This window comes from Phascolarctos cinereus, unplaced genomic scaffold, assembly GCF_003287225.1.
Source record: "Phascolarctos cinereus isolate Bilbo 61053 unplaced genomic scaffold, phaCin_HiC Scaffold_9;HRSCAF=440, whole genome shotgun sequence".
Lineage (NCBI taxonomy): Eukaryota > Metazoa > Chordata > Mammalia > Diprotodontia > Phascolarctidae > Phascolarctos > Phascolarctos cinereus.
The window spans coordinates 8,114,784-8,185,437 of NW_027556402.1; the positions used below are offsets into that span (position 1 = coordinate 8,114,784).

The following is a 70,654-nucleotide window of genomic DNA, read 5'->3' on the forward strand; positions in this document are numbered from 1 at the left end:
CCAAGAAAATGAACTCAATTCTTTAAGGGAGAACAACTTTGAAGACAAACAAGCCAATGAACAATAAGGATGAAAGCCAAGGCAACCACAAAATCCATTACGAGCCCATTAATAACAGTCAAAGGAAGCATGTGGAAAGAGTCTTTCTGGTGAATTCAATTCAACAAGTATTAAGTATCTCTTATACTTAAGACAGGGTAAGAGGCAGAACATACAGTGGATAGATAGCAGGCCTCAGAGCCAGGAAGACCTGAGTTCAAGTCTAACATTTGTGTACTAGCTGTGGAACGATGGCACTGTCCTTTATCCTTTGGGTGCTCTAGACAAGGCTCTAAGACTGTGGTTGCAGAGAAGGTGCCAACCTTCCTCATCACAGAGTTCCCCATGTGGATCAAATAACATATCACTATGTGCCAGGCCCTGTGTTAGGTTTGGGAAATAGAAAGATGTGATGGGAGCATTCAGGGAAATTTCCCCACCTCCACTTGGTTCTGACTAAATTGTGCTCCATTGACCTGGACTTGTCCTGGTGTCACATGTACTGTCCTTGAAGCTGGGTCCTGTTAGAGGCACATTTGCTCAGGCTCTTTCCAATGCATAACATGTGCTGCCTCAGTGATGAAATACTTAGTAGTTTGGGACAATGTAGGATGATGGGAACTGTAGTTACTTTGTGAAGGATGTGATGGTTTTACTCTTAAGAAGGGAAGGAGTCCATGAACCATTCAAGTAAAAGTGTTTTTATCACATTTTATGGTCTGCAAGTGTTTCATTGAATTCTAGTCCCAAACTTGAATAACTGACTGCCCTGAGCTAGGCCTGATCCAGAATTTCCACTAATCCTTGAATCCCTGTGATAGCATCAGGTTGAGAAGGCTGCATCAAAGACAATGGAACATGAAAACAATGAATGACTCACCCACCTCTCTCTCTCTGTCTGTCTGTCTCTCTGTCTTGCTGTCTTTGTCTCTGTCTCTGTCTGTTTTTCTCTCTCTGTCTTGATGTCTCTGTCTGTCTCTCTCCCTCTCCCTCTCTCCCCATCTCCAGCAGGAATGGCAACTTCTCAATGGAGTAGGTGCTTCTCTAGATGAGTCTATTTTGGCATGTTGGTTCTCTGCTGTACTTTCTGCTTTGTTTCTTTGCCTGAATATAGGTGATTACACAGCAATCTTGAGAGGGACATTGACAGTTTGAAAGCAACTTTGTGAGTTCATGAGTTTAGGAGCTCCTGAGTCTCTCAGGCACCCTCTTTGATTACTATCAAGCTTTCTGGAGGAGAGGGTGACCATTGACAAGAGGAGGACTCCATTGCTTACCTTGGGTGACAGAAGAGATGGACCTTAAGAGAGACGATGCAGAGCCAAGACAAGAATGAACTGCCATTTTAGCAGTTATTGAAAATACTTCGTATTTTAATATTTGAAATATCCAGCTACCCCAGTAGATATGTTATTGCTTCACAACTAAGTCTTTGTCACTGTGTGCCTTTGAGTCTTCTGTGTTCTGAGCATTTCTTTTGTGTGGAAGAAGTAAATAACTGTCCTCTCTCTAACCTATTAGATAGAGTTGTAGTCTATCGAATAAAATGTTCAAGTACATTGGATACTTTTCCATTTCCTTTCAGGGAGATCATGGGTAACTATGAGCCAAACCTCAGCTTTAAGTGAATTTCCATGAAGTCCCAGGGTAGGTATGTAAAGCGACAGAATTCAAGAAAAAGACCATCCCTCTTTTTGAAGGTCAAGCTTCCCTAGATTTGAACCTAATCTGCATTCATGAGTCCAGAGCCAGGGACCCTTTGAGAAGAAGAGGGAGACCTCCCCATTCTCCCCAGACCTAGTGGTACTTGATTATGACAAAGACCAAAATGAAGTGGGCTTTGCCCTCAAGTACTTTGCATTGTACCAGAGGACCAGAATAAAAGCAGGTAAGTAAATAGGTCAGTTGAGGAAGAAGGAGAGAGAAGAAACAACTTGGGGGATCAAGACTGGTACTCCATTGTGGTGGGAAAGTAATCTTCAGTTCTGGAAGACTATGTGAATGTTTGGCCACCAAGTATTTTGTTTTTGGTCACAGCAACTCATGAACATTACCTGCTTTCTGCTATGAATACTACTACTAGCTAGCTAGCTAGCTACTAGCTATCATTACCCACTAAGACTTCAGATTTACAACTTACCAAGCATTTTCATCAAAACTTATAGTAACTCATAGCCATGTTTCTCTCCACAACATTTTTTATGTATCTGAGTGCAACCGAGAGAACCTATTTCTTGTATGGATGTTTTCATCGAGACTTACATGTGCCTCAAACCAGAATGAAATTATCAGAGATACAAATCTCTAATAAAACTGCATCATCCTTATTATGTCTCAGAATCTTCCACATACCTTGTCCACTCTCACTGTTTTTTTCTTTTTCTTTTTTTCTGGCCCTTCTCTGTGTTTTTGAGTTGTCCCCATAGAATCTAGAAGGAGAAAAGAAAAATCCATTGAAGAGAAGAAAAGTCTCTGTGCTAGATAAATATCTGTCATGAGAAAATACTAGTCTGCTAAACGTATTACTCACCCAAAGCCATGTTTTTATTCTCACTTCTTACCTATCACTCTCCTCTCTCCCCCTACCTCCATTGGTTGTCTGAAGATTGACCATCTGACTTGCCTTCTGCATCATTTCACTGACAGGTGAGACATTCTTTCTAAACACAGAGTCTCAGGCCTTCATTTTGGGAAGAGTTCTTTGACAGAAGGAAATTGTCCAGGATGATAGAGCAGAGCCCTGGACACCCCCAATTAGGAGAAGCTGGCTGTTAGGGCTGTCAGAATGTCGGGCTTGGCACAAAATTCTCCCCAGCTCCCAAATGGCAGCTTTTCCAGGGGGAGAACCCAAGATTCTCAGCTCTCAGTCTTCAGCTCTCATGACACCCACATAGTTTTCTCAGGATACCATTTTTTCCAGCTGTGTTGTCCAATAGGCTTTTATCCATCTTTTCAGTGATATACAAAATATCAAGGGAATGCACTGGGCAGTTATAATGAAGGCAGGAAAGAAAAGTGCCATGCCTGGGATCCAAGAGCCTGTATTTACAGAGTCCTCTAATGAAGACTGACTGCACTTTAAACACCAGACTGTGGTCAGACATTTTGCAGAGCCTGTCGCCTTCAGCAGGGCCAAAGCACACCCTCTGGCTCAAAATGTCCAAAGTGCTGTATATATTTTAGATGCCAAATCCTACAGGCACTTAACACATTTTAAATACATCTGGGAGGCACTAAATTACTACGATGCTTTTAAAAACACAACGCACTTCAGTTCTGTGGGAAACCTGAAGCTAGCTTGTCTGAATTTTATGAGGTTCTGTTAAATTGAGACAAAGAAAAAAAAATCAAACCAGAGAGTTAATTTGTTCAATGCTCCAAGCAGAGAGGTTTTCTTTTTTCTTTTTTTTTTTTCTAGCAGGCTGTCTCCACACAGGGTGGTAGGTGGTTTTAAACTTAGTTTTGTTTCGGGCTTGTGGGGGCTGCTGAAATGCCATCCTTTCCCTCCAGGACAGTCTGCTCTTGGTTGAAATGGAAAAAGAGATGGTGACATAGCACATCACACAGGACTGCAACCACTCACCCATCTGAGGATGTTTGAACTTCCCATAAGGCCAGAGGCTCTTCCTGAGTGGCCCTCATTGAGGGAACAAAAAAGATTTAGTAAGCACTTAATATATGCCAAGCACAGGCCACTAGGTGGCTCAGTGGATAGAGTGCCATGACCGGAGGCAGACTCATCTTCCTGAGTTCAAATGTGCCCTTACACACTTACTAACTGCATGCCCCCAGGTCACTTAATCCTATTTGCCTCAGTTTCTTCATCTGTAAAATAAGCTGGAGGAGGAAATGGCAAACCACTCTGGTATCTTTGGCAAGAAAACGCCAAATGGGGTCACAAAGAGGCAAACACAGCTGATCAACAACAAAAATATGCCAAGCACTGTGCTAAGTCTACTGGGGCTAAAAATACAACAGTACCATAAAAAGTTTGTATTCTAATGGGGGATACAACACATGAAAGGGAAAGGAGGCTACTTTCATCTAGACGGTCCATGCAATAGTGAATGGAACAAAAGAATGTTGTATGCAGTAATGGCAATATTGTTTTAAGAACGACTTTGGGAAAAAGAAAGGATGACTTTGTGTGCTTAAGTCATTTTCACTATTATAAATAGTCAAATGAACTGAAAAGGACATATGAAGAAAGATGCTATCTGCATCCAGAGAAAGAACTGATAAATAGATGTACAGAATAATTTTACATATCTATATCTATATCTATATACATATGTATATACACCTATTTGTGTCTAATGGTAGCCATCTCTAGGGGGGGGAGGGAAGAAAAAAAGAAAAAAAATTTACATGATAACTTCATTATATAATTTAAAGGAATAGCAAGGTGTGCATAATAGATTTTCAGTCTCATGTGTAATAACCTTTTTTATTATACTATGTCATGGAAATGCTTGTTTTATGCCACAAATTAAAAATAAAATAAGTAAACGTGAAAAAAAAAGCAGTCCGTTGACATGCTCTTTCCAGAGACCACAGTATGTTGATTTGATTACAGTTCAAAGTACAAGAGGTAGAGTAGACTGGAATGGGGTTGGGGGAAAGAGGAAGGAGGGAAGCAGGTCCAAAAATGGCTAGGTGAAGGTGAAGAGATATGGTCCCAGGGAATACCATACTGTGTGGCTTGCCCCCTTGCAGGCCTTCCAAATCTCTGGAGGTCCAGATTAGAGAGTCAATGTGGGAACAGGCAACAGGCAGCAGGCTGGAAAATGGCCAGGGTGAAGAAGAGGATTTGTGGTCTCTTCAAGTGCCAAGCAGATCTTCTCAGACCTGGCCTCTGTATGTCAATGCTGATGACACAGCTCTGACAGACAAAAAATGATGTGTCCCTTGTTCAAGTAATATGTAGCATGCCACTTAACCTAGTCATCACTATTCCTTAGCACAGAGGCCTAGAGAATAATGAGTTTGAATCCTTAGGACAATGAATTCTTCAAAAGCCTTCAAAACACTGTTTGTTTCATTATTAGCATGCTGACCTCTTCAAAAGAGCCGGCCTCTACTTCCACAACACATCAACCGAGGGAGGCACTAGCATTAAGAGAGTTTGGGCAAGGTTTCCCGTAGAAGGCAAGATTTGAGTGGTACTTGTTCATCCTTCATTCTCAGAGGACCAACGACACCAGGAGAGTGATGACTTGACTTGAGAGTGAATTGGATTGAAGTGAGGCAGAGCTGTGCAAAGTCATCAACTTCACTCTCTCCTCCAGAGTCATCAGTCCAGTGGCAAGACATAGGTCAAGATGACTGGTGATGGCCCAAAGGCAGCGGAAGACCCTGGCCTTTTTAAGCTAAGGTCTTTGCTAGAACTCAGTTCGTCTGAGGCAGCACCCATTCAGTGCTTAAAGCTAGGTAAGAACTGAGACAAAAGCTGACCAAGTTTGCCTTTACAAAAGTATCAGTCTGGGACCTAAGACTCTCAGAGTTTCTAGGCAAAACAGAAAACAATTGCTGTTTGTACTCACTCTGAACCATCAAAACCCAAACAATGAGCTAGAGAGGCTGGGGCCAGGTGTTTAATCAATGAAAGCCAAAGTGATTTGGGTTTCAAAGCACAGTCAAGTACCTCCATTTGAATCACAATGGGCTTTTTCAAAGCCTGTTTTTTCTGAGTTATAATTCAGGAAATCATAAATGAAAATTACGCAAGACAAAAGCATTTTAAGAAAAAAAAATAATGATGCAATAAATAGACAAGGAAGAAAAAATCTAGCCTCCAAACCTCAAGACATCTTGCAAAGCATAAGTAATTAAAATGAAATTTCTCTGGAGAGAGCACCCACATGTAAGGGTATAATTCCCCATGTGCACAGAGGGGCAGGAGGATGAGGCTAGTTTTGGGTCCCTAGGAGGCTGCTACCACTACTAACAAATTATTGTTCATCTTTCCTTTTCAAAGAGGATCAACGACATCATAAGGGGGATGTCTTGACTTGTGAGTGACTTGAATTGAAGTGAGGCAGAGCTGTGTGAAGTCAATCAGCCCGGCTCTCTCTTCCAGGGTCATTATGGCTCACAGAAAGCAAGATTTGAACTGGGTCCAGAAGGACATAGGGCACGTTCTCTCTAACCTTAGTATGTCACCTAGAGCACTGAGAAGCCAGATGACTTTCCTGGAATCACACAGCCAATGTTGTCAGAGGTTGAACTTGAAGCTAGGTCTTTCTAGCTCAGAAGCACCTCTCTGTGCCTTCCACCATGGTGCCCCTAGAGGTACTCACATTAAGAAGTTTGTAAGGTGACTAGCACCTACCTCAGAGGGCAAGTCTGAAAATGCTATATATATGCTAGCTATTATTATATTATTGTGATCACCTCCATTTTTCAACTGAAGAAACTGAGGCTTAAAGAAATATGAGTTAGTATTAAAGGCTAGAGTGCAAGCTCTGGCAGATCCCAACAGAATGAGAAGGTTTCAACTATGGGCTCAAGGAAGGGACTGGTACAACCTTTATATGAGGACCAGCACATCTCCTTTGAGAGGGGGGAGGGAACTACCATTTACTGCATGCACACACTATGTGTCAGGTACTGTGCTAAGTGGCTTACAAATGTTATTTCATTCAATCTCCATAACAATCCTGCGAGGTAGATGCTATTAAGATCTCCATTTTACAATTCAGGAAACTAAGTCAGGGAGAGATTAAATGACTTGCACAGGGTCAATTGGTGGTTTATAAGTTACCTTATCGACAAGGTTTTTATTGTTTTGTTGTTCAGTCATATACAGTTATCTCCAACTTTTTGCGACCCCATTTGGAGTTTTTTTTTTTTTTGGCAAAGATACTGGAGTGGTTTGCCATTTCCTTCTCCAGCTCATTTTATGGATGAGGAAACTAAGGCAAATAGGGCTAAGGTCACATAGCTGGTAAGTGTCTGAAGCCAGATTGAACTCAGGAAGACTAGTCTTCCTGTCCCTAGGCCCTGCTGCTCTATCCACTGCCACCTAGCTGCCCCATATTAACAAGGTTAATAAGTGTCTAAGGTTTAGGTCATCCTGACTCCAGGTCTGCTGCTCTAGCCTCTGCGTCATCTAGCTGCCTCAGAATCTTCGAGCCAGTGTGTATTTTATAGACAAATTCACTCACCAAGATTGGTCTACGAAGCATAGGAGTGCATCAGCAGAGGGAGCATTCCACCAAAGAAATACCACATCCTTGAACTGTGGAAGCAATATTCAGAACTGCATCCAGATTCCCCTGTTTCTGCACTGACTACTTCTGCTCCTAACTGCACTTCGTGAAAGATCCCTGGTGTTGAGCCAGATGACCCTGGTCCAGATGTCCCTCTGGGTGTATATTACCTGTGTGACTTTGACCAAGGGTCTTTGTCTGTCAAATGACGGGATGTGACTAATGGCTTATGAAGTCCCTTCTAGCCCTCATCCATAATCCTGTGATTTGGTCATTGGGAATAACATCCGTTGTTCAGTAATCCAGATATTAAAACCCAGGAAGCAGAAAATATCTTGAAGATACAGTGCTTTCACCTTCAATTTTCCATCCAGCTGAAACAAAAACTCAATACAAAAGGATAGTGGGAAAATGTTGTGGATTTTTTGTTGGTGAGGCGATCGGGGTTAAGTGACTTGACCAGGGTCACACAGCTAGTAAGTGTCAAGTATCTGATGCTGGATTTGAACTCAGGTCCTCCTGACTCCAAAACCAGAGCTCTATTCACTGCACCACCTAGCTGCCCTTATAGCCTCTATGTTGTAGATTTTTGTTGATTGAAATGTTGGTAGTAGGTTTAGACCTAGATGGGCCAAAAAGTAAAGTTCAACCTGTTTGTTTTATAGATTAGGAAGCTGTGGCAAAGAGAGATTGCCTGTTCAGGATCATATGGGTACTAAGTGCCTGAGGTGGGGCCCACATTGCCTTAAGATGTGGCTTTGTAGGTAGACTCAGATTGTCAAGAGATAGGCTTCCAATGGGGCATCTAGGTGGCACAGTGAATAGAATGCCAGGCCTGCAGTCAGAAAGACTCATTTTGAGCTCAAATCTGACCTCAGACACATATTAGTTCTGTGACCCTAGGCAAGTCACTTAATCCTCTTTGCCTCAGTTTCCTCAACTGTAAAATGAGCTGGAGAAGGAAATGACAAACCACTCTAATATCTTTACCAAGAAAACCCCAAATGGGTCACAAAGAATCAGATATGACAAGAATGACTGAACAACAATGAACTTCCAAGAGATTATCAGATAAAGGCAGGCCTCAGCCCAAAGGCCCTCAATTAATTTAATCTCTAGCTCTGCCTGAAGTTCCTTGCTTTGTAGTTCAACACCATTCTACTATTTCTGAGGATTTTAGACCCCTAAAACACAGAGAAAATAGGACAAGTTGGATAAGAACTTATAAGAAGATTAGCTCAGAAACAGGCAGATAGATTCTGAATGGTAAGAGGTAGGCAACTGAAAAAAAAAGTAAGGAAAGAAATACTGATTCCTTTGCCCCCTTCAGGCAGCCAAGATGCATGGATCACATTTCTTCATTTATGCCCTAAAAAAAGGCACAGAATCAGAGAGAGGTCCTATGACGTCTTCCTTGGGACAGAGTCACTCCAGAACAAGAGAATTTCATTTACTCAGTAAATAGCAAGGTTGTAATGATCATCAATGTGAAACATGTGGCTACTCTGATAAATGTCATGACCCAAGGACCATTCCAAAGGACTCATGATTTTAAAAATGCTATCCGCCTCCAGAGAGAGAGCTGATGAACTCTGAGTGCAAATTAAAGTATAATGTTCTCACTTTCGCTATTTTTCTGGCTTTTTTGAAAATGTGGAAATGTGTTTTGCATAATTTCACATGTATAGTTGATACATTGCTTGAAGGGTGGGAGGAAGGGAGAAAATTAGGAACCCCAAATTTTAAAAAGATAAGAATGTTAAAGTAAATAAATAGTAAGGTAAAAGGTTAAAAAAAAATGCTAGTTGACAGGCTGAGGGAGCCAGGAAGGTAATCATCCCACTGTACTCAGCCCTGGTCAGATCATAGCTTTAATACGAAGGGCAGCTCTCATTGTATTCTTTTGAGCAGGCACTTTATAAAGTACTTACTACTAGGATGGAGGCAAGAGATACAAAAGAATTGAGATATAACAAAGAGATGAAGAGAGAAAATGAAAACAGTATCTTCCCTCAAAGAGTGTGGATTTTCTTGAGGTTATACAAGAAGGCACAGATCAAGAGAGCTCATTTTTAGGAAACATTAAGTTTCCCAATCTGGAAAATGAGGATAATATCACTTTCCTCACTGGGCTATTGTGAGGATTACATGAGATAGCATTGATAAAGCCCAGAGCTTCATAATCCCTAAGAGCTATATGAGTGCTCACCATTATCATTATTAACAATTAGGATGATAAGGAAGCATGCTCAGGGGCGGAAGCAGCTGGGACAGCTGAGCCTTGAATGAAAATCCAAATTCTGAGAATCCAGGATGGGCAGGGAGTATGTGCCAGCTTTGGCTGATGGTTTACCTGAAATCACAGGGAACTGCTAATAACCCCGATCGGCCAAAATGTAGAGTTGGTCAAGAGGAGAATGTAAGATAGCTGGAAGAGCAGTTTGGAGGAAAACTGAGAGCACACTCTCATAGAACCGGTAAGGAGAAGCTAGCTGGCATGGTGGTGAGAGCACCACACTTGGAGTCAGGAAGACTTGAGTTCAAATCCTACCTCAGACGCATGCTGTGTAGCCTTGGTCAAATGACTTGGCCTATCTCAGTCTCAGTAATTTAGGGGGAAGGTCTTGCCATCTGGCAGAGGTCAGCAAAGGCTTTATGCAGAAGGAAGTGCTTGAGCTGAGACTTCAGGGAAACTAGAGGTGGGGATGGAGTGCATTCCAGATACAGGAGATAGTGCCAAGGCACTGGCCATGGGAGATGTAACTGGATCCGGAATGGTAAGAAGGCCAGTTTTGCTGGATTGTAGAGGCCATGAAGGGAAGAAAAATGAAACAAGGCTGGAAAGATATGCTGGTGTCATATTATGAGGGGTCTTAAATGCCAACCAGAGGTCTTTATATTTGATCCTAGAGGTAACAGGGAATCATTGAAATTTAAGGAGTAGGGTAGTGACATGGTCAAGCTCGCATTTTAGGAAATAATACTGTCAGTGGTGTGAAAGGGCAGACTGGAGAAGAGAGAAACTAAAGGCAGAAAGACCAGGATTTTATAAGCGGATTTCCAGTGGAAAGTTTCAACCCTTTTCTCAGCAAAAACAAAGACTTTTTTTTTCCTCTGCCAGTGTCCTGATAGTGATAAAATATCCTAACAGTATAAAATAAAAAAGAGGCAGCCACGGTACAGTAACAAGACAATGAAGTTTAGAATTGCGGGGACTGAAATGACCTCTCAGGTTGGCCACTTGTTACCTATGTAACCTCAGGCAAGTCAAGTAACCTTGTCTGCACCTCAGTTTCCTCTTCTGTAAAATAAAGTGCAAGACCTCATCTCTGCCCTTGTGGTTGAGAGTAAGCATTTACTTCTTCCTCCTCCTTCTTAGAATTCCAAATTTCTTTCATAAGCAGAACTTAACAAAATAAGACAAACTGAAAGTCCATCTTGACTGCCACCTTCTACATGAGGCCTTCCTTGATGCCCTGGGTGCTAGTGATCCACAGTTACTTTTCATTTACTTTGCATAGATCACATATTTGCTCATCTCTGTCCATGTTGTTTCTGCCTAGAAACTGTGGTCTTGGAAGGTGGAGACTATTTCTGTTTTTATCTCTGCATCACCAGCACTTAACACAAAGTCTGGTACACAATAAATGAATAATTGTTGAGAGGAGAGTATAACAGTGAGATGCTGACTCTGGATACAAAGGTTCAGATCATGACTCTGATATTTATTAGCTGTGACCATGGGGATGTCAATTGGGATACTTGGTAACTCCATTGCAAAGATGGGCATAGAAGAGTAGAGTGAATCATACACAGAAATTGTGGCTCAGGTACAGTAGAAAAAGTATTGGATTCAGAGTCAGGAAATGTGGGTTCAAATCTCAACTCTGTTAGTATGTATGTCAGTAGTCAATACTGTCACCAACATGACCTTGGGCAAATCTCTTCACCTCTCTGTGCCTCAGTTGCCTCATTTATAAAATGAGAGGGATGATCAGATGAACTTTAAGATCCTCTCTAGTTGGAAGTCAACAATTCTATGAACTGCCTAACCTTCCTGGGCCTCAGTTTCCTCATTTACAAAATGAGAAGATTTAGACTACAGGGCCTCTAAGGTCCCTATCAACTCTAGATCTATGATTGATCAAAACTCATGTCTGCTCCAGACTTCCTGTACCTTTAAATTTCAAATGCAAAGCTGACCAGAAAAATTACAAATATTTCACTTTGGAAAGTGTGACTATAAACTCATGCTGGTGGCCTATATCTCTTTGTGTTTGAAACCCCATTGAGTGCCATCAAAGACAAACCAATTCTTAGTTATGTTGGGGTCTGCAGGAGCAGAAAGTCTTCCTTTCACTAATCATCCTCAAATATCTATTTTACTAGTCCTTTTCTAATTATAAAAAGCCAGAGATTTATGTGTTTTTCCTACCATAGATGTATGTTGCCAAGCCAGCCAGAATGAGGATATTTATTTGAAATAAATGAATCACTTCTTAGGTTACATTGAGACAAAGTAGATTCCCATTGATTGAGGGACTGGCTAGAAGTGAGGCATGTAAATGTAATAGAATATTACGTTCCAGGAAGAAAAGATTGAGTACTAGAAATTCAGGGCAATATGGGAAGATGGTAGGAACTGATGCAGAACGAAACAAACAGAACTTAAAGAGGATTATACATGATTCCAACTATTTAAATGAAAAGATCACTAAAGGAAGGAAATCTCTGAGTAACTGAAAAAAGAATGGAGATCCCAGAGAACAGAGAATGTAACATACCTCCTCACCTCCTAGTGGAGGGTGGGGGGACTATCGGGACAAAATTGAATATCCATTATCAGATGTGAGCACCCCATCAGATGCTTTTGCTTATTTATTTTTCTTTGTCACAATAAAGAAACTAGTTGAAGAACTGAAATGACTGGCATAAACACAAAAGGCATCGACAAAACCCATTTTGGAAAAAAAATGCTGAACCAAACAGCTTTACTGTAACTTGGATTCCACATATAATCCTGTCCTTTGCAGAGTTAGTGATGTTTTGGCCAGTCTTCCCATTTATTTCCACAGGGTTCCTGGGACAGGGAAGGGGATTGAGACAGTCTATGTCTCTTTTAATATTTCTCCATCTGACACGAGAAGAGCTTACAGGACTTGTCCAGGCTTACTCAGTTTAGAGCTGAGCTGAATGTAGAGAACAAATCTTCCTAAATAGTGGCATTTGCCCTTCCGGTCCAGCAATTGACAGTACCAAGGCCGTATATTCTCTCCTTGGGGTTCACAAAGCACCACCACTCACAGCAATTGTTTCTATAAGAAATCAAAGGAGTCTCAAGCAAAATCCTTAAGGAGCTTCACAAAATCATGGCATCCCATGGATTCAGTCCAACATAACCTGGACAAGAATGCCCTGAACAGCATACCTGAAGGGGGTCATTCCACCTTTGCTTCAAGACCTCCAGTGAACGAGAATCAGTGTCTACCTCTTGAGGCAGCCCATTCCATTTTGGGAATGTTCCAGTTCAGGGATTTTTCACCTTTTTGTGCTCTGAATGCCTTGAACAGTTTAGTGAAGCCTATGGACCCCTTCTTAGAATGATGTCTTTAAAAGTATAAAATAAAATACATAAGGTTACAAAGGAAAATAATCCTATTGAAGTAGCCACCAAAATATTAAAATGACAACAATAAACAAGTTCACAGACCCAGGTTAACTCCTGCTCTAGTTGGCACAAAGTGCTGTTGTCTTTTTACTACTTTTGCTCTTGTAGTTTTGATTTTGATTTTGATTTTTTTTTCACATTAAACTATTTTAATGGTCTCAAAATTCTGTGACAGATTTTTGATCAAGCTGTTTCCATTTTAAAATTGCTGATTTTAAAAACTCATAACTTAGAAGTGCCACAAAATATATGGTCCACAAAAGTGTTCCTTTCCTCCTGAAGCTTTTATGATGCATTGTAATCATTAACCAGTCTTTTGCTATTAAACCTAATTGACCAACTGAGACAAACAGTTCTGAGACCATTTTTCCAGCACTAACTAAGACTGGGGTGGCAAGTGTTGTACAGAATATTCATTTAGCCCTCTGGGCAGATTTTGTGACCTTGCCAGTTCCAGCAGCCTTCTTGTCTACATCCTTGATGACACCAACTGCAGGGCTCTGCCTCATAACAGGAACAGCAAAACAACTCAGAGGGGGATGGTCAGAGAAGCTCTCTACACACACGGGCTTGCCTGGAATCATGTCAATGATGGCAGCATCAGTGGACTTCAGGAATTTAGGGCCATCTTCTAGCTTCTTACTAGATCAATGGTCAATCTTCTCCTTCAGTTCAGCAAACTTGCAAACAATGTGAGTGGTGTGACGATCCAGAACAGGCACACAGCCAGCATTGATTTAGCCTAAATGGTTCAGGCTAATGACCTGTGCAATGAAGCCAGCTGCTTCCACGGGTGGGTCATTCTTCTTCTTCTTTTTTCCAATGTATTTATTAATTTTTGGTTTTCAACATTTGCTTCCACAAGATTTTAAGTTCCAAATTTTCTACCCATCCCTCCCATCTCCCCACCGCATGAAGGCCTGAATTCTGATTCCCACTTCACCCAATCTGTTCTCCCTTCTATTATCCCCCTCTTTTCCCTTTCTCTTCTATTCTCCTGTAGGGTATGATGGAATTCTATACCCCTTTGCCTGTGTATCTTATTTCCCAGTTGCACACAGAAACAATTTCTAACATTCATTTCTAAAACTTTGAGTTCCAAATTCTCCCCCCTACTCCTTCACTACCCACCCTCATTGAGAAGGCAAATAATTTGATATAGGTTACACATGTGTAGTCATGTAAAACACTTCCAGAATAGTCATGTTATAAAAGTCTAACTATATTTCCCTCCATCTTATCCCAGCCCCCATTTATTCTATTCTTTCCTTTGTCCCTGTCACTCCTCTAAAGTGTTTGCTTCTGATTACCCCCTCCCCCAATCTGCCCTCCCTTCTATCACCCCTCCCTCTCATCTCCTTCCCGCCTACTTTCCTGTTGGGTGAGGTAGATTTCCATATCCAATTGGGTATGTATGTTATTCCCTCCTTAAGCCAAATCCAATTTGTAAAGTTCACTCATTCCTTACCTCTACCCTCTTCCCCTCCACAGTAAAGGTTTTTTCTTGCCTCTTTTATGTTAGATAATTTACTGCATTCTACCTCTCCCTTTCTCCTTCTCCCAGTACATTTCTCTCTCACCCCTTAATTTTCTTTTTTAGATACCATCCCTTCATATTCAACTCACCCTGTGCCCTCTGTCTACATATATTGTCTCCAACTACCCTAATACTGAGAAAGGTCTCATGAGTTACAAATATCATCTTGCCATGTAGGAATGTAAATAGTTCAACTTTAATAAGTCCCTTATGTTTTCTCTTTCCTGTTTACCTTTTCATGCTTCTCTTGAGTCTTGTATTGGAAAGTCAGTTTTTCTATTTAGCTCTGGCTTCTCAAGAATGCATTAAATTCCTCTGTTATTGAATGTCAATTTCCCCCCCTTACTTGATTTTCAAAATTGATTACACTCAGTTTTGCTGGGGAGGTGATTCTTGGTTTTAATTCTAGCTCCTTTGACCTTCACAATATCATATTCCAAGACCTATGATCCCTTAATGTAGAAGCTGCTAAATCTTGTGTTATCCTGATTGTGTTTCCACGATACTTGAATTGTTTCTTTCTGGCTGCTTGCAATACTTTCCCCTTGATCTGGGAACACTGGAATTTGGCTATAATATTCTTGGGAGTTTTCCTTTGGGGATATCTTTCAGGAGGTGATTGGTGAATTCTTTCCATTTCTATTTTACCCTCTGGTTCCAGAATAGCAGGGCAGTTTTCCTTGATAATTTCTTGAAAGATGATGTCTAGGCTCTTTTATTTTTGATCATGACTTTCAGGTAGTCCAATAATTTTTTAAGTTATCTCTCCTAGATCTATTTTCTGGTCAGTTGTTTTTCCAATGAGATATTTAACATTGTCTTCTATTTTTTCATTCTTTTGGTTTTGTTTTATAATTTCTTGATTTCTCATAGAGTCATTAGCTTCCATTAGCTCCATTTTAATTTTTAAGGAATTATTTCCCTCAGTGAGCTTTTGGACCTCCTTTTCTATTTGGCCAATTCTGCTTTTTAAGGTATTCTTCTCATTGACTTTTTGGACCTCTTTTGCCATTTGGTCTAGTCTATTTTTTAAGGTGTTATCTTCTTCAGCATTTTTTGGGTCTTCTTTAGCAAGCTGTTGAGTTGTTTTTCATGATTTTCTTGCATCACTCTTTTTTCTCTTCCCGATTTTTCCTCTACTTCTCTTACTCAATTTTCAAAATCCTTTTTGAGGTCTTCTATGGCCTGAGACCAATTCATATTTTTTTCTTAGAGGCTTTGGACGTAGGAGCTTTGACTTTGTTGTCTTCTTCTGGTTGTATGTTTTGATCTTCCTTGTCACCAAAATGAGATTCTATAGTCTGACTTTTTTTCTTGTTTGCTCATCTTCCCAGCCAGTCATTTGGCTTTTTAACTCTTTGTTAAGGTAGGCTCTGCTTACAGTGTGGAAGGCATACTGTCCCAAGCTTCAGGGGTTTTGCACAGCTTTTTTAGAGATACTTTTAGGGACCTGTAACTTTTCAGTTCTTCCAAGGTGATATGTTCTAAGGAAAGTTGTTTACATTTCTCCTGGCCTGTGCTCTGGTCTGTGACTGACCATAAGCACTCTTTTCTGCCCTGAAAATAAGAGGAGGGTTTCCTCTGTACTGCTGCCACAAGCTCTGCTATGTCAGTTCTCCTCCTCACCCCAGGACTGCCACCCAGGACTGGGACCCACATCAAAGCATGAGCAAAGCAAGAGCAATCCCCCTCTGATCAGCTTCTCGATCCCCCCACCATCTGTGGGCTGAGAGCTCCAGAAGCAACCGTGGCTGCTGTGGCCACTGCCCTGGAGCTATGCTAAAGCCAGGGCTGAACCATACTCCTCTCACACCCAGGTCTGACAGATCTTTCCCACTGACCATGTAAGTTGTCTTTGTATTTGTGGGTTGAGAAGTCTGGAAACCACCTCATCTCCCTTTGATTCAGTCTCCTGAGGCCTATTCCAGGTTTGTTGGGCCCCGGTATTTGCCAGCCCACACTAACTGTGCTCCTCTCCCAGCCCAGAGCAACAGACTTTTCCCATTGACCATCCAGATTGTCTTGGGCTGGAAATGTGTTTCACTCTGTCTTTCTGTGGATTCTGCTGCTCTAGAAGTTTTTGGAGTCATTTTTCACAAATATTTGGAGGAGTTTGAGGGAGAGCTCAAGTGAGTCCCTGCTTTTACTCTACTATCTTGGCTCCACCTAGGTGGGTAATTCTTGCTATCACCAGCCACATTACCATTGTGAACATCCTTGACAGATATATTCTTGATTTTGAAACCACTATTATCCCCAGGCAGAGGCTCACTCAAAGCTTCATGGTGCATTTCAACAAATTGTACTTCAGTTGTAACATTGACTGGGGCAAAAGTGATTATATTATAGAACACCGATTATAGATTATAGAACACAAATCTCCACACAGCCAATAGGCACAGTACCAATACTACCAATCTTGTAGACATTTTGGAGGAGTAGACACAGAGGCTTGTCAGTTGGACAAGTTGGTGGCAAGATGCAATCCAAAGCATCAAGCAGCATAGTTCCATTGGCATTGCCATCCTTATAAGTGACTTTATCTCCCTTGAACTAAGGTGTATTAGAGTTTGGCTCCAGCATGTTATCACCATTTCAACTGGAAATTGGCACAAAAGCTACTATGTCAAGGTTGTAGCCAATTTTCTTAAAATAGGTACTATCTTCCTTGACAATTTCCTCATTTCTCTTCTGGCTATAGCAGGGCTCGGTGGAATCCATTTTATCAATACCAATAATCAAAGGTTTCATACTAGTGTGTAGGCCAGAAGGCTCATGGGTCAGCCCATTCTTTGAGATACCATTCTTTGAGCTTCAAAGTCACCAACACTAGCAGCAACAATCAGGACAGCATAATCAGCCTGAGATGTTCTGAGATCATATTCTTGATAAAGACTCTGTGTAATAGAGTATCAACAGTGGTCACATATAAGGACAAGCAGGATGATTTCAAAAAACCTGGAAAGACATGAACTGAGGCATAGTGAAGTGAACAGAACCAGGAGAATGTTTACACAGTATCAGCAATATTGTTCGATGAAGAACTGTGAATGACATAGTTATTCTCAGCAATACAATCATCCAAGACAATCCCAAAGGACTAAGGATGGAGCATACTATCTGCCTTCAGGGAAAAAATTGAATACAGATTGAAGCGTGCTATTTTTCACTTTCATTTTTTTTCTTTTATTCAAGCCTTCTTGTATAAAATGACTAATATGGAAACGTTTTACATAACTGCACATATACAACCTGTATCTGATTGCTTGTCATCATAGGGGAGGAAGGGAGTGATAGAATTTGGAACTCAAAACTTTAAATAAAAATGTTTAGAAATTTTTTTTAAATGTAATTGGAAAATATTTAGCAAGACAAATAAAAATAATATAAAACATAAAAAATAATGGTCATATGATACTTACTGGCCTCAAATTTCCACAGGGAGATGTCTGTAGTGACACCACACTCATGTTCAGCCTTCAGCTTATCCAAGACCCAGGCATATTTGAAGGAGCTCTTTTCCATCTCAGCAGCCTCCTTCTCAAACTTCTCAATGGTTCTCCTATCAATTCCACCATTTATAGATGAGGTGGCCAGGAGTGGTGGACTTGCTAGAACCTATATGTCCAATGATGACAATGTTAACTTGAGTCTTTTGCCCACTTTTGTGGAGGTTAAGTAATGGTTTTCATGATACCTATATTGATGGCAGCCCATTGTGAAAGTGATTTTGGATTTTTATTGATATCAAGACAAAATTTCCCTAGTAGTATTCCACCACCACCCTCCTCCACCAACCTCATCCCTCAGTCTCACTTCCTCCAGCTTCTTGTATTCACTGAAACCTGGCTCCCCCTGTCCCCCATCCACTGATGACACAGCTTCCCTGGCCTTCCTTTCCAGCATTGGTTGCACATTCACTCATTCCCCTGACTTATTGGATAAGGTAGGAAAATCCCAATGTTCCTTGCTCCCCATTGACACTTCCAGGTTCTCCTTCTACCATCATCACCGAGTCACCACTACTCCTTTGAAATTTACTCAATCCATATATACCACCCTATCAATATTCTGGTAGCTGTTGTCTATATACCTCTAAGACACTCTTCTTTACTGAATAAATTCAATGACTGGCTCACAGCCTCTCTCCTCTTCAACTCTTGCCCTCATATTAGAGAACATACATATACAATATGTGTATATATGTGTACGTGTGTAAAAAAAAATGTGTGTGTAGCATCTCCCTGCGTTTGATAATCTATCGGAAACCTATTGTTGTTTCAATCATCACGTCTCACTCTTTGTGACCCCATTTGGGGTTTTCTTGGCAAAGATACTACAGTGGTTTGCCATTTCCTTCTCCAGGTTATTTGGTGGATGGTGAAATTGAGGCAAACAGGGCTGAGTGACCTGCCCAGTGTCTGAGGCCAGATTTGAACTCAGGAAGATGGATCTTCCTGACTCCAGGCCCAGCACTCTATCCACTGTGCCATCTATCTGGCTTAGCGAGTAGATAGGGAAAGATTAAAGAGAGAATGAGGACCATGGAAAGGGAAAGATGCAGGAGAAGATGGGGGGGTGAGAATCAAGGGTACACATTGAGGAATTTACTTTAGCAAGGAGAAAGTCCTCCTTCTCATATGAGATGAGTAAAAGATAAAGTAGTGGGGGAAGATGTCTCAATGGTGTCATAAGAGGAGAAGGGTAGAAGAGGGAACTCGCAGCAAATTGACCCAGTTTTTTCAGCAAAGTATGATATAAGGTCCTCAGCTATGTGGGTGGGTGCTCTAAAGAACCTGAAAAGAAATGAAAATGTTTTAAATAGCAGCTGTGGTGGAGGGATAGCAAATTGATTAGGAAGGTGTAAAAGGATTGGTTTGCTACAGTGAGAAAGTTGAGATCACATAACATAAATTTGTAGCAGAACCAGTCAGCACAGTTTTGTGATTTCCTCTAGATCAGTTTAGCAGTACATGAATAGGAAGGAAGAAGATGGATAGTGGCAGGAATCCAGGGTTGGGATTTGGCAAGACATGATCTTCAACTGGACAAAGGGGCAAGAGACTGCAGTGTAAAGTATAGTGCAGGGTTGAACCTGGATACTGAGATAGGGATGGGAGCAGTACATGGGGTGATGGCTTCAGACAGAACTGAGGTATGGGGGGCTTGAAGGATATGGTGAGGATGAAAAACAGGTGTTGTAAGGCAGAGGAAAAGTGAAATAATCAAAGATTGTGATCAGATAAAGGAATCTCATGAACATCCAGTGAACACGGAAGTAGAATTCTTATGGGCGATGGTAAAGGCATGACCATTTCTGTGTGTAGCTGAGATGGGGTGGAGAAATTGGTCATGAAAAGTGAGCAGATTGCAGAACTGGGAGACTGAGATATTTAAAGGATCATTAATGGGGTCCATAATATTGAAGTCCCTCAGTAGGAAGGCAAAAGTTGGGGAGAAAAGACTGTGAGCCCACACTGAACTCATTGAGGAAAGAGGCATAACCTGGAGATCAATAGGTAACAGCTGGAGCATCTGGATTGGGTGATACATTTGAAAATTGTGGATAGCAAAGGAAGAGAGATTGCTGAGTGGTGGTGCTACAGGGAGATTGGGGATGTGGCAACAGAGAGCCAGAATAATATTTCTCTCCATCAGTTTGGCTGTTCCTGGAAAGGAAGGCCAAGGATGCATTGGCAACAAAGACACAACCAAGACTCAGTGAGGGCCAGAAGGTGGAAGCAACGAGAAATGATAAGGTTTAAAATGAAAACAGGGGCAGCTGGGTGGTGCAGTGGATAGAGCACCAGCCCTGGAGTCAGGAGGACCTGAGCTCAAATCTGGCCTCAGACACATAACACTCACTAGCTGTGTGACTCTGGGCAAGTCACAACCCCAACTGCTCTACAAAAAAAAAAAAAAAAGATGAAAACAAGTGCGTTAATTATGAAGCAGACATTCCAGAAAAAAGCTTTGGCAGGTCAGGTAGATCTGAAGAGGGACTTTGGGGGGGGGGGAGCAGTAGTTAAAGGGGATTTAAGTAAGGGAGTGGATGGTTGGGGATGAGGAATGAACTTTGTGCATCAGTATAAAGGAATGTGGAATCACTGAGATGGGGAAAATGAGGGGGGAGGCTGGAATAAGTTAACCATTGTGAAATGAGTCCAGGGAGAGAAACAGCAGCTATAGAGATTCAATGTTGGAGGTGAGTGATTAGACTGTTAATCCCTCAAGATGCAACAATGTGGGGAGTAATGACATTGTTTACCGTGAAGTCTAGAATGTTGCCTCACAGAAGGCAGGAGCAAACAGAAGTGTGGCCTAGGGACATCTGGTCAGGAGGCAGGAGGTGGCATTGGGAAGCAGGACTGGTCCAGGGCTGGCCTCTGGAATCCTGGAAAGGCTGTGGGGTGAAGATCTGGTTCCAACTTGATACAGAACTCAAAGGACTCACTGGGAGCCCTGAAAGGAAGACTGAGCCCAGAGGTGGGGGGCTGGATCCCAGCCTGGCACAGGATTTGCCAAATGCCACAGAGAATTTCTTCCAAAGGAATCTTTCCTGCAATGGAGAAATAAGAAAACAAGACATTTCCTTTTCAGCCAAGAGGTCATATCAATGGGAAAAAAAATTAGATTGAGAAAGAGGCTTTCATATTTGACCTTGAAGATAATAGAGATCAACTTGAATTTATTGAATGGCAGGGAGGCATGAGATAAAGAAATAAGTAATGGCAAATCATGCGTGGGGATGATATAGTCACACTTGTGTTTTAGGGAAATCAAGTTGACACCTGAGAGCACCAATATGTATGTCACAGGAGCGCAGAGAGATTGAGGGCTATGGATTGGAGTAGGGAAAGACTTGAGGGGCCATTGTCTTAGGGTCATGTGGATACTAAACCTTCACAGAATCCAAATAAAAATATTAATAATCATAATAATACATTATGTGGGGAGGGGGGTTCTTGAACTTTTTGTGTATTGTAGACTCAATTGTCAGTCTGATAAAGCCTACTGATTTCTCAAAATAAAGTTTTTTTAAAGCAAAAAATAAAATGTGGAATAGGATTGCAAAGGAAACCGATTTATTGAAATATAATTGTCAAAATATTAACAGAACAAGTTTTTGGACCCCAAGTTAGGAACCCTGAAAGATATATTCTATCAGAAAGATGCAGAAGGAGAACTCCATCCAAAAGGACAGACACATGTACTAATGAAAAGATAGATCGGGTGCTGAGGGTTCGATCGTTTAGAAAAAGAAGAATCACTGAATCATAGAAGTAGCGCTGTTAGGGACCTGAGGGGCTAGGTGGTTCAGCCCCTTTGTTTTAGAGAGACAGATACAGAGGACCAGGGAAGATGCACAAGTGTCCCTCCCCCCTTCCAGCTCACACTGGTAGTTAAGTGTCAGAGATGCTATTTGAACACAGCTCCCATCCCTCCACAGACCCTCTCCTTTAACTTTGCTGCCTTCTAAATTTTTCTTCTTTGTAGCACTGTGATTGATAAATTCTGGACATTTTGTTCATCTTAGAAGGAGGATCTACTCAGTAAAAATGGTAGTGAAGGCAATAGGTAGGGCATGAGTCTTACTCAAGTATCAGCTGCAGGGGACATCAGATGTTCAGCTGGATAGACCTTAGAGATCATCTCATTCAATCCCTTTGTTTCATAGCTGTGGAAACTAAGGCCCAGAAAAGTTAAATAAGTAAGCTCAGGCCAAACAGAATAAATAGAGATGGGAATTCATTCCAGAACCTCTGGCTTTTGTTGATGGCTATTATTTAGAACAAAATTGTCAATACACGGTGTCCCAAAAGTTTTAGTGCAGCTATGATCTTGTTATTTAAGTCATTAAAGCTTTAATAGATTAAAAATGCACCAAGATTTTTTGGATACTCTGTATCCAAACTAGTAAGAGTTAAGCTCTGTTGTCTCTCTATATTCCCAGTGTCTAGCACAATGCCTAGCATGCTGTAGGTGCTTAATTAATGCTTCCTAAATGAAATTGAGTTGAGCGTAGAAATTGTGTTCTGTTCTTTAAAAAAAATTCAGAAAGATTTTTTGGTCTTTCTTGCCCCTTTGCCTTTTTAATGAAAGTAAACTAGTAAACTCATTACCAAAAACAGAAACAAAATGATGTTTGTAGGAGGCATTACCAGCCCCCATGAGATTACAGACAGATGGAGGCATCATAGTCCTCAGGAAAGTATTTTATGATCATCCTCGATAATAATAATTGCCCGAAATTGGCTGCCTGGCTTCCTCACTTTATAGGGAGTCATAGAAATGTAACGCGGAGGGGTAAAGCTAGAGCTGAATATATAGTTCTGTGAGACGTCAGTATAGAAATGCTAATTAAATTTTACCTTAATGATCTGATGAGGTCATCAAATTAGAAAGCATGAAGAGAGAGAGGAAGGCCCAGGATGAAGCCTTGAAAGGCATCCACAGCTAAGGGCCACGAAATAGCAAAGAAGGTTGAGAAGGAGCAGGTGAAGGTAGTGTCACAGAGGGCAGCTAGGTGGTGCAGTGGAGAGAGTGCCAGGAAGACTCATCTTCCTGAGTTCAAATTCAGCCTCAGACACTAGCTATGTGACCCTGGATAAGTCCCTTACCCTGTTTACTTCAGTTCCCTCATCTGTAAAGTGAGCAGGAGAAGGAAATGCAAGCTACTCTAGTACCTGCCAAGAAAACCCCAAAAAGAGAGTCACAAAATGACTGAGCAACAGCAAAGTGTCGCAGAAGCGCAGGAAAAGTGGAGTCCACAGAGGCAGACGGCTGGCAGATTTGGCAAGAGACAGGAGATTGGGAAGTTGGGGGGAAGCAGTTTCAGCTGAGTGGGGTCAGAGGCCAGAGTGAGAAAGGTTGAGGAATGAGTATGAGGAAAGGAGACAGGGGGTGTGTGTGTGTGTGTGTGTGTGCGTGCGTGTGTGTGTGTGTGCGTGGTGTGTGCGTGTGTGTGTGTGTGCGTGTGTGTGTGTGTGCGTGCGTGTGTGCGTGTGTGTGTGTGTGTGTGTGTGTGCGTGCGTGCGTGTGTGTGTGTGTGTGTGTGTGTGTGTGTGTGTGGTGGGAAGGGAGTATAATCTCTCTCTGTTTACAGGCTCTCATGTTTATGAACACTGGCACTCCACTGCTTCTGGGACTTCCAAATGGGATCAGTGTCTGTTTTTCCTCCCTTCTCCTGCCTCAGCCACCTAAGTGGGGGCGTGTCCCCCTGTCCCTCTACTGAGACCAAAATTTCTACCCAAATCTCTAACTGCTACAGAAAGGATTTCATAGCACTTGGATTTCCCTTTCTACTAAAAGGCAACAGGTCTAATACAAATAACAATGATGATAAGCAATCAGGGAACAAACCATTTGTAAGGAAAAGCTGTCTGGACTGCCTTCAGTGGGGGATAGTAGTGGCTTCTTCCCTTACATTCGGTTGCTTGCCAAAGGGAAAAGTTATATATCCACCAGATTAGCAGAGTCAAGCTTTGCATTAATCCTTCTGCACAGTCAAGTGAGGAGAAAAATGAAGCTGTCTTGAATTTTGCTGCCGTGTCACCGGGGCCAGTGTTCTGCTGTGGACTCCCAGTGTCAGACACCAGAGCTCAGAGGTCAAAGAACCAATCTCCCGTAATTATTCTTCCTCTCTTCTGTTGATTACCTCCAATGTATACTGCAAATAACTTGTTTTCACATAGTTAATGCATGCTGACCCCCCCCACTAGTCTGTGAGTTCCTTGTGAGCAGGAATTGCTCTTTTTCCTCCTTTTTTATTTACTTTTTTAAAGACAGTAGAGTTTTATTAACACAATAAACCACCAGGAAACATCCTCAGCCACTCTAGTTACTTGAGTCTTTTGGGAGTGGGGGTGACGCTGAGGAGAGTGAGCTGTGTACACTCACTGTTCTTTCACTGAAGAAAGCATTTCTTCCATGGAAAGAATGGGAGCTTTGGCTTCTGGTTCAACAACTTCCCTGAAGAAATTCTTAGTAGGTCTTAGCCTTGAGACCTAGGTTGTTTCTACTTTGTGTCACCCAACAAAGACAATAATGCTGCATAAGTTGCTCAGTAAGCCCCATTTCCTCAAGGAATTCAAGTGATTCTATTCTGCTCACTTCAGCTGGGGTAGACTGCCATATAATTTCATCGTGTCAGTGGCAGAAGCTTTCTCCAACCCATTTGACCACAGACATTGTTTCTAAGAGTCTAAAGATTTTCAGGGTTTGTGAAAATATGTTCAATAGGAATGTACATGTAGAGCCTATATCAGATTGCATGCTGTCTTGGAGAGGGAGCCAGGGAAGGAGAGGGAGAAAATTTAAAACTCAAAAGCTTGTGGAAGTGATTGTTGAAAATTAAAAATAAATTAATTCTAAAAAAATCTTTAAAACAAAGATTTTTCAGGTTTCAACTCCAGCCAGGTCATAGTGTCACCTTTGAAGGTTCTCCGCCATGATCTGCCCACACTTATCATCCATATTAACCCGTTCATAGTTTATGAACATCACTCTTTCAAAGGTGTTGGCTGCCCATTTTATAAGACTTATTGACTGCTTCAGTGTCATGTAAACCAGTACACATTCTGCTATCAACAGAGTTGGTAACTGTGCATTCGTGTTACATTTCTTTAGTTTCTCTTCCATGCTGGTTAAGTCTCTGAGATCAGCTCCCACAATTGCAAATCTCTTTGAATCCAAGACACATCCATCCTTCTGAATGCAATTCCTGGACTGGTGTTGATAGAGAAGATTTGGCTTTGACATTACATAGTTTTCTTGTAACTATCATTGGAAAGTCAACTTCAAAATATTTTTGGTAGAAGATTTTCATCCTTTAATTTCCAGAATGTAGTATCCATATCAGCACCAAGATTTATAACTTGACAGTTACATTCTGTCTTCTTTAGGAAAGCCTTTCTTTAGCAGTTGATTGACACCATGAATAAAGTATCCTCTGTTAATTTCAGGAGCCTTCCTTTCTTTTGACAGCCTCACAAAATGTGAAATGTAAGGGTCATGCCAGTAGCCAACACAGCAAAGCTCTTGCATAGGGAGGTGCCATCATAAGTGCCTCTCATGCCCTCATTCCCATCACTGTCTGTGTTGGAGACAGGAGGCTCCTGGAGGCTACGGGAGGCCAGGATAGGCTCCAGTTTGGTCTCTGCATTAGACTCCAGGGTGGGCTTGAGGGCATGCTCACTGAGGCACACTCCTGGGTAGCGGGAGAAGGGGACCTAGACTCCCAGACCAAGATCAGCAAGTGGAGAAGAGGGGCTGACCCTGCCTGGGTGCCCCAAAGTTGTTCTCTGGCATTGTCCTCCACCAGCAACTTCCCCCTTCTTTTTATCCTCAACATTTAACATGGTGTCTGGAACATATAGGTGCTTAATAAATGTTTATTACTAACTGACTGCTTAACCCTACATATCTGCTCCATTCTGCTCCATGTATATAAAATGGAGGGTGATGTTTTCTCCATGGCTTCTTTCTCCTAGAAGTCTCCAATCCCAGGATGACAAACTCAAAGAATGTCACCCGAATGGTAAGTCTGTATGGTAGCACTATCAGGCCAGGAGCCTTGGAACCTAGGGCTACAAAAAAGATTAAAGCACAAAATCAAAGGGCAAAGTATACTGGACACGTCTGTGTCCAGTGGATGCCTATAATAAACAAATAGAATCATTTGGGCTGATCAGTAGGACATCTAACCATCTTCATATCATACACTGTAGACCTCAGTCTCATTAACTGTTAACTCAGCCTATATGAATGACTTGGTCCTTCAAAATCAATTAATTAGATGACAATAGCTGTGATTTAGGAAATTAAGGGAGAGTTACACTTAGAAATGATGAGGTCAACTTTCAAGTGTGAAATTTTGAAGTCAACCATGAATCTCAACCTGACTTAGTGAAAAGTAAGCTCCCTGTTGCTTTCAATACAGAAAAACAAAGCAACAAATTTTATCTCAAACTGGAATTGAGGCTCCGTAGAGAATTTCACGTCAAGCCGGTTTCAACATGAAGCCCAGAAAATGGGAAGAGGTTGAAGGGTCATGTAATGCCTTACCAAAAAAAAAATCCCATTTGGGTATTTGGTGATAGCAGGGAGGGATATGTTCAATGGTGGCAACTAGATGGCCTCCCCTTCCTGAATGGCAAAGGACTATAAAGTTGTGTCTAAGGCACCTTTGGAGGCAGCAGAAGGAATGTTGGCCTTAGAGTAAGGACAGTCAGCTTCCAATCTTGCCTCAGATAGTTACTAATTGTGTGATCATGGTTGAGTCAGTGAACTGGTTTCAGCTCCAGGGAACTTATCTTTAATTGTGATAACAATAAGAATACCTGTACTACCCTATACAGAAGGTTGTCATGAGGGTCAGGTTACACAACAGTAACAACAACAACAACAACAATCTGTAAACAGCATTTTAAAATCTGCAAGGCACATTATCTCAAACCTCGAACTGTCTTAGTTATTAATAACTTGTCTTTAATTGTAGACTCCTCTCCTTCAAAGGGCAGCTAGGTGATGCCATAGTGCATAGAGTACTGTACCTGGAGTCAGGAAGATGAGTCTTCCTGAGCTCAAATCTGGCCTCAGACATGTACTAGCTGTGTGACCCTGGGCAAGTCACTTAACCTGGTTTGCCTCAGTTTCCTCATCCATAAAATGAGCTGGAGGAGGAAATGATATACCGTTCTAGTATCTTTGCCAAGAAAACCCCAAATGGGGCCATGAAGAGTCAGACATAACTGAACAACAACCCCTCCTTTGAAGGTTATACTATAATTAAAGATAAGTAAATTTGTTGATTTTTTGATAGCATACTAAACAGGGAAAGCATTTTCTTTTTTCCTTTTTTTAAAAAAAAGACTTAATTATCTTTTGTTTGTACCTTAATTTCCAAGAAATCCTCCCTACTCCCCACCCAGTGAGCTATCCTTTGTAACAAAGAATAAAAAGACAAAAAATATAGTGTGTGTGTGTGTGTGTGTGTGTGTGTGTGTGTGTGTGTGTGTAGAGAGAGAGAGTGTGTGTGTGGAGAAATCATATGTGTATGTGTATATATATATGTATGTATATGTGTGTGTGTGTGTGTGTGTGTGATGTCTAACAGTATATGTAACATTCTATACCCATAGTCTCCCACCTCTGCCAAGAACTGAGACAGGTGCATAAGAAAGCCATATTCATAAAGGGTGTAGAGAGAGAAGTATATTAGTTGATAGGAAATAGAAGGGAAACTTTCTTCTAACCACATGGAGGTTTTTTGTGGATCAACCCGAGCTCCTAGTTTGTTTCCTCCACCTCCCACTTGTCTGAAGAGGAAAGAAGAACCTTCCATCATACCATCATAAAATGCAAGGGTCTGATTGGTCTTTAAACCATGTTATTGCTTCTTGTGGCCATCCAAACCATTTAATATCTCCTGAAATCCCAGAGCTGGATACCAGCCATCTAAATGAGTTTTACTGTCCACAGAGGAACTATTAGTTTAGAGATTTGACTTCAGGGAAAAATAAGGAAATGAGTTAGAGGGAATTTAATAAAATTGAAGATGACAGCTTAAAGTACTTGACACAAAATGTTTTGCACATGGCTCAGCAGAGAGGAAAGTGTCTTAGGTGAAGAAAAAATAAAGGTGGAGTTGGGAAGGAAAAAAGAGACAGAAAGACATTGGGAAGAAAACCAGATCAACTTAGAGGCTGAGATTGGTAAGAAAGAAAACCTTAAACTTTGCTGTGACAGCAAAGAAGAAATCTTGAAATAGAGGAAGTTCCTGAGCTTGAGATGGGAAAGATCTACGGCATTGAAAAAGCTCAGCTGAAGTCTTCCCTCAATAATTACACCAATGAGTCATTTTTTTTCCTTTGTTTTTTTTTCCTTTTTTGAGACTTAGTGTCCCCAGGCTAGAAGACCATTGACCTCCATATGCCCAATCCCACTGATGATCCATTGAGGACCTTTGTCCTGCTGTCTCTGACTTAGCCTGTTCACTTACCTTTGCCCTAACCTCCCCTCACCCCCCACCCCAGTCCTGGGAGCTTACCGTATTGGTTCCAGACTTAAAGCAGATAGCTGATCAGTTTTAGCATTACTGCAGCCCGGAACTCCCAAGTTCAAGCAATCTACCAGCTTCAGCCTTCCCAATGGCAGGGTTCTCAGGTCTACATCACCAGACCCGGCTACTATGTCTTGAAACTAAAAGCTGGCTTCCCACAGGTGTCTGCTGAAAGACAAGCACAACACTTCCACAGGCTTGACTTTTGGCCAAGTTACAGGGATTCTTTAGTCTCTGTAGGGGAAAGCAGAAGCACCACACACACACACACTACATAACATATCCAAAAGGGGGAATCATAAATGGTGTCACTATAGGTGAGGAATCTATTGCAGATGTGTCTGGCATTGTTCCATGGAGAATTTCCCTAGGATGTAACCAAGGGAGTGCAGGAAGGTGAGGAGCACAACCATTCACAGGGGGATGAAGACAGGTATAGTCATAATGGTGCCAATGACACTGTGTAGGGAGAAAGCTTGGAGTTTATAGGTCTTAGGTATAGAGCTGCAATGGATCCTAGAGACCAGCTAGGCCAGTCTCCCTCATTTTGCATCCCCCAGAGTGTAGTGTGGGGGGTGGAGAACCTGCCGCCTCAAGACCACATGTGGCCCTCAATTCAGCCTTTTGACTGAGTCCAAATTTTACAGAACAAATCCTTTTACCAAGGGGATTTGTGCTGTGAAGGTTGGATTCAGTTAAAGGGCCACACTTGAGGACCTAGAGGACCAAGTGTGGCCTCAAGGCCACAGGTTCCCTACCTCTGGTCTAGTGCAATGTCTGATTCATAGGTGGCTATTAACAAATACTTGTTTACAAATGAGAAAATGGAGGCCCAGAGATGTTAGGTGACTACTTCCTTTCCAACACTTTCCCCAGTAGTGGGAAATGTCTCAGGGCAAATAGAACCTGACTTTGAGGTACAGAGACTTCGGGGAGGGGCCTGATCATTGGACCTGAACTTGACTTGTCAAAGAGGCTTCAAAGAAGAAGAGAAAACCAATTAAACAGCTGTAAGTGAGTAGGGGGATGGAGGAAAGGCAGCTTAGACAGCAGCCGTGATGATCCCTGAGTCAGGACTATTCCCCAAGAGGCCCTCAGAATCATCTGCTGAACTTGTATTTCTCTCTGGGCACCAGCATGCTCTCCCTGCCTTCAGGCTGCAGTCCCTTCCTCTTTCTAGTTTGCATTGTCTTTTTTTCCCAAAGATAGAAAGGAAGATGACTAAAGGTCAGCCCCCTCGCCCTAAACCTCTCCACTCCCAAGGTGAATGGCAAAGGGAAGCTTTAAGCAATCCCTTGCCAAACTGGTTTAGAGCCATTGCTTCCCCATCAGCCTAATTCTTTGGGAATGATGGAGTCAATGTAGAGAGCAGCTCCACCCCCCCAAACATGCACACATGATGTTTCTGGGTTCATAGAGTATGGAGCAGGAAGGGAACTATCAGATCCTCTCATCCAATCACCCCATTTTACAGAAAACAAAACCGAGCCCTCACACATCAAGCAGCTGGCCCAAAATAGCAGGGAAGCAACAGGATCCAGCACTGGGTGCCCAGTCCACTCCCGGGGGTGTTGGGCTTTTGTATCAAGCCAACTTGTGCAAAGTTCACAGCAGTCCTATCAAAGGAACCCAATCTCCCTCCCTTAGATGAAGAGAACTATCCCATTCCCAGGGCGGTTTCAAATCGTCTGCTTCATTAATACATCACTTCTTCTCTTTCTATTTTTTAAAGTAATGTTTGTTGATGTCTTTTGTTTTTGTCACAGTCATCTCTGTCCCCCGTATGCCACAGAAATGTCCCCTCCCTAGGCTATGAAAAAGAATTAAGCAAAATTAACTCTACCTAACATTGGACCTTGTAGCTCCCCTATCTCCTTACTGAGAAGAGGGCCTTAGGACCTGCTCTTAATCAAGAGATCATAAATTAACAGCTGAAAGGGAAATTAGAGGTCATCAAACTCAATCTCCTCATTTGACAGATGAGGCAAGAAAGAAGTTGGCCAACTTGCTGAGGGTCAGTAGCCAGGATGTCCTGTTTTCTGGTCTCCAGGCAATCCAGACAAGTCTTCTCATGTTGCTCTGAATTCCTCCTAGGCATCATTGTTATGGCCCAGTAACTTTCCAGGGTGTTCATAGGGCGCCATTTGTTCAACCATTGCTGCGTTCTATTTCCTTTCAAGCACAGCAGTATGACAAGCTGGTTTTGTTGTAAGATGACTAAATAAAAGCAGACAGAGAGAAACTCTGGGTCATCATTATTTACAAGACTCAGAAACAATTACATTCAGCTACAAATTAACACTGACATTTTTATTAGCATTTAGTTTTCAAGAGAGGGATGAAATCAAGGATTTAAACAGTTCTTTCCGTTATGCTAATTTCACTCCTCCGTGCCATGCCTTTTACAATTCTGAATCTGACTCATGGAACGTGAATACTTAACAGCCAATTACAACGGAAAGTTTTGTTGAAACTTCAAAGTATCTTGAAGGCTTCAGTGTTCTAAACCTGAGGAACACAACCCCCCAGGAGGGTATGAGAATCTTCTCAAAAGAGTTCAGAGAATATTTGTTAAATAACTATAACCTCCTATTAAAATATTCCAAAAGTAGTAGTGTTAACAAAAAAAAAGTTCATGATATTAACATTGCTTTTATGTCACAAATGTTTTCATTACAAAAAAAGCAATTGGGGAAGCTAGGTGGTACAGCGGACAGAGCTCTGGCCTTGGAGTCAGGAGGACCTGAGTTCAAATCTGGCTTCAGACACTTGATACTTTCTAGCTGTGTGAGTCTGAGCAAGTCACTTAACACCTTTGCCTAACCCAAACAAAAAAAAATAATCTATTTCTTATGTGTGTATTTGTATGGTAAATTCTAGAATTTGCTTCATTTCACACTGAACAGAAGATGTGGGAAGTTTATTGAAAGCTAAAGGTAAAGAGACTGAAAAAAGATTGGGCCTCCCTGCTTTATTCAAGCTGTTGTACCATCAATGTGGACATTCCCTCCTGGGATACAGATTGCAACTCATCCATGCCTGGTCATGCTGAGTGACTCCTGTCCCCATTTTCCCATATATCATCCCAAGGGATTCATCTGAGATGAGAGAGGTCTACGTCTCTGGGGATTTAGTGGAAACTTAGGAATAGCCCTTTTGTGATGGACACGCAGGCTGCCCATTGGCCATCCTTGACTCTTGCTATATGACTAGCCCACTAATCCTCTTTTCCAGTCACATGTTGCTCAACAATGTCTTTTCAGCTGCTTCTGTGGCATAATTCTACATTGGAAATGAGCTGTGCTCTACTCACACCCACTTTGGCATCCCTCTCCATTGCGTTATACATGAAAGTCATCTTTAATTCTGGAGATAATCGGATTCCATAAATTTAAAGTTGAAGCCATTAAAAGATGTAATTTTGCAGTCTTAAATAAGGACTACTTGCAAGTCAGCAAAATTCTGCCCCAAAGAGGACCTGAGGAGACAATAGAAAAAGGGGCAAGGTCCCAAGAGGGTTTTCCATAGAAGATGAAAGGAAAATCTGGACCAGAAATGCAGCTCTTTGGGAGAACATCAAGGCTTTCCTGCCCACCCAATCCTGGAGGGACAGCTCTCTCGGGAAAGGGAATCCCAGGTGCTGACAGGATGAAGAGGCACTCTGAGAACCTCCGGACATTCAATCCTTTTGACTTTTCCCCTCCTCACAGCTATATCCTTTCCTGTTTTCAATATACACAGAGACACTTTCTCACCCTCAGGCAGGGGCCCTACCTGTTTTTCCCATTACATACATCTTTGATCAGCCCATGTGTGGTTGGGATTACCACCCAGAAAGTTCTAACTTAAAGCTAAGACATTTTGGACCCAATTCTGTCAGACCAAAATAGAATTATTTACACATTTTTCTTCCAAGAAAAAATGAAGGTCAGAGATGGAATTCTTGTGCACATTGTTTGATGAGAAATTGAGTACTGTTTCCTGTTTCTCCTGGAAAAGAGAGAGAAAGGGCAAGAGAGACAGAGAGAGAAAGACAGAGAGAGAGAGAGAGAGAGAGAGAGAGAGAGAGAGAGAGAGAGAGAGAGACAGAGACAGAGACAGAGACACAGAGAGAGAGAGACAGAGAGAGAGAGAGAGAGAGAGAGAGAGAGAGAGAGACAGAGAGAGAGAGAGAGAGAGAGAGAGAGAGAGAGAGAGAGAGAGAGAGAGAGAGAGATCTCATATCCATATTCTGCCACCCTCATTTACAGAAAATCACACTCCAATGAGCTTCAGATTTTATCCCACTTTATTGATCAGGGGTCTTTTTACACAGGGGAATGCTCAGGAGATCTGGAGAAATGTTGTAGAGCTGGAGAAGAGGTGTAACAATGTTTGTACCAAATGGAGAATGAGTGGGAATGGACCTATGGGGCCATCCCACAACTGGAGGATCTTAACCTTTTGTGTGGATAGCAGTCTTTTGGTGGTCTGGCAAAGTCTATTTACAAGAATAATGTCTTTTGAATAATGGAAGGAAATGCTCAATTTCAGTGAAGGGTTAGTGAAAATAAGGATGTAATTTTCTTTTCCCTATCCAAATTCTCAGACCCCCTCAATGGGGTCTATGATCCCTGGGTTAAGAATCTCTGCTCTAGAGCCTGCACTGAGTCCCTGTGGCAACTTTGGGGGTCAGACGTGGTTCATTTCTGACCAGATTAGTGCTTGGGCTTATGCAGCAAACTCTGGGTGGTCCCTTGGTCTTCTCTTGCTTCATGAAATAACAGCAGCAGAGGGTAGAACATTATTTCAGTTAAAAGGAGAAACAGTTTTCTTACATTCTCTACTTTGACTCCCTAGAATTCACATTGAGATCCTCTCTCCTTTCCTGTGCAGTACAGGCTACCCTCCCTTCTCCACCACCTCCTCATTATACCTGAGCAACTGATGCCATATGGTTTCAAGAGCAGGGCCTAAGCTGGGGAAGCTTGAGCCTGGGACTTTAGCTTGCTTTCTATTTTAGATTCTCCACCTGATCATAGGTGACTGAACAGTGATCTAGAGATTAGCCTTTGAAAGTAGAGATGTCAGTGCCCCCAGAATTCCTGGTTTCCTCAGTTGGTGCAAGATGCCCTTCAGGAAGGGTCTTCCCTGCACCTACTAATGTGATTCTTGGAGGATATGAGGATGATCCCAAGCCTAGGGCTGGCTTGGCAAAAGACACGGACCTGGAGAGATCAGAAGAGTAGGGGACTGTCTATTTAGAGCTGCATGGGACCTTAGAAGACATCGTTTAAGGCTACTCATTTTACAAGGAAGACAATGAGACAGAAAAGTTAAATGACTTGCCCAAGGTCATATGAGTATCTGAAGCAGAATTCAAGCTCAGGTCTTCCTGACTTAACTGCCTCTCAGTTGTGAATTGTTTGTACATCATAGAGAGAGCTATAGGACCCAGAAGTGTACTGGAGCCACCTCAACTGGGAGAGCTGATTGTTAAATGTTCAGTGAGCATTGCACCTCAGAAATTAACTAATGCTAAAAACCAGGTCTTGAATTATTGTTTTGTTCATTGCCTAGACTAATGAAAGTAATGGACAAAATATTAATAGAGTAAGTATACATTTTTTTCTCCAAGGAGTCAGTTGTTAAACATTTACCCATATGCCACTGAGACAGCTATTTATTTCTTTGGTGCAAAAGGAGAATTTAATAGAAATACAAAGGCTCCTATTGACAAAGACTTAAATATGATGTAGTAACTTCTAACTACTGCTATATTCTACAAGGACATTGAGAATTTGATGGCCAAAGAGTCTGAGAAGAGGCTAATTCATTTCTTCAGGGCCCGAGCTCCCCCAGGAATGAATCTGGAACCCTTAGCGGGAGAGGGAGAGAGTAACTGCCCCAGCTTACCCTAGCTCCAGCTACAGTTCTGTGCTGTTATACATAGATTTACAATGCATCATTGGCTTGTATGGAGTCTGGCCTGGCACTGCACCCTGGTGTGCCCGGTGTAGCAGCATAGAGCACATACCATTCCAACAATCCCCTAATAACCAACTTGTTTTCACTGAAAATGGTAACCAGCAGAGCACTGCTCAGATTTATTCTGTGACATGAAAGCCATATATTGTTCTGTTTTTCAGAGTCCTCATACAAACTGAGAGAACACTTCCCAGAGATGAAACATACTCTGTTCTCTTCAAGGCCTCAGTGAATATGATGATATCTAAAACACCTTCCAACTCTACACTCTATGAAATTGGTGTAGACTAACTATCCTGGTAGGCAGCCAGACAGGTAGGCATCAAGGACTGGCCCATTGCTGGGGTCTGGGGCTGGGGCAGGGGCAGGGCTGAACCAAATCACACTTCTGAGAATTCTCACCTAGAAACATTCTTTCAAATTGTTTAACATATTTATTTAAAGGTTTGAGTTCCAAATTCTATTGCTCTCTGCTCCCTCCCCCCCCACCCTCCCTGAGGCAGTAAGCAATCAGATATAGCTTATACATGTGCAATTATGTAAAACATTTCTGTGTTAGCCATCTTGTACAAGAAGACTCGAATAAAAGAAAAAATGAAAGAAAAAAGTGAAAAATGGCATGCTTCACTCTGTATTCAGACAATATCAGTTCTTTTTCTGGAGGCAGATAGTAGGTTTCATCATTACTCCTTTGGGATTGTCTTGGATCATTGCATTGCTGAGAATAGCTACATTTTTCACAGTTCTTCATCTACTAATATAGCTATTGCATTCTTTTTTTTTTCTTTTGGTTAGGCAATGGGGTTAAGTGGCTTGCCCAGGGTCACACAGCTAGGAAGTTTTACGTGTCTGAGGCCGGATTTGAACTCAGGTCCTCCTGAATCCAGGGCCAGTGCTCTATCCACTGTGCCACCTAGCTGCCCCTATTGCTTTCCTCTTGATGGCAATTGTAGGCAACAGGTAAGTTTGTGATAATACTGAAGTTTTGTTCTGGTTTATTGGTTTCATTTACAAGGGTGATTCTGGTTCTGAATTTGTGGCATGGAGATTTGTCATTTGTTACTCTATGAAAGGTAATGATCTCCTGTTGTAGAATTCCAATCAACAGATCAACTCTTCTTTGCCTTTCAGTTGGTGCTACGTTTGTGCAACCTGCAGTGATTTGGCACCCAACTTCTAACATTCCTTAAATATATGCATTCACCATTATCTGGTTTCCTGAAAAATTCAAATTCTAGCATAATTACTTACTTGCTGTGTGACCCTAGCTAAGTAACTTAACTGTTTTCTTCCTCAGTTTCCTCATCTGTAAAAAATCTGAGCTTAAAGGTGTCTTCTTGCTCTAAATCAATGATTTTTGAATCTTTCTGTACTTTCTGTTGGTAATGACCTGATCCTGAAATGTCATCATAAGCCCTTCTGTTTCCATAAATAAATCTACATAATTCAGCGATTTGTTTAATTTTTTTTTATGGGGAAGTCAAAGTATTATTGGAAAAGTTTATGCAGATGTCATGCCTTTCGATGCCACTCTTGCATCTTAGCTGTTTCTCAGCATCCATTTGGAGTTGAACCATTTTCAAGTTGAATTCAACAAATTCAATAGAGCATGCTTGTTACCAGTGTAATGCAGTGGGGAGTGTCTGGTGCCTCCGCAGACGTCAGAAGTTTGCTGAGATGTGTTGTCTTACATAGAACACACTAGCAGCTGCTTCTGGAGTACTGAAGCATGTATAGACTGTATATGGCTGGGAACAGCCTCTTTTGTATTGGCTGGGTAGCTAGAACTCTCAGCATCCTGACTCAGTACTAGGCAGCCATGGTTTTTGTGGCATCAGCATCTGACGGAAGAGGCTACTCCTTCACTCATATGATGTGGTAAGGGGGGAAAGATCTTAGAGACTTCTTTGCCCTTCCTTGAGGCCACGTGGTACCCCCAAGAAATGAGCCTGTGACTTTAACCTTTTTGCTAGTTCTTTTCCATTTTAGGGAGTGAAGCCTCCAATGTGGCATGACAGCTCAAGCTAAAAGAATCTGGGAGGTCAGGAATCCAGACTGAGTGTTACAGCTAGCCCAGCAGAAGCCAGCAGTGGTGGTATCTTTGGACATGAACTTGGTGAGAACAACATTATACAGAAACTCAGCTAAGGTGTAAAGTTAATTCCTCCCTCATTCCCAGATATCAAGGTGGTATATACCTCTGAAGTTTTGGGTTGAATGCTTGTATTTTTGTTCTTGTCATATCTTTGAAGTAAATACCCCTTTGAAAAGCTAATCTGACATTATGTGGTTAAAGGCAAGTACAGTGCTAGTCATTGGGCCCTTAAATAGGGAGGGGGAAAGTGGATCCTGCAGGCTTAAGCTGGTGGCAGAGAAGAGATACTTTCCATTCTCTTCAAAGTACCTAAGAACCTTGAGGAAGATAAAATGGGATAGGCCTGCCTAACCCTGAGAGAGCGGAGCCAGAGCAACCATTTAAACCAACCTTTACTATTATTGTTCAGGGATGTGATGTCCACTTGTGAAAGCATTTCTGCAGGTGCTTGAACTGCTTATCATGTGCTCCTGGAATGCCCATCAATCCTCTTTCCCTTTTTGATGAGGAAGTTAATCTTACCATGGCTACCTTAAGGTGGTGTGCCCTGTGCTCCATTAATGTTGTATAGATGTTTTGTTAACATAACAGCTGTTTGAATAGATACCCCAGCCCCCAAATGCGTTTAAAATTTATCAAGCATTCTAGGCCTTGTAGTTTTCTTTTTTCTCATCTTAGCCAAGAATCCTCACACAAAATAAACAAAGAGAGGGCTTTGGGGAGGCTTGGAGGAGGAGGAGGAGAAGGAGGGAGGAGGATGAGAGGAAGAGGAGGGGGAGGAAGAGGAAGAGGAAGTGGAGGAGGGAAGGATGGGGGAGGAGGTAGAGGAAGGGGAGGGAGGAGGGGGGAAGAAAAGGAGGAGGAGCAGGAGCAGGAGGAGCAGGCAGAGGAGGAAAACTAGAAGGTAGTATGAGAGTGGTGGTGAGGTAGTCATCCACCCTGTCTCAGTGGCAATAGTCTTGTGGAGCTAAAAGCAGTCTGGAGGCACTTTTAATAGTGAGAGAACTAAAGGTAGCAGCAGCAAAGATGGAGTTTCTCTTCCCAGATGGGGAGAATTTTAAAGTGTGTTCTATGTAGTTACAGTTAGAGGAAGCTCTAGTCACTTTACATGTATTGCAGGCAATGTGAAAGAACTGAACTGCCATCATCCATCCCTACCCTTCTGCTCCACCCACCCATCCCTTGCTTGTTCAGTAACAGGTGTTAATTTGTGATCAGTTTGTGCATTAAAGCTAAGCTATTGTCTTTATACTGACTTTGGCTGTCTCTGGAAGAGTTGACCTTTATATGTGTATTCCCTTGTGTCCCTTCATTCCTGGTTGGAATATGCCCTGGTAGCTTCCGCTCCAAGGACGTTTTGATGGTTTTAGCCATGCAGAAGGATATTAACTAGGAAGTTCCTTGCAGGGTGGGAGCTTCAATCCCTAGATCATTGTTAGAGAGTCTCTCTTTCACTGGGAGCATGTATGATGAGCCATTTCACATATGTTTTCACAACTTATAAGCTCCGCAAAGCAGAGATTTAAAGGGGAATTTCGGACCTATCTCTCCCTAAGATGAAAGAGCTTAGCTTTTATTGTGAAACTACTGGTAAGAGTGGGGTGAGGGAGGGGGCACCTGAGATAGATTGGGATAGAAGAGTAAGTGATGTGATTGTAATTTCCATTTCTCTTTCACCCTGACCTCTGAAACCTTGTTGTATAGTGACCCCTAGTGTTACATTAAAATGCCTTTCAAATTTCTACCAGTCCATTTGACAGTTCCAAAAGTAGTATGTTAAGACTGGTGTGTCTTTGGTACTAATTGCTATAAATGGATTCCTCCCAATGAGTTCTTATTTCAAGATTCCATTCAGTTTCTTGACAGGCAGAGACAGCATTTCCTCCATGGTAACTTTATGCTCAATGTGTCTTCCCTAAAATACACTAAGGGATTACTAAGGATTGCCTTTATCAGTGCTTGAACTGGGTCTCCAGATTCAAGCTTGTCCCCATCTTCCTTGGTGTGCATTAATAATTTTAGACTTCCTGAGTCCCAGTAATATTAGTATATCATTAGAGAGGCCCACAGGATGATGGAACCATTTAATTTGTTTTTCAGTAGAGCCAAATAACTTAATGTCATTTGTATATATCAAGTGATTCATATGATGATTTTGTTTGTCTCTCTCTTTATTTGGAAACTGTACTTTGCTTCACTTAGGAGACATGATAGTGGATTTAAGGACAGGCTGAAAAAACTTGAACTGTCTCCCTGACAAATACCACATTTCATATATATGTATATATTTTCCTTGAAATTACTGGATTGCTACTGCTCTATGTGTGTGTGTTTGTGTGTGTGTACATGCGTGTGTTTTATATCTTGGCACTTTTATAATGCTTTAAAACTTGCAAAGTACTTCACAAATGTTATCTTATTTGGTCCTCTCAACAACCTTGGAAAGTAGGAACGATTAAAATCCCCATTTTACATATAGGAAAACTGAGGCACAAAGAAATTTAACTGACTTGCCCAGGATCACATAAAGAATAGTTTTCCACTTAGACATCAAGTTCCCTAATGATTACACTGTACTTGGACTTACATATTTTTTGTTTTCATTTTTTAAATTTTATTTTTAAAGCACAGAAACATTTTTTTCCTTTTTAGTTCCAAATTACCTCTCTCCCATGACCCCCTCCTTTACCCAATGAGAAGTCAAGAAAAATAAAACCTATTACAATTATGGATGATCATGCAAAACACATTCCCAAATTAAACATGGAAGGAAGGAAAGAAAGAAAGAGAGAAAGAAGGAAAGAAAGAGAGAAAGAAGGAAAGAAAGAGAGAAAGAGAGAGAGAGAGAGAGAGAGAGAGAGAGAGAAAGAAAGAGAGAAAGAAGGAGAAAGAGAAAGAAGGAGAGAGAGAGAGAGAGAGAGAAAGAAAGAGAGAAAGAAGAAAGAAAGAAAGAAGAAGGAAAGAAAGAGAGAAGAGAGAGAGAGAGAGAGAGAAAGAAGGAGAGAAGAAGGAAGAAAGAAAGAAAGAAAGAAAGAAAGAAAGAAAGAAAGAAAGAAAGAAAGAAAGAAAAGAGAAAGAAAGAAAAAAGAAAGAAAGAAAGAAGGAAATATGCTTCAAGCTTCACTCTACACATATCAATACTCTCTGGAGATTGACAGCATTTTTCATTGTGAGTCCTTTGGAATTATGCCAGGGGTCATCATGTTGATCAGAGTACTAATTCTTTCAAAGTTTGTTATCTTTACAATATTGCTGTTACTGCACAGATTGTCCTACAGGTTCTGCTCACTTTATTTTGCATTAGTTCATGCATATATTCCCAGGTTTTTCTGAAATCACTCCCTTTTTCTTATAGCACAATAGTATTCAACTATATTCATATATCAAAGCTTATTTAGCCATTCCCCTGTTCGAGCATTCCCTCAGTTTCCAGTGTTGCAGACTTTTGCTCTTTCTTTGATCTCTTTGGAGTATAGCCCCTAGTATCAGTATTGCTGGGTCAAAGAGTCTAAACAGATCCAAATTGTTCTCTAGTTCATTGCTCCACCGATAGTGCATCAGTGAAGTTGTTTTCCCCACAGCCCCTTCAGCATTTGTCATTTTGCTTTTTATCATCAGACGTAGTACCTCAAAGTTGTTTTAATTTGCATTTATCTATTAGTGGCTTAGAGAATTTTTTAAATATGGCTATTGATAGTTTTGATTTCTTCCTCTGAAAACTATCTATTTATATCCTTTGACCATTTATCCATTGGGAAATGACTCATCTTCTTATAATTTGATCCAGTTACCTATATGTTTGAGAAATGAGACTTTTATCAGAGAAACTTGCTACAAAGATTTACTCCCAATTTCTTGCTTTTCTTCTAATTTTAGTTGCATTAGTTTTATTTATGTGAAAGCTTTTAATTTTTTATTATCAAAATTATTTATTTTTCATCCTGTGAACCTCTCTGTCTCTTATTTGGCCAGAGACTCTTCCCCTATCCATAGATCTGACAGGTAATTTCTTCCTTGCTTTACTAATTCGCTTAAGATAACACCCTTTACTTCTAAATCATGCACCCATTTTGAGCTTATCTTGGTATATGGTGTGAAATGTTGGTCCATACCTAGTTTTCTGCCAGACTACTTTCCACCTTTTATCACATAGTGAGTTCTTGCCCCAATAGCTGGGGTCTTGGAGTTTACCAAACACTAGGTTACTATGCTCACTGCTGTATGTTATGTACCTAATCTATTCCACCAATCAACTATACTATTTCTTACCCACCATCAAATTGTTTTGCTGATTATCCTTTTATAGTATAGTTTGGGTCCCTGGAACTTTTTGTGCACATCCTTTTTGCTCTTCAGTTAACATACTGTTTTAGATCATCTTAATGATGCAATCTATAAATGATTTGTATAAAATACATAGATATTTAGTATAGCTATACTTGGAGGGGTCATTAGTTTTCTCATCTTTTGATAGTAGATAAGTAATACCTTCTGTTTTTTTTAATTTATTTTATTAATTTATTTTGATTTACCAACAATCACTTCCATTTGCTTTTCAGTTTAAATTTTTTTCTCCCCCTTCTTCCCCACCACCCTCCCCAAGATGACACATAATCTGATATAGGGTATGTGTTTACATTCCTGTTAAACATATTTTCACATTAGTGAAATTGTAAGTAAAAATTAAAACCAATAGGAGGAACCATCAGAAAGAGGAAACAAAATTCAAGAGAAGAGGGAAAAAAAGATAGCGATTAAACTTCCATAATTCTTTCTTTGGATGTGGATAGTATTTTCCATCCCAAGGCCTCTGGAGATGTTTTAGATCCTTGTAATGCTGAGAAGGGTTCAATTTAACAATATTAGTCATCGCATAGTGTGGCTGTTATTGTGTACGACATTCTCTTGGTTCTGCTCACTTCACTCAGCATCAGGCCATACAAGTCTTTCCAGGTTTTTCTGAAGTCAGCCTGTTCATCATTTCTTATAGCACAATAGTATTCCATTACATTCATATACCACAACTTGCTCAGCCATTCCCCAATTGATGGACATCCTCTCAGTTTCCAATTCTTTGCCACCACAAAAAGAGCTGCTATGAATATTTTTGTACATGTGGGTCCTTTTCCCATTTGTATGATCTCTTTGGGATATAGCCCTAGAAGTGCTAATGCTGGGTCAAAGGGTATGAACATTTTTTATAGCCCTTTGGACATAGTTCTAAATTGTTCTCCAAAATGGTTGGATCACTTCACAACTCCATCAACAATGCATTAGTGTTCCAATTTTCCCACATCTCCTCCAACATTTATCATTTTCTTGTTTCATCATGTTGGCCAATCAGGTAATACCTTCTGTTGAGGAAGCTAAGTGGCTACAGAGTTGGAGCTGGAGTAAGGAAGGTGAGTTCAAATATGTCTTCAAACACTTACCAGCTGTATAACCTTAGGCAAGTCACTTAAGCTCTTTCTGTCTCTATTTCCTCATCTTTAGAAGAGCGCCTACCTACCAGATATAGTTATTGTGAGAACACAATGAGATAATATTTATAAAGCACTTTGCAAACCTTAAAGTAATACATAAATGATAGTTATTGTTCTTCTTATTATTATTAAGAAAGTTGGGATAAGACTTGCATCAGAGAAGAAGCTGGGAAAGCATTTGCTGATAATTCACAAGCCAGAATGCTTGTGAGTGAATAATTACAGATTTTATCAAACCCAGCTGTTTTCCAGTTTTGCGGTGAAGATAGATTCAGTTGACAGCTTTAATAACTAGTCTGCCATCCATTACATTAATGACGTGTAACCTTTCTACTTCTCATTTGACCCAACTTCTGTTTTCATGGTGTTAGGCTTCTTACAAAAATATAAATCAGTGCTCTCCAGAATGAGGGATGAGGCCAGCCCATGGCCTGAGTCCAAGTTAGCCTTGGCCTGATCATAAGGGATGCGAGCCATTTCTTATCCTCAATGGAATAGCCAATAATGGGAAATGTGTCCAACACTGACATATTTGCCCTTAACATCCAACACTCTTCCCCACTGCCCCCTTCCTCTAGCCTCTGTGGGCTCCTTAAGGGAACTTATTTCCTAACCAAATTTTCTTAGGTTCCACTGAGAAAATCCTCCCTCATCACCTGTCCTCTAGATGACTTACAGGCAGTGACTGGTGAATAACATCTCACTACCTTCTTCCTATTGGTTGAGACAGAGTGAGTCGCACAGGATGAACAGTCATGGATGGATTGGGACCATATCATGGGTCTCATTTTATATTCTTTCCCCTAAAATTCACCTCTTCCCATCTTCCCTATTAATGTTGAGGGCACCACAATCCTTTGCTCAAACAAGTTCACAGCCTCTGTATCATCTACTCTTCACTCTTCCCTACCTCACATATGTGAGTAGTTGCCAAATCCTGTTATTTCTATCTCTACATCTCTTGAATCTGTTCTTTTTCCACTACCTACACAGCCATTAATCTATGTCAGGCCCTTTTCACCTCTCACCTGGATTGTTATGGTAGTCTTCTGGATGGTCTCCCTGGCTCTCGTCTCTCCTTTCTCCAATCTGTCCCCCTCAGAGATGCCAAAGTGATTTTCCTTAAGCATGGCACTCATCACGTCACTCCCCTACTCAATAAACTCCATTGGCCCTCTACTGACCAAATATAATTTCAATTGTATCTCAATCTTTTTAAATGGCTGTTTTTGGACAATTCTACAGCATATGTAATTATTTGTACAGCAGTAATTGTATAAAATGTATATTGGGGTGCATGTTTCAAACGTTGTTTAACTGGTGGGGGCACGTAAACAACAACTTTTGGACAATTTCCACATCATCCATCTTCAAAGATTTTCTCCCTTTCATTACTTTCTTTCTCAAACTTCAGTACTGAAGGGTTTTTTCATTGATGTTGAATTTTTATTTTCCTCTTTGTACTGCTTTGACTCTTTGTATCACCCCAATCTTTGAACAATTTGCTTTCCATTAAAGGAATCTAGAATCTTTGATATACTTTTGTTTTCTGAATTCTATTCAATGTTTCCTTTTGCCTTTAGTTAGGCAATATGACATTCAAGTTTTGCACTATGTACCAGATGTAGATGATGCCTTGCTATAAAACTTCAGCAATTCTCTCAAAACATTTCTCTCTCGGTGATGATTGATGCCTGTCTTTAGGGACATTCCTTGATAGTACTGCCTTTCTCTTCAACATCTGTACCATGCCAATGCTACTGCAAATGCTATTCTATGTAGGTCCCGAATTTTTTTTACATTATCTGTCAAATAATACAAGAAATTGTGTTTGTTCTTGATGGTTATAGCCACTGGAAATATTTTTATTCTATTTAAAAAATAATCTTCATGGTAGATCAAAAATGTGCTCTTCAAAATTTCAGACTGGACATGTCTATCTGCCTTTCAAAATAATTAGAAGCATTGGTGTTAATTTTGCCACTTGCTTCATTATTGACATGCAACCACGATTGCCAGTGTTTATTTCACAGACTCTATCGAGTCTTTTACTGTCTCTTTAAATTCCAGAAGTCAAATAGAATGTTGAGAAAAACAGTTTGTATTAGCAGTTTTGAAGTGACAGTTGAGAAAATATCAGCAGTGACAGTTTCTCTCTGGAGGAGTGGAAAATGCAGTGTTTTGTAGGTTATTCATGAGGATCTATGGAGAATATGTGGAGAATACATATAGGAAGGAGATGAGGAGAAATTTCTTCCTTCTTGAATGATTTTAACTGTGATGTTATAGAGGGACTTCAGAAAGAAAATTCTCTTAGCAGTCCATGAGGGATTGGCAAATAAAATATATTCTGGAAAGACTGTTTCCTATTATTATTGAGGAGAAGACAAAGACAAAGGGGCAATCTGGCTTATTTCCTGAGAGGATGAATTTAGCTCTTATTTTTAGGAGAATTATGACAAAGGTTTCTAAGAGACTTCAATCAGTATCTAGAATTGACTGAGTGGTGTGAGACAGTGTTTCTAAACAAGTAAAAAAGAGTCATTAATCATTATGTCTGGGTTTTGAGGTGACTGTGTGAAATATGCCTTAGCAAAAATGGAAAGAGCTATACATGTCTGCTTTATTATTGCTTTCATTTGTTGATAATATATGTACGTATTTATTACTATTTAATTATAGATAAATAAGAATAGGTTAGTGAAAGGTGGCTTCTCTAGTTCATTAGAGAGTTAATATTCAATGATTAAGCTAATTAATTAAGAAAGAAATTGCAAGATTTATTAATGAGAAGTAAATTGTCATGATATTCGGATTTCAGTAGAGCTTGAGAAGAAAAATTAAATGTATAGAAAGGCAGTTCAAGGTTAGGTGATGTACAAGTGAGTATAGTCAGACCCAAGATCTTATACCATTGCTACACAAGGAGCCCACTTTCCTACCAATATGTTGTGTGTATAATTTCAAGAGTTTGTGCAAACTGAAGATTTTCAATGACTTCACATCCTCTTCATATTTTAGTAGTTCCTTGACTTGCCAATTCATTTAATCAGTGTTCAAGAATGATTTTTTTTATTATGATTGCCTTTCATTGCTCATCAATACACTGATGTGTGACTGGAGCTAAGGAAAGTATCAAGAAAAAAGGCCATATGGAACCTATGCACACAACTGGCAAGAGCTGTTGTCAATTTTATTACTCTAGCACACAAGAGATAATTACTATATTTAATTTCATGTGCACTTTTGCTTTATCTGATCAAACGGTCAGTGCTATCTGCATAAAAGCATTTCTAATAGGTAGAATAATGGTATTTCTGATGTGTTCTGGTCACAGATACTCATAGCCTACCTGCTGAAAATGGTGCATCGAGCTGACCAGAATACAAAGCAACACCATTTACTCTTCTGCAAGTCAATCTCTTCATCACAATAGTTTTGAGCAGGGACAGCAGTTGCATCATCTTTGTAGAGTGTTAACTCAATTCAATGGTGTCTGTAGAATTTAATTCTCTTGAATTTCAAGGATCTTGACATATCTTCATAGTGAACATAAAACCCACAATGCACATGGGATCTCTGTTGTATATTACTTCAGCCAGCAGTCCTCTATTTTGTCATTGCTCCTCACTTCTCATCCAACCACCTCCACAGATGATAAGTGGTATTTTGAAAAAGGATATTATTATTATTATTATTATGTCTTATACACTGAAAATGTAAGTGAAACTCCTATTTTGGGGTACCTTTATCCTAAGTTCATTTTTTATACTTTGTATGGTTTATTATAATATTTTTTTTGCTAGCATGTTGAGTTAATCACCTTTATAAATATAGCTATCCTCATTAGTATAGTGGTGAGTATCTCCACCTATCACACGGAAGACTAGGGTTTGTTTCCCCAATGAAGAGTGTGATGGATTTTCTAAAAGAAAAAAATTTAAATTTTTAAAAAAATTTTTAAAAACATAGCTAGTTGTAGCCTTGTAAGTCAAAAGTTCATCAGATTTTGTTTTTCTCTTACAATTTTTGCCAAAGTCTTTATTCTCAAGATAAGATAGTTTCTCTCAAGGTCATTCCCAGACGAATTTAGTGCTCAAGAAGATTACCCATCCCACAATACCCTCCCTCTTCCAAGGTCACTGACTGATTATCATCTTTCAGTTATATTCAAGAACCTCTATCACAAGTTCTCCTCCAGACATCAGGCACCTTCGGCTGGGGTTACTAAGATTCTTGAATATGTATCAAACTGAAACTGCCCCAAAGACCATTAAATTTGAAAAAGACTCTCCATGAGTTCAGTCATATATCATTTGTCCAATTACCACTGAAAAAATACTGTCCATAAGATAAATAATAGGTTCCCTGGTCAGTTGGTATTCTTAAGTCCTTAAGAACACTTTAAAAATAGAGTCTTACTGATGAGGAATAACATTTAAAAAGAGATTTTTCTTTACGTAAACAAGTGTAACTCAGTCTCAAATCACATTGTCGGCAAGGACAAATTCTGTGACCTTCACATAGAAGTACATGTTTACATCAGTAAGAAGAATACCAGTGATGAGCCAAGAAACCTACAGACAAGGAGTAGTATGCCCTTCATGCAGAAGTACGCTAGGGTGCCTTGGTAGCTTTCTTGAGCCCTGAACTCATTATTCATGCAAAATACAGCTATTTCATATCCTTCAATGGGATCTCTTGGAATATATTTGAGTCCTGCATTTGGGGTTTGCTTTCATACTTTAGTGACAAAATCAACATTTGCCACATGCCTACACATTTAGAAAGTATTTACTGCTACGTGTTCTCACCGGCTGCTCTCCATGACTGGAATACTCTCTCTTTTCAACTTTGCCTCCAAACTTCCATGATTCCTTCAAGTCTCAGCTTTTTGCAAGAAGTCTCACTTTCTTCAAGAAGCCTTTCCCACACTAATACACTGTTGGTGGAGTTGTGAACTAATCCAATCATTCTGGAGAACAATTTGGAACTAGGCCCAAAGGGTTGTAAAACCCTGCATCTCCTTTGACCCAGCAATACCACTACTAGGTCTGTATCCCAAAGAAATCAAAGAAAAGGAGAATGGACCCATTGGTACAAATATATTTAAAGCAGCTCTTTTGTGGTGGCAAAGAACTAGAAATTGAAGGTAGGCCCATCGATTGAGCAACGGCTAAACAAGTTGTGGCATATGGTTGTGTTGGAATGTTATTGTGTTATAAGAAATGATGAGCAGGATGATTTCAAAACTTGGACTTATATCAACTGATGCAAAGTGAAGTGAGTGGAACCAGGAGAACATTGTACATAGTAATAGCAATATTTTAAGGATGATCAACTATGAAAGGCTTAGCTACTCTGATCAAGACAATAATCCAAGACAATTTCAAAAAACCCACAGCGAAAAATGTTATCCACCTTCAGAGAGAAAATTGATCAACTCTGTATACAGGTTGGAGCATATTTTTTAACTTTTATTTTGCTTGCTTCAGAGCTAATATAGAAATATGTTATACATGACTTCACATGTATAATCGATATCATATTGCTTGTCTTCTGAAGGGATGAGGGACAGAAAAGGGGAATTTGGAACTCAGTTTTTTTAAATGAATGTTAAATTATTTTACATGTAATTAGGAAATGTCTAACGAAATAAATAAAAACATTAAAAGAAATGAGTATGATATAAAGCAAAAGGCAGCAATAAAACTTATTTTAAAAAGAAATCTTTCTCAATACTCTTCAGTGCTAGTGCCTTTTATCTGAGACCATTCCCAATTTATTTTATATATATCTTTTTGTACATAGTTATTTTCAAGTTGTCTCTCCCATTAGATGGTGAGCTCCCTGAGACTAGGACCTTTCTTTGTATCCCTAGATCTTAGCATAGTGCCTGGCAGCTTAATAAATGTTAGTTGACTATGTTGATGAAATGGAAGGAATGATCACATTTCCAAATCCTTCTAACCTACAAGAAACACCATGTTATTTAGCTACAGAACTCCCTCTGCCACCATTTAGGGGAGGCCTCTCTTCCATTGGACTTGGTAAACAACATCCTCTATAGCAATAGTACACATCTTTGGTGAGCATGCATCTCTGTTCTATGTCAATTTCAGTTTCCTCCAAATAAGAAAGGAAACAGAAAGCCAAAAGCTGACAGTAAAAATAAAACAAGAAACACTAATCACTCTTGATACAAAATCCTGGAAACATTTGACCACAACTAGGCATTCTTAACCTGAGTGTCTAGGAAATTAAAATCTGAGTTGTTCAATGCCCATTTCCCAGAAATGTATTTGGCGGTATCATAGAACAACATTTGAGAGAACAAATCTACGCGCTTTCATGCAAGTTTTTAACACAGAATGCCATATTTCTGGATTTCCTCCTTGTAGACATATCCTTATAAAATTGTAGTGATTTGACTTCTGGCCATAATTTGTTATTTTAGAATCCCCCAAAGCCTGGAAGACTCTGAAGAGTTGATCAATTTCCAAATCTCCATGGAAAAGTGGCTTCCTGGCTACTAATTCCACGACATTGGGCTTGTATTCTATATTTACTCTCATTTGATGTTCATAGGATCATAATAGGCTCAAGATAGTATGGCTAGAGAGTTGAAAGGGATCTTAGAGGTCATATAGTTCATACTCCACTCCCCATTTTTGCAGATGAGGAACCCAAGTCACAGAGAGATTAAGTGATTTGCCCAATGCCACACAGATATTAAGTGGCAGAGTAAGGATCCAAACACAGGTCATTTGACTTCAAACCTGGAGCTCTTTCCACTGTGCCATGAAACCTCTCTGTTGGTACTCAAGGGGTTCTTAAATAAACTTATCCCTGTATTGTGTCTCTCAAGAAAACATATGACCGGGGCAGCTAGGTGGCACAGTGGATACAGCACCAGCCCTGAAGTCAGGAGGACCTGAGTTCAAATCCAGCCTCAGACCAAACATTGACACTTACTAGCTGTGTGACCCTGGACAAGTCACTTAACCCCAATTGCCTAAAAATAAAACAAAAAACAAAACAAAACAAAACAAAAAACATATGACCTTAGCATATGCACCTTATTTGAAGAGAGTCCCTGAGGGTGTGGGTTTTTTTTTCCTTTTGGGTCATGCTATGTAACAATGATTCACAACTGATAAGTTATATACATGATTATAATTAAGATTACTTTTATAAACTTATTTGGTTTCATCTAGGGGAAATAATGGCCCTAGGAGAGAAAAGAGGAACTGATGTACTCTGTCCCTTATAGCACAAGGAGGCATTGAGAATTAGTAAACACTGGTTTCTTCTCCTTCCTCTTTCTCTGAGAGCTTCTGATTTTGAAATCCAATGACCAGGTTAATCCTATTTAATCTTAGAGAAGACTACTGTCCTAAATGAAAGCAATGTAAATTCTAACCTGCTCTGGTTCCCTTTGCTGAACTATGCCATCAGCCACTGCTTCCTAAAATACCTGGACTGTGGATAATTCCTCCCAGATGCATGAGGAATCTTGAATTCAGGTCACCTCCATCTTCCAAAGGGTCTCAGAAAAGCCTTTAGCTCTGAACAGTTCTGCTCTTTCCCCCCCCCTCCTCCAAACTTGCAGAGGGTTCATAAACTAGGACCCATAAAACCTCAAAAGGGGCATAGAGAGATTTCAGGAGGGTTGTGAATTTTGAAAATATTTGTAATTATATTTTAAGGTAATTGGTGGCCTTTATGATCCTAAATATTTTATTTTATTCATTTAAACATTCTGCTAAGGGATGCATAGACTTCACCAGATTCTCAAAAGGGGGGAGGGGCCCAAGATGGCTACATGTCTAAATTACCTACATGACATTACATGTACACACCATGATGTACATAATCTGAGTACACACACAAGTAATCATAAAGAGCAAAATAAATGTTTTGCTAGAAATAGTCATCTCAATAGCCCCATATAAAAAGAAACATGCTGAAGTTTTTGAATATAAGCAAAAAACCACAACAAACCATTCTTAGCTGTAGACCATACACGGTGCTAACACATGAGCTAATGAATGAAAATAGAAAAATAACTCAGAAACACCATGCATCATTATATATCAACATGCAAGTCCTTGCAAAGGACAGAGGACAAAGGACAAATTTGAGCATTGTCACCTGTCTACGCTTCTCTGGTTTCTGCACCATTATAGATTGCATTGGTCACAGGTTGGATGGATCTATTTCCCTTGTGACCTGCTGGCCTTTCTGCTCCTCCACCAGAACTGGTTGATGGTGTATGCTAATCATTACCATCACCATTGGCTCTACAGGCCTGCATTTCTATCTAACCCTGTTGAGGAGACAGGTTGGCTATTAGAAATCCCAGGCTCTATTGATTCTCTCCAAGTATTAGGGACCTCTATAGGTTTAAGAAAGAGCAGCTAGTTGGTACAGTGGATAGAGTACTGAACATGGATTCTGGAGAACTCATATTCCTGAGTGTAAATCTGGCCTCAGACACTTACTAGCCTTGTGACCTGGACAAGTCAGTTAACTCTGTTTGCCTCAGTTTCCTCATCTGCAAATATTTGGAGATAGCACTCTAGTGTCTTTGCCAAGAAAACCCCAAAGAGGTCAGGAAGAGCTTAATACAACCAAAAATGATTAAACAACAACTATAGGTGAAGCTCAAGGCAGGAAAGCTGCTACCTCTAGGTCAATCCTCTCTCCCTGCCTGAACCTTGCTTTACCTCGGGTCAAGGCAAGTTGTGAGTTACAGTACACAGCATCTCCATCACTCAAAACATCACTTCCTGACTGAGCCATTGTCTGATGTAGAGGGTGTTTGCTCACCTGGAGGCATCCTCTTCCTCAGAGTCTGCTGAGATAACTGTTCATCGATTCTTTTCTCCTGCTCATCAGAGCATCTGGCTCCCTCTCCTATGGACGCTTAGTGACGGTGATGAATTGTCTTAAAGTGCTCCCATCAATCTCTAGGGCTATTCTGTAAATAGTCAAGTTTCTCATTTAAGTCAGAGTAGTTTTAAAGTAGCTTTAAAAACCATGGTTTCTCAGAAAAAACATCTGTATCTTTATGAGAAGTCTTGAAAATATAGCTATTACTTGTTTCTGTTAGAGCTCTTATGAGCTAAAATCATAGCCTGGCAAGCTTTTTCAGACTCCCTCTCAGCCAAATAATGTGCTGGGTTTGAAAGTTTCTGTTGTCTAAGACTAAAGTGTAAATAAAATCCTATCTGCCCATGGGGCAAAGCCTGTAGGAACCAGACATACCCACTTAGACACTGGAAAACTGCCATATTTCTGAAAGGTAATGATGGAAGTATTTCTCAATATATGGAGCTGCTTTCAGGATCCATTTTGGGGCAAAGCAGAGACTTTGAGAGCCTGCTACTCAAGGAGATGCAACCTTGGGCAAGTATCAAAAAGCCGGTCATTCCACTTTACCATCCCCAAGGAGATCCATAACTCAAGTTTCAGTTTTCACGTTAACAAGCAGGTTAGGAACAATGAGACCTATTGTTGGACACAACATGTGAAGTTTCTAGTATATGTGTTCAATTCCTATTTTCTTTGAGGCTAGTTCTTCTTATCTCACCCAGGTTGCAAGTGCAGTTGTCACACAGGGGCCCAATCCCATGGACGATCAGCATGGGAGCTTTGACCTGCTCTATTTCTGACCTGATTCAGTTCACTCATTCTTAGGCAGCCTGGTGGTTCATCATACTAGTGTTGGACTTAGTCCAGACACCTGAATGGCTTTATCCCTCCTAAAGCTCGGAACTCCTGAGCTCCAATAATCTACCAGCCTCAGCCTTTGCATTAGCAGGGATTAAAGGCATGCACTATCATGCCTGGCTGTTTATATGGTACTACCAAGATGCCACAGGCTTTATACCATACTTGTTATGCATAGCTGGTGAAAAGATCAGTCACCATAAAGATATGAAATTATTATCACCTTCAGAGATAAAAAAGAAATAAATTCAGACAAGTTCCTAACGTTTACTAATTCTTATATTATCCATATATGAAGCTTGTATTGCTAAAAATTTTTTTTGTGTGTCCAACTGCATCATGTGGTACTTCCATGGTCATAGAATAACATGGTGATAGAACCAACTGCTTCCAAGTACACAAGGTGAGATCAGTTTTAGCCCAGTATAGGACTCTCTTGAAGGCTGGTACCACGGACAGAGCATGACACTTTGACTAAGGGAAAGCCGATCTGAATCTTACTTTAGAAGGTTACTAGTCATGGTACCCTGGGAAAGTCACTTACCCTCTGCCTGCCTCAGTTTCCTTAACTGAAAAATAAGGATAATAATAGCACCTATATCATAAGGTTGTTGTGGGAATCAAATGAGTTCATATATGTAAAGTAATTTGCAAACCTTAAAGGACTATGTAATTACTATCTGTTAACATCATCATCATCATCATCATCGTCATCATCATCATCATCATCATTATGGTGGCTAGGTGGCACAGTTGATAGAGTATTAGGCCTGAAGTCAGACTCATCTTCCTAAGTTCAAATAAAGTCTCAGACACTTACTAACTGTGATCCTGGGTAGGTCACTTAAGCACATTAGCTTCAGTTTCTTCACGTGTAAATGATCTGGAGATGGCAAACCACTCCAGTATCTTTGCCAAGAAAACCCCAAATGGGGTCCAGAGGAGCTAAGCACAACTGAAACAACTGAAAAACAACAGTAGTAGTAGTAGTAGTAGTAGTAGTAGTAGAGTCTAGTTTTTTGCTAGCTTCTCAGTAGTTAGGTGCCCTCTAGGGAAGGTAACTGGAGTCTTTAAGCATCATTTCATTATTTCCTGGCTTGTATCATTTCTTGCCTTCATTAGCTACTTGCTCTTGCTACCAGTCATCCACAGACAGCTGAGACACAGGAGACTGGCCTAATGAGATGAGATGACATGCCTGAATTTATGTAGCAATTTAAGGATTGCAGAGCTCTTTACAATTATAATCTCATTTTACCCTCACAACAACCCTGGGATGTAGATGCTAGTATTAGCCCCATTTTATAAGTGGGGAAGCTGAGGATGAGAGAGCCTGGGACTTGCTGAGGGTCATAGATTAGATTGCTGAGGCTGGATCAGAATTCAAGTCTACACACTCTGATACCTAGATGCCTTTTGAGGTTGGCATGCTGCCTGATGGAAATCTCATATCCTCAGCAGCATAGATACTTGCCTGTGGCCCAGCTCTCTGGTTGTTATATATATAACTGTCACTCTTTCCTTTGATGTTACCATAGGGTCAGTGTCTCATGGCCTTCTAGATGATTATCTCTGTTCATGCTTTTTTTATTTTTTTAAACAATGAAGTTTCTTAAGAACATGTACTGTCCCTGGCCCTGAAAAAGGCTAAACTTTCCCATAACCTCTCATTAGTATAAAGAATGCTTTAATGAAATACATCTACGTTAAATGCTTTATGAAAAAGTGCTACATATTTTCAATGGTCTTTTAAGGTCTTTTTTTTTTAAAGACATGGGACTGCTTGATTAAGCTCTACACAGAGTACACAGCAGTATATATTATGTATGTCAGTCAATCATTTTTCCAAGTGGCTGAAATAATAATGGTATTTACCAAACCTATAATGCTAAATCAAGCATGAGACATGCAGTGTTATAGAATGACACGATGAACAATAGTTGCTGTGATTAGTGTATACAACTATGATATGATGTGAACATGGGTGATTTCACAGTTTTCAAGAAAGCAAGCAGGCTCCTCTTACCAGTACAATTGATGGGCTGAAGGACTATTTCCATTAGCTCTCAAATCTGCCTATCTAAGGCCACATCTCTATAATTCTGGCTTGTAACAGGATCATACTTTGCCTGGCAAATGATACATGCAGATTTCTAAGTAGGATTATGTTGCTTCAAGACTCTTGGCACTAGTCAAAAGGTAAATTAGTGAATTGGTATTGATTGAATACTTGAAAGTATTGCTTTGCACCCAACAGTTTTCATACTTCTCAGCAAGATAGTCCAAACCAAATACAAGAACACTAGTTTATGCAGGGGGTAGGGAGTCTTACCATCACTAAGTTCTCTGCTGGTGATTGCAGTTAGCCGATGGAGACCATCAGTCTCAGTACAGAACTGCCCCTCGGATGCTGCAGGCTGCTGAACAAAAGGCTTGCATAGGCTAGGAGCAGTGCACTCAACCTAATCTTTGCAAACTTTGAAGAAAAAAAGAGACATAACTTGTATATATAGTACTTGGCACATTATAGGTGTTTAGCAAATGTTGCTTTTTCCCTCCCTCCCATCCCTCTATATTTGCCTTCCATCTCCAAAGGGCTTCATAGATTTTAGAGCAATGTGACCTTGGTTCTATTTCTGCTTCTACCTCTCTTCAGTCATATTTATGCGAGTGAAGTCATTCAGTGGTCTAGCAATAGCAGCCACTTCAGAACTAATTTGGAAAAAAACAACCTGCAAATCCTAGGAAAGTCTTTACATCTTGATGGTTCTTTGATGGGGCTAATTCAGGAGCATTTCCATATTCTCTGGGCTATTGCTCACACCATTCTCCAAAACCGTATGATTATATTCTTGACAGGAGTTTTTCAAGCCTCCAGGAAATACTTCCTAGTTAGGTGATTCCAATATCTTTCTAGCATTTTAAATACATTAGCATTGGTTCCAATCAGTGCTAATGCTCTCATGATAGTGAATCCAGACTTCCTACAATCTACCTTCCTGTTGTTGCCAATAACTTCTTTAGGAATCTTCAACCTTATTCTGATGTAACTCAAGTGTAGGGATAGTTTTTTCATCCAATTCACCAATACTTGACCCTTACTTAAGCTACAAAGGTACTTTTTCTCAACTGTTTCTCATGAAATAAGTGGAATATAGTACAGTTACCCCTTCTACAACACAACTTTCCCCATCACAGTTTTGATATATTTCCAATAGGCATGAAAAAATTAATTGGGAGTTTTGGGGGAGTTTTGCAGAAGCTGCTGATGACACACAAAGGCCAGCAGATGACAGAAAAAGTTTGGAGACTCAGAAGTGCACAAAATATCTTTTAACACCATAAGTACATGTAATTTCTTTTTTAAAGTTAAAATAAGTGAAAAGTTAAAAGAATGAGAAAGCCGGCAGACAACACCCAAAGATTACTACATCTTAGTGGGTTTTCCAGGTTGCAGGAGCACTGCACCTCTAACCTTTTTGATGTGGAAGGGATAACTGTAGTTCCTTGAGATCCACTTGCACCTCAAGTCAAAAATAAAATACTTACTCTGTGCCAGGAACTATTCGGAGGGCTGGGAATACCAATAAAAGCAAAAATAAAAACTGTTCCTACCTTCAAGGAGCCTACATTGCATTGGGGGGGGGGAGATAATACATAAAAGGAGCTGAAAAAATGGTAGAGGAAGTAACTATTGAAGAATTTAAGAGAGCTAAGAGTACAACAGAGAAGAATGAAGCCCAGAGTGAATGTGGCTGGCCTGGGGGCCCTTTCTTAAAATGGAACCTCCAGGAGGCAATGACCAATCAGAGGAAAGGACCATGAAGGCAGAGGGATCTTCCAGGATGAGAAGGCTCCTCATCCGTGGTAGAGAAAGAAGGAAGGAGGGTCAGCAATGGAGGTTGGAGAGAAATGGAGCCTCCCACCAAATGAAACCTCCGATTAGCTGTCAAGCCAAATCACTACCATATGCACCGTTGTTCTTGCTGCGGCTGTCCAGGACAGTAATGAATTCTGCCTTCTCAGTGTTCACCATCACCTCTGTCTGAGATTCTGTGCCTCCACTTGGGTTGGACCCATAAGCAATTGAAGATGAAGTCACACCTTCTATTTTCATGCTGGCCTCCAGCCCTGGCTCAATCTTTATTTTCCAGTGCTAGTTCTACAGACACCGTCTTCCTCTGAACGAAGTTTACATCCTCCTCATGAAGGCTTCCAACCTGACAGCCATCTAACCCACACTTGTAGAAAAAGGCACTTTTCTCTTTCTGGTTGTGTGCATGGTGATCTGGAATCAGCCTCTCATGTTTTCTGTTCCTTTGTTCCTTTGTGTCTCCAAATAGAACAATTTTGCCCATGATACTGTCTCTCAAATGGTTTTATGTAGGCTTTTGCTTCAAATCTGTATCTTTAATGTGACTTCCTTGTTTTGCTACTATAGCCCATAAAAAAAAAAAAGATTGACTAGATCTAATTGAGGTTTGGCCTTCCCAAAGTCAGTCAGTCAGTCAATCCATAAGTATTTCTTAAGTACCTATGAAGCAATGAATCCTTTCTTGCAACTGGATACCTACCCTCCATTGTGAGTACTGTTTCCATTAATTGGGGAAAATATGGTGGTATCTGTTGTGACCCCTGAGAGGCAACAGCAGCTCATAGCTGTGTATCATGCCTTAAGCATTTGCTGTGGTCTAACCTTATCCTCTTCCTCAGTTGTTACTAATCCTGTTTGTATCAGTCTGTTGTCAAATGTTTACTTGAATCACAAAGCCAGAGGGGTTTTTCTCCTTTGTGTTATATAAAGTATATGCTTCCCACGGAATCCTGCTATGACCAGACTGACTCTCTGTGTTTTGCAGTAGTGCTTGCCATATGATTTCAGTCTGTGCATCCTTCAGGTGCTGAACAAATCCAAAAGTTGTTCCTTTAAAACTTTCTCTCAGTATACAGGTATTTTCTAGTGCAGATGTCTGACAAAGCTTGAGTGATTCTGTCACATAACTAATGCAAACTATAATGCAACTGTAGATGTTTCCCAGGGCAGGCAAGGCTCTTTTCCAGAAAAGATTCCTAACTTGAGCCTAGGATATTTTTCTGACAGAGAAGAATCTGCCCTTCCCCACCCTTACCTATAGGTGAGTCTTTTTTCTGACTCAAGTCTACTTCTCAATTTCTCTCTTGCAAGCTAATAGAGAACCCATATGTTGCAAACCTACTCTTCTCACTAAGGTTTTTACTTTTCTAAGCAACTTCTCCATGCAGGTGAGTTCTAAAAATCAGCTCCCAGGTATTGTCTCCTACTGTCATCATATCATGAATTTCTGAAATATGAAATGAACAAAATGCATTAAGTGATTACTATGAAGCACGTATTAGACTAAACATCAGGGATTAAAATACAAAAAGAATCATAATTTCTACCTCAAGGTCTTTATGTAGGAAAACAGCAGGTGTAGAGGAGCCAGGACGATGTATTTTAGAGATGACATGGGGCTGGTGGGTGGAGTCATAAGGCAATTAACTGACACGGCTTTTCCAAGAATGGGAGTATTGATCTGAGTACAATTCTCATAGCAAGGGGTGAAAAGCAGACAATAGTATGGCAGGAAGATGGCCAGAATAAAAAGTCATGGTTCTGGGGCCAACTAGATATGACAAATCCTCTCCAGTCCTCTCCAATCAGGAAAGCATAGCCCCAAGGTGGGAGCTAGAAGACCTGTTCAGAAGCATAAAGTTGTAATGGTGGCTGTGGAATTTAAGAAAGATGGCCAAAATCCAACACTGTGAATCTGGGCCAGTTGCACATGGCGAATTTTCAGCAATCAGAAGGCCAACCTCAGAGCAGGAGCTGTAGGACACAATTAGAAGCAGAGAGTAGAGTAGCAGCAGCAGTCTGGCAGGAATATAGCCAGAGTGGGGAAATCAAAGGATCAGCTACTTCATAAAAGACTTCTGAAGTGATCTCCCCTGACCTGGCCTTGATTTAAATGACTTTGCAAGACTCAGATTATGGCTTAGAGCTCTTCAGTGGGCTTATAAACGATCTTTTCTTTTTAAGACATGGGACCACTTGATTAGTCTCTACGTAGAGTACATGACAGTATATATTACTCATTTTTTTCAAGTGGCTGAAACCAAACCAATAATGCTAAATCAAGCATGAGAGATGCAGTGTTATAGAATAACACAATGAACAACAGTCGCGTGCGATTACTATATACAACTATGATGTGCCATATACAAATGTGACAATATATACAAATAAAACAAGTATGCAAATTAGTGGCAACCTTTTGATACACACAGGATCATAGGGAAAGTAGTTTTAAAGACTGTATTCACGTGTCTCCTTACAAGAAGTGATTCTGGATTCTAAGAGGAATGAAAGCAGGAATATTGGGTATCTGGGTTAGGTCTGTTGTTCACATACTTATCAATAAAGGAAAGTGAGTTTGCAAGCGACACAAAGACCCCAGAACTCCTTGTCCTTGAAGCCTTCAGATTCTATAATTTGATTAAGTTTCTTCACTTATTTGTTTCCCATCATTTGTGAAAGAAGAATATTTTTTTTCAGCTTAGCAGATAAATGGATAACTTTTGATGCCCAACTGAAGTAAATACTATGAAAAATTTTTAAGGGAAATGAAGGAAACTGAGATCTTGAGAGTTTGAGTTTTGAGGGGAAATGACCCCAGGTAAAAGATGAGATAATTTAGAAACTATGGTTTCGAAAACTTTCATTTCCCAAAGGAGACAACTAGGGCTCCTGAGAAAGGCAACTGCTGAGTATCAGAAATCACTTCTAACAAGAAGGTATCTAGCAAGAAAAGAAATCACTGATTGTCAGTCTACTGATCCAAGACTTTAGTGCCCATTCTCTTAAATAGAATGAAACTGAAGGGGACTCTTGACCAAAGAGTAGAAGGAGGTATAAGTGGTGGCCTCTGGGAATGAGAGAATCATCTTTGAACAGAGCATGTCATGCATGAGTACAAGCTACTGGTCCTTGGTTGGGGGGGGGGAGGGATTAAGTTGGCTCTGGCAGGATAATTTGCCAAGGGAACTTTTGTTGAAACCATGATTTTCGATAGAACGCTCCTATAGGAAGTGCATTGAAGTTGACTGCCAACAATGTATGCTGGAAATTCTCACTATAGAAGGGACAGAGCAAGTTATGGCAATGAAAAATCTGTATATGTAAAATGGTCAAGAGTTTGCATTTGTATATTCTATTACAGGTCAGTATTTAGAGGACTTGAGCCAGATTATTGGAATGAAGATCTGTTGTCTAATTGGAAAGTGCTAGCATTCCAGTCTTTGAAAAATTAATTAACATATCTGAAGAGACTTCTTCTGCTCTATGCATATGATGTGAAGAATTGTCAAGTTATTTCAGTCACGTTCAACTCTCCATGACCCAATTTGAGGTTTTCATGGCAAACATTCTGGAGTAGTTTGCCATTTCCTTCTCCAGCTCATTTTTACAGATGAGGAAACTGAGGCAAGGAGGGTTAAGTGACCACCTTGGGTGGCTCAGGTCCTCCTCACTCCAGGGTCAGTATTCTGAGGTACCACATCACACCTACCAGATTGGCCAAGATGACAAAACAGGAAAATGATAAGTGTTGGAGAAGATGTGGGAAAATTGGAACACTAATGTATTAGTGGAGTTGTGAAATGATCCAATCATTTTGGAGAGCAATTTGGAACTATGCCCAAAGGGCTATAAAACTGTGCATACCCTTTGACCCAGCAATAGCACTTCTAGGGCTATATCCCCAAAGAGATCATACAAATGGGAAAAGGACCCACATGTACAAAAATATTCATAGCAGCTCTTTTTGTGGTGGCAAAGAATTGGACATTGAGAAGATGCCCCTCAATTGGGGAATGGCTGAGCAAGTTGTGGTATATGAATGGAATGGAATACTATTGCGCTATAAGAAATGATGAACAGGCTGACTTCAGAAAAACCTAGAAAGATTTGTATGGTCTGATGCTGAGTGAAGAGAGCAGAACCAAGAGAACATTGTACACAATAACAGCCACGTTGTGCGATGACTAATATTGATAAACTTAACCCTTCCCAGCAATACAAGGATCTAAGACATCTCCAAAGGCCTCGTGATGGAAAATGCTATCCACATCCAAAGAAAGAACTATGGAATTTGAATGCAGATCGAAGCAGACTATTTACATTTTTTTTCTCTTCTGTTGAGTTTTGTTTCCTCTTTCTGGTGGTTTCTCCTATTGGTCCTAATTCTTACTTACAACATCACTAATGTGAAAATATTTAACAGGTATGTAAATGTATAGCCTATATCACATTGTGCATCATCTTGGGGTGGGTGGAGGGGAGGAAGGGGGAGATGAATTTTCAACTCAAAAGCATATGGAAATGATTGTTGATAAATAAAAATAAATTAATTTAAAAAAGGAAATAAGTCCTATGACTGCAGGAGATGAATGAGAATAAAAATTAAATATAACAAAAAACATAAACTAAATTAAAATAATAAACAGGGTTTTAAAGAAACAAAACTAAACTAATAAAACATATTTTCCCCCAATTTTTAACATTTTTAAAGTTTTGAGTTCCAAGTTCTCTCCATCCCTCCCCTCCAATCCTCTCTGAGAGGGGAAGCAATCATATATAGCTTATACATGTGTAAGTATGTGAAACATTTCCATATTAGTAATTTTGTACAAGAAGACCCACATAAAAGAAAAAGAAAGAAAGTAGAAAATGGAATGCTTCAGTCTGTATTCAATAAACATAAGGGTTTTTTTCCTCTGGAGGCAAATAGGATGCTCCATCACCATCATCAAGACAGTCCTTTGGGATTGTCTTGGATCACTATTGCTGAGAAAGCTACATCCTTCACAGTTCTTCATCAAACAATATTGCTCTCACTGTGTACCATGTGCTCCTGGTTCTGTTAACAGATTTTTTTTTAAAATCAAGACTAGGAAAAAACTTCTAAATAAACATAACAATATTTTGTTCTTTATTAATGTTAGAAATCATTAGAGGAAAAAATATGTTAGGGCTAAAAATAAAAAAGGAAAATATTTTTTAAAAGACAGAAAATCCAGGCTAATATTCAGCTCGCAATTTGAAAGTATCAAGGAAAAAGAATTCATCAAATGAAAGTTTTCCCAAAAGCTACTAGCTTCAGTGTAGTGAAGCAGCCTGCTTAAAAAGTCTAATTGAATGGAAAAAAGGATATGAAATATACATTTAAAATTCAAACAATCAGGAAATAACTTTAAAATCCTATAAATTATGCTCCCATATGTCTATAGGGTGGATTTTTAAGGGTCCACCAGTACAGGGTGGTATGTCCTTTTTGGCCTTCCCTTTGTGTGGTGAACCTTGTTTTTAATGGGCCAGAAGCTTCCTGGTATCAGGGGCATGGACCAAAGGCACCTTCAGGTATAAAATTGCACAAACTTTTGCTCCACACTCTTTTTCAGGAGAGAGCTCCAACTTCTCTCCAGAGCTGACTCTTAAATTTTCACTGTGAACATTCACAACTCAGCAACCAGCCAATGCTACAAATCACAACTTAATTCATTGTTTTGTGGATTGCCCAATCTTAAAAAAAATGGAGAAACTATTAAAACTGTAGGTTAAAATTAAGCATGCCCTGCACTTGTTAAGCATTTATCAGCATGTTCCTGTTCCCTTGCCATGCCTTATTGACCTTACTAGCTCTTCTTGTACTAAATTTAAAAAAAAAAAAGTCTGCTAAAATATGATTTGATCATACATCTTTACCAAAGCACTTAAGAATTTTTTTTAGATAGCAGGCACACTGTCTCTTATGACCCACACCAACGCAGGCAAAATGTTGGAAGGAAAAACATACAATAAAAGGAAAATGCTGATGACCACCAAAAGAAAGAACAAGCTTTCAATTGTAGCTTAACGGCCTCTTCTACTTTCCTTTCCTTCCTTCCCCTCTGATATCCTCATGCTTGCAGAAGAATAATGGAAGAAAACAGCTGGAGAGCCCAACTGGGAACAGATGGCAGTTTCCACTAGCTAAAATCCCATTAAAGGAAGGGAACAAAGAGGAATTCTGATCATCTTCCTGGCATCTCACGGACAACAGCTTTCCTGTTCCTCGTAGCCTCTCACTAGTCTCCAGACTGGGACTACTTATCCATCATATCTTCCCATCTTGCCACTGCCCTCCTGTCTCCTTCCCTCTTCTCAGTCCCAATGTCTTCCATATTACTGGTCAGTTGGTAATGTTGCAATGGCACCATTCTATTCACCATTTAGTTGGGGAAGATGGAGTCTGGCCCTAAGGAAAACTGATTATAATGTTCATTAGCTGGCAAAGGAGAAACCAAATCCCTTTTTAAAAACAAAATATCTGCTTTTAAGAGTTATCTGTTGATAGTTGAAGCATACAGTTGAGGAGGCATGGAGTCATCCGGGGACCATTTGGGAGCAGTTGAAGGTTCTTGGTGACGATTAGTGAGCACTGCTAGAAGGGGAAGTCTACATTGGGGATACTGAGCAGGAGAAGGGCAGGAAAAGTAGCAGGCTAGAAAAAGAACAGAAATTATAGTAGAGTCACGTATTTCAGAGGGTAATGCTAAATTTCATGGTATAATGAAAGCATAGTCATTGCCATGGGAGGGGGGAAAGGATAGAAATCACTGGGAATACTGAGAATATTTGTATTGAACTAGAAATGTAGCCTAAAGGCAGCCACTAGCTTTAATTAGATTTTCTTCTAACACCTGAAACTAGGGAACAGGTAGGGTGGCACATATGTGGTGTAGGGGTAGGGATGGCTATAAGACATAAGAAGAAAGGAGAGACACCTAGGTGGAGCAATCAGAATATGCTACTACAGCAGAGAGAGCTTCATGAACCCAGTTTATAAGTGGGCTATGAATAGGGTCACCAAAGTCAAGACTACAGAAAGTCATTCTAGCAAAAGAGGAAAAAAAGCATGTTTCCCCTTGTGCTAGAATGACTTTCTGCAGTAATCTGTGATCTCCTAGATTGAGAACTGGAATGGACTCTGAAGGACACTGAGGACCAGAGTCAGAAAGTGAGCAGGGCTAGACCTAGATCCTTGGAATCTCAGCTCTTTCCAGGGCCCAGCCTCTCTCTGTGATTGTGCCCAGACTGGTCAAACACCAGCTAGGGAGCAGCCCGATTCTGAGGAGAATAAAGGGGTTAGAGCAGCGAGATGACTGCAGAGATTAATATCCAAAAGAAAGCCCTGCATGCCTGCTGGGGTAGTTTGCCTCCTGGATGGCTTCTCTTCATCTCCTAGCAGCCAGGGCAGCTGTTGGAGTTATTCAATAACCCCCCATCTCCCTCTGTCTCTCTATCTCCCTCCCCATGTCTCTGTGGGTGCCTCTCTCTGTCTTCCTCTCTGACTCTCTCCCTCTCCATGCCTCTGTCTTTCTGTCCCTTTCTCTCTCTTTCTCTCTCTGTCTCCATCTTTCTTTCTCTGTCTCTGTCTACCTCTCTCTTTCCCTCTCACTTTCTATTCTCTCTTCCTAAGTAGGTGGTATAATAGAATATAGTAAACAGGATGACCTGAGGTTGAATCTTGTCTATTACCAGCTGTGTGACCCTGGGCAAATTGTGGATAATAATAACACTTACCTCCCTGTGTTATTATTATTTGATGTAAGGATCAAATGAAATAATATAAAATTTTACATTACATTCGTTATATTATGTAATATCAAATAAAATAAAATAGATTATTGTTATAATAAGTGCGCTGCAAACCTTGAAGTGGTAGATAAATGCTAGTAAATACTATTACTACCTTTCTACTACCCCCACTAAAGATGTCCCCATCACCACCACCCTTACTTTTAGTGACTCTTGATTATGGGCTCGAGCTTTTCATGCTACCCAACTGAAAGAGTGGACCATTTGGGGGGATATAGCAGTAGTAGGGCCTGAGGATTACATTTTTTACCACTGTCTTTGCCCATTATTAACACTAATACTCGAGAGAGACAATGTAGTATACTGGTGAGGGTAATGAATCTAGAATCATAAGATCTCAGTTTAAATTCTAGCTCAGCCTCTTATGCCCCTTGGAAAAAGTCATTTATTTTCTCTGGACCTCAAGTTCCTTGTCTACAAAATTATGGTCATTAAGACAGTCATGCCATGTGAGGATTAGTTGAATGAACCAATGGGTGCTTTGGTGCATAAAGAGAAGTCTCAGAAGGGATAAGAGGACTGTCTATAAATATTTTAAAGTAAATTACATGTAAGAAGGATCAGGTTTGTTCTCTTCATCCCCAGAAGGCAGAACTAGGCATAAGGAATACAAATTCTGCAAAGGCAAATCCAGGCTTTAAAACAGAGAAAATTTCCTAATGCTGTGATCCCAAAGCAGGAGATGGCCCCAAGAGGTAGTTGGCTTCCCACTCTTATTGGGTGTCTTCAAACAAAGGCTGAATGGTCATATGTTGGGTGCTCAGGGGATTATTTTGGACATCATGGGTTAGGCTAGCTAGCCATTGACACCTCCTCTAACTCTGACATTTTGTTACATATATTAAATGATAGTGAGGTTGACCCAGAGCTATGAATTAGCATAGGAATAGTTGAACTTGTCGGCAATAGGGTAAAGACTGAAGACTGAAGGCAGAGTGGGAGGGATTCTGAGGATGGAGAAAATAGAGTGAGAGGAAGGTAATGGAGGTTTTGATGAGGATGAAGGAAATGTGTAGGAGGGGAGATGGAAGGACTAGTGCTCATGATAAAACAAAAGAATTTCAAAGTTCAAGAGTCTGAGGCATCACTTGTGAGTACTAGAGGTCTGAGGTAGCCCCATGTAGGTGGCTGAAGTAGGATAAAGATGAAGATTATGGAAGTAGAGAAAATTAATTATCTGGGAAGTGAAAAGGGTATTTGAGTGAAAATCATTATGAATGGTGAAGTCCATAGGAATGAGAACAGAGTGTAGAAGAAGATGGTAAGGCGTGGGCACACAAAAAGATTGATAGTCAACCTAGGGTTCAATGTTAGTATCTATAATACTACTTGTTCTTTTTCCTTTTGTTAAGTGAAAGTTATATTTCAGATTTTAAAATGCCTATTATTTTGAGCGCCAAATTGTGTAAATATCATATACTGTGTAGCTGTGTTACTTTGTGAATGTCTGGTTATGTAAATAGAAAATCCCTTGGACTATCCTCAAGAGCTAGAGTGGTGAGTAAGGGTAGTATATTTCTCCTTTGACAGTGTTGTCCTAGGATTTGAGAGTTTAAATGCAACTATGTAGTGGTAGTCAGCTATAGGGAGAGCAGTTTGGAAAGAGGGAGCCAACCCATAGAGTAATAAGTATGGACACACCTCATGAGAGAGGTAATGGATTTGTGCATTGTGTAACATAGGGGGGTGTCATGTCAAGGAATATGCCATACACAGGTATCTACAGTGTTCTGGCATTGCTCTAATAATGGGTATCATTGTTCCCACTGAGCAGCCCCTGTGAATCCCTTCCCTGCAATCAGAACAAAACCCTGAATAAACTATTGATGCCTGTCATTGACTTTCTACCCTTGTCCTTCAATGAGGGCTTGGATTTTCAATTTTTATGCCTCAGAAAACAAGAAAACAGAGGAAGAGAAATAATGCAGCATGTAAATACAGCTGACCTAGGATTCTTTAAGTTTCATATCTCTACACAGAAATGACTCACTGCCAGTTGACTTGGGGATGGGGGTGGCAAAGGAGGAGAAATGGAGGGGATTTTCTATTAAACCAAAATATTAATTTTTTTAATGTACCTAAAGAAATCTGTCATGGAGGAGTTTTGGGGAAGTGTGGAAAGATCTTTCCAAGCCTAGGGATGTGGGAGGGAAGGCAAGGAGGAGGAAGAGAGAGGGGAGAGACAGAGAGAGAGAGATGAAATGTGGATCTCAGATAACTGTGAGCCTTGGTGATGAAGACAGTACAGAGCAAGTCATGTGGATCTAGTGGGAAAAGTGTTGCATCTGAATACAGTAAGCCCTGTATTCAAACCCTACCTCAGATACTTAATGGCCACATAATCTTGAACAAGTCACTTGACTGCTTTGTGCCTCAGTTTCCTTATCTGTAAAGTGAGAGAGGAAAGAAATTGATTTTCCCCTAAGGAACATTCAGATCTTAACCTATAATCATATGATTCCTTCCCTTTCTATGTCTTTCACCATTTGAATCTTCATCTTCTGTCAATGTATATATTTCACTCTTGAATTTTCAATCTGAAATATGAGCTCTGGAGTGCCTAGTCTCGGGTTTTTGTTTCAGAAATTGAAATGACTGCTTTATTCACTTCTGTAGTTATTCTAGGCATTCTTTTCCTCCCTGTAGGTTTATAAAACATTAACAAAGCTAAGTTGATTCATATGACCCTAGTAGTTTCTGAAATGCCACTGAAGACTTCAAGTCAAAGATAAGAGGCCACTTTTGAAAACATTAAAAACAACTTCCAAAAGGAAAAAGAAGAAAGGAAGCCCCAAATTTAGACTAATAGGCAAATTACCAAGATTTCATATCCAGCCTCCATTTCTGATGTGGAAAAGGAAATAGTGACTCCTCAAAGTTATAACCTGTCCCTAGAGTGCTCAGTCTCATTTTGGCTACACTGGATCAACCACAGACTTGAGTGGGAGGGCACGTGGGAGCCATATATGGGAGGGGGGAGACAGTCTTTAAAATGCTATTATTCTTTTCACTTATTTGTTAGTGTGACATGAGTGCTTAACAGTCACAGCCAATGCCACATTCACTTCTACCGTGTCAAGCTCCAACCTCAAACCTAGCTACTCCAGTTCCCACTTGGAGTAATGGAACTCAATAACACCATCTCAAGCCACTCTAGCCTTGGGGATGTTCAACTCCCCCAACTGTGTGCCAGAGGCACTTGGATCACATTTGGGTATTTCCAAACCTATTCAGTGTTGATCTAAACTGGCCACCTGCAGCAGGGGGGGTGGGGGAGGGCACGTATTATTCCTTGTTTCAAACTCATCAAAGATCAAAGTTAAATTCAATAAGGAACACTGTAGTGCCTTGGAATGCCAGGGCTCTCCTACGTCTCAGAGGAGCTTTGGCTCCAGCCTCAGTATCCATGCTCCCTGCACGATTTTTGCCAATAAGTCATTTCCTTCTCTGGGTTTCAGTCCCCTCATCAGTAAAATGAAAGGCTGTGATGAGATGACCTCCAAGGCCTCTTCCATCCAAGATGCCATGGGATTTTATTTTGCTTATCTATTTTGGTTTTATTTCCTCTATTTATAAGCCCTTTTCAGGTTTGTATCTTGCATTCATTTCCTACTTTCTAAGGTTCCCTAAGGCCTTGAAGAAGTAGCTAAATGTCATGGTGGATAGAGCATAAGGCCCAAAGTCAGGAAGACATGAGTTCAAATCTGGTCTAAGACACTTACTAGCTGTGTGACCCTGGACAAGTCATTTGTTTATTTTAGTTTCCTCATCTGAAAAATGAGCTGGAAAAGAAAATAGCAAACCACTCCAGTGGCTCTGCCAACAAAACTCCAAATGGGGTCATGAAGAGTTGGACATGACTGAAATGACTGAACAGCAATAAGGAGATGAAAGTGGAAGATCACAGGGTTTGCTTTGCTTTACACCCACTCCTCCTCCCCAGTAACAGTGTATCCAGTTTAATGTGATCTATAGGAGGTTTGCTAGGAAATACCATAAGGAAAGCTCAAGACAAATTAAGCCGGGCAGAAGAGGCAGGCCACTGACACAGGTGAATTGGGTACCAGTGTCACAAACTTCATATTCTTCAATTTCACCTTGGTCCCTGGTATTGACATCCACTATTGTTCAAGGCTTCTTTCTGCCTAATTTTCTTTGACCCCATTTTAGCTTTGCTATTAACCCAGCACTGGATCTTTTGATGATTTACCTCCTGCCCAGGGCTGCTGTCCTCAGAGCTCAGGAATTTGCATCTGCAATTCTCAGGTATGGAATATGAGAGCCTAGGGCTTAAGTAATATCATACATACATACATACATACATACATACATACATACATACATATAGGTGATTGCCTGTTTAGCTATCCTTGACTGCAATGAAATTCCTAACTGTAAGGGATCTTTCCTCTACTCATCTCTAATGAGAACAACAGGTTTCAGAAAAAGAAGGCAACAAATCACATGAAAGATTGTGTGGGGAGTTTTCTCTGTTAACAGGTTTGGGTCTCCCTCCTTGATCTGAAATCTTTTTTCATCAAAAGGTAACACCACTTACCAAAAACTCTCTGATCTGGCACAGAACATGTAATGCATAAAGTGATATTTTTGCCTCCAATCCTCATGGCCTTTAAAGGTACACACTTTAGAAATGCCTTCTTAATAGAAAAATAAAAGGGAGAGTCTCTTGGAATGTATGCCTGTTTCTAAGAATTAGACTTAGAAAAAATATTCAAGGTGATCTGGCCCAACCTTTTCATTTTGACACATGAGGAAACTGAGGCATTGTGACAAAATGTGTCTCGCCCAAGGTGACAAGGATAGCAAATGGCAGAGTCAAGGATTGAATTCCAGTTTTCCTATTTCCTATATTACCATAAAAGATGAAGTGTGCCCTAAATGGACTCAGGACAAGTACTTGAACACTCTAGTCCAGCTAAAATTTTAATTAATGGCAAAGAAAAATGGAAATAAGGCTACCTTTGAAGGCTCCTATATTCAAAGGCTCTAAGACACAAACTGATCTTTGCATCAGAACATCTAGCCTTCACACCTGGCTCTAACATCTTCTCATTGTGTGACTGGACAGGTCACTACCTTTTCTAAGGATCAGTTGACTTACCTTTCAAATACATGTAAGGGGGGGCAGCCAGGTGGTGCAGTGGATAGAGCACCAGCCCTGAAGTAAGGAGGACCTGAGTTCAAATCTGGCCTCAGATACATAATAGTATCTAGCTGTGTGACCCTGGGCAAGTCACTTAACCTCAATTGCCTCGCAAAAAAAAAAAAAAATTCATGTAAGGGACTGTCTGTAAGCCCAATAGTTAATCAAAGAAAGTAAGACATCAATATGTTATGCATTTAAAAAGTTTGCGATATCCAATGATTCTTTTCAAAAGGCTGAGCAAATCTCTGGAGTGCGTTAGAAAGGCCAAAGAATGATTGGCCACACCTGCAGGTAACTCTTTTTCTTTTTTCTTTCTTTTTTTTCTTTCTTTTTTTTTTTTTTTTGCTGAGGCAATTGGGGTTAAGTGATTTGCCCAGGGTCACACAGCTAATGAGTGTTATGTGTCTGAGGCTGGATTCGAACTCAAGTATTCCTGACTCCAGAGCCAGTGCTCTATCCACTGCATCACCTAGCTGCCCCATCTGCAGGTAACTCTTAAAAGACAAAGAACAATTCAAAAGGAAGCTGGTTCAAGTGGGTCTAGGCAGGGGCTAGACTCAAAGAGGAAACTCAGCTCCTGATGAGAGGGATAGAAGAGCTATGCATCTGAGAAGAGGAGGCTACAAGAGGCTATGTGTAAAAGGGAGAATATAAGCACTAGAGAATCCCTCTCTTCAATATTCCCCATTTTCTTTGGGTCCATCCTCCAAAGAAGGCCCAGCGAATGCATTAGAGGCCTTCTTACAATTCTTTCAATACTTTATGCATAGCAGTGCAAAACCATTACCCAACCATTCCTTGTTCTCAATATGTGATTGGCCCAGCTCCCTTTGCAACCAAATATGCGCCTGATGGGGGTCTTTTACATCACAAATCACTCTTGATAATATGATCCAGCCTGATTAGGCGCAGAGGTAGAGTGGTTAGAAGCTAGAACAGGAGTCAGGAACAGCTTGGTTCAAATCTTGCCTTTTATACTTACTAGCTGTGTGACTATGAGTGATTTTAACCTCTCAGTTAAGTTAGCCCATTTGTAAAATTGAGCTAATAATATCTGTACTTACCTAATAGTAGTACTGCATGGCTCAAATGAGATAGTCCATGACAGGCACTATGGGAAAATCAGGTGAGTCAGGTCAACAAACATTTATGAAGTCCCTACTATGTGACTAGGCACTGGACTGATCACTGGGGCAAAACAAAAAGGCAAATGATTGTCCCTGCTCCCAAGGAACTTGTGGTCTGATGGGGGAGATAATATGCAAATAACCATATACATATAAGAAACATACAGGATACATTGGAAATAATTTCAGAGGGAATGCACTAAGATTAAGGAGGCATTAGAGAAGGCTTCTTGCAGAAAGTGGAACTTAACCTGAGACTTGAAGGAAGCCAGAGAAGTAAAGAGGAGCTTAACAGGGAGAAAGTCTGAGAAATGGAACCAGGCAATGAAAATTCATGGAGTTGAGAGATACAGTGTTGTGTTTGAGGGACTACAAAATAGCCAATGTTCCCGGATAACATAATATATGAAGGAGAGTAAAGTGCAAGAAGACTGGAAAGGTAGAATGGGCTAGGTTATGAAGGGCTTGAAAAGTCAAAGAGATGATTTTATATTTTCTTTTGGAAATAATAGGGAGACACTGGCATTCATTGAATGGAAATGGGGAGGGGGAGAGAGAGTCAAGACATGAAGACCTGTGCCTTAGCAAGACCATTTTGACAGCTGAATGGAGGATAGAATGGAGTGGGAGAAGACTAGAGACATTGAAACCAATGAGCAGATTATTGTAATAATCAACTCATGAGATCATGATGGCCTACATCAGGATTATGCTAGTGGCAGAGGAAAGAAGGGTGAATATATGAGAGCTATTACAAAGGTGGAAAAGACAGAATTTGGTAACTGAGTATGTGTAACTTTCTTTCATGTGAGGAGCTGAAGATGACACCTAGCTTGGGAGCCTGAGC

At 40.5% G+C, this 70,654-nt stretch overlaps 2 pseudogenes; both read right to left on the reverse strand.

Annotated features, from left to right (window-relative positions):
- Positions 1-13,331: 13,331 nt before the first annotated feature.
- Positions 13,332-18,361, reverse strand: LOC110222944 (elongation factor 1-alpha 1-like; annotated as a pseudogene).
- A 6,078-nt stretch (positions 18,362-24,439) lies between these two features.
- Positions 24,440-43,201, reverse strand: LOC110223005 (leucine carboxyl methyltransferase 1 pseudogene; annotated as a pseudogene).
- Between the last annotated feature and the right edge of the window lie 27,453 nt (positions 43,202-70,654).